General features: G+C 34.8%; 7 protein-coding genes and 1 pseudogene across 8 annotated transcripts in view; 3 read left to right on the top strand and 5 right to left on the bottom strand.

The window, feature by feature from the left end:
- The first annotated feature begins 9792 nt into the window (after positions 1-9792).
- Positions 9793-13295, top strand: LOC114761202 (xanthotoxin 5-hydroxylase CYP82C4-like; annotated as a pseudogene).
- A 10089-nt stretch (positions 13296-23384) lies between these two features.
- Positions 23385-23966, bottom strand: LOC114761201 (uncharacterized mitochondrial protein AtMg00810-like). The gene has a single exon (XM_028950529.1). It carries the CDS (start codon positions 23964-23966, stop codon positions 23385-23387), a length of 582 nt encoding a protein of 193 aa, XP_028806362.1.
- A 406-nt stretch (positions 23967-24372) lies between these two features.
- LOC114761200 (uncharacterized) lies at positions 24373-25515 on the bottom strand. The gene is made up of 3 exons (XM_028950528.1): positions 25479-25515; positions 25092-25270; positions 24373-24864 (listed from the first exon to the last, which is right to left on the bottom strand). The coding sequence occupies exons 1-3, from the start codon at positions 25513-25515 to the stop codon at positions 24373-24375; spliced, it is 708 nt and encodes a 235-aa protein (XP_028806361.1).
- A 335-nt stretch (positions 25516-25850) lies between these two features.
- On the bottom strand, positions 25851-26663 carry LOC114761199 (uncharacterized). The gene has a single exon (XM_028950527.1). The coding sequence runs from the start codon at positions 26661-26663 to the stop codon at positions 25851-25853; it is 813 nt and encodes a 270-aa protein (XP_028806360.1).
- A 3138-nt stretch (positions 26664-29801) lies between these two features.
- On the bottom strand, positions 29802-33376 carry LOC114761204 (E3 ubiquitin-protein ligase RNF4). The gene is made up of 6 exons (XM_028950533.1): positions 33144-33376; positions 31734-31987; positions 31582-31636; positions 31357-31472; positions 30716-30931; positions 29802-30186 (listed from the first exon to the last, which is right to left on the bottom strand). The coding sequence occupies exons 2-5, from the start codon at positions 31968-31970 to the stop codon at positions 30722-30724; spliced, it is 618 nt and encodes a 205-aa protein (XP_028806366.1). The 5' UTR covers positions 31971-31987; positions 33144-33376; the 3' UTR covers positions 29802-30186; positions 30716-30721.
- A 13762-nt stretch (positions 33377-47138) lies between these two features.
- LOC114761198 (zinc finger BED domain-containing protein RICESLEEPER 2-like) lies at positions 47139-49159 on the top strand. The gene is made up of 2 exons (XM_028950526.1): positions 47139-47397; positions 48414-49159. Exons 1-2 carry the CDS (start codon positions 47139-47141, stop codon positions 49157-49159), a joined length of 1005 nt encoding a protein of 334 aa, XP_028806359.1.
- Positions 49160-61682: 12523 nt separating this feature from the next.
- Positions 61683-65966, top strand: LOC114761205 (cell division control protein 45 homolog). Its single transcript, XM_028950534.1, has 2 exons — positions 61683-64165; positions 65519-65966. The coding sequence occupies exon 1, from the start codon at positions 61964-61966 to the stop codon at positions 63746-63748; it is 1785 nt and encodes a 594-aa protein (XP_028806367.1). The 5' UTR covers positions 61683-61963; the 3' UTR covers positions 63749-64165; positions 65519-65966.
- Positions 65967-67475: 1509 nt separating this feature from the next.
- Positions 67476-70691, bottom strand: part of LOC114761207 (RPM1-interacting protein 4) — an 8659-nt gene continuing 5443 nt past the window's right edge. Inside the window, exons 1-4 of one of the 2 annotated variants that reach the window (XM_028950537.1) lie at positions 70030-70048; positions 68913-69416; positions 68098-68286; positions 67476-67985 (exon numbers count right to left, since the gene is read on the bottom strand). In XM_028950537.1, coding sequence (XP_028806370.1) covers positions 67956-67985; positions 68098-68286; positions 68913-69317 — 624 coding nt within the window. In that variant the 5' untranslated portion in view covers positions 69318-69416; positions 70030-70048 and the 3' untranslated portion in view covers positions 67476-67955. Of the gene's footprint in view, positions 67986-68097; positions 68287-68912; positions 69417-70029; positions 70049-70691 lie in introns of those variants that run through there. The other variant, XM_028950536.1, reaches the window with a different exon arrangement.

Raw genomic sequence — 70691 nt, 5'->3', positions numbered from 1 at the left:
AACCTTCACTTCCTTATGGAGAAGCAGTTCATCGAAGAAAGTAGAGAGGTTGATGTCATCCCTGCCATTGTTTCCAAAGTCCTCTCTCCTCCTGCACCGACACCTGACAGCCTTCCAAAAGAAGTGACCCAACTCTTGGACGAGTTTAAAGATGTTGCACCTGAGGAGTTACCTCCTGACTTGCCACCCATGAGAAACATCCAGCATGCGATCGATTTGGTTCCAGGATCACAGCTCCCCAACCTTCTACACTACAGGATGAACCCTAAAGATCGGGAAGAGCTCAATCGTCAGGTTAACAGCTTGCTTGAGAAGGGCTATATCTAGCACAGCCTCAGTCCTTGTGCTGTCCCTGCCCTTCTGACTCCGAAGAAAGACGGCTCGTGAAGAATGTGTGCTGATAGTCGAGCCATCAACAAGATAACTGTCAAGTACAGGTTCCCGATCCCTAGGTTATAGGACATGCTTGATTTAGTGTTTGGATCTAAATGGTTCTCCAAGCTCAATCTTCGCAGTGGTTACCATTAGATTCGAATCAGACCAGGAGATAACTGCATTTAAAACACAAGATGGACTGTACGAGTGGCTCGTTATGCCATTTGGCTTAACAAACGCCCCGAGCACATTCATGCGAGTAATGACGCATATACTACAGTCCTATCTAGGAAAATTCGTGGTTGTCTACTTTGATGACATTCTGATTTTTAGTAAGTCCAGAGACGACCACTTGCACCACCTTAGACAGGTGCTTTTGACCCTTCAGAAGGAGAAGTTTTATCTCAACCTACCAAAGTGCTCCTTCCTACAGAATCAAGTTACGTTTCTCGGATTCATCGTCTCGAAACAAGGCTTATCTGCAAACCCTGCAAAAGTCCAAGCTATTCAAGATTGGCCAAAACCGCAGACACTGCAGGAAGCATGTAGCTTCCATGGGCTTGCATCCTTCTATCGGCGTTTCATCAGAGACTTCAGCACACTTATGTCTCCAATTACTGACTGCCTGAAGAAGGATAAGTTCAACTGGACTCCCACGGCCTCCACAGCTTTCAGCACTATTAAGAAGAAACTCTCGAGTGCTCTCATCCTGGCTTTACCTGATTTCAACAAGTGCTTTGAAGTTGCTTGCGACGCATCCGAGGTTGGGATTAGAGGCGTTCTCAGCCAAGAAGGCCACCCTGTCACCTACTTCAGTGAGAAGCTCAATAAGGCCAAGCAAAAGTACTCCATGTATGACAAAGAGTTCTACGCCATTGTTCGCTCTTTAGAGCATTGGAAGTACTACCTCCTTCCCCAACAGTTTGTCATCTACTCAGAACACTAGTCTCTCAAGTTCCTTAGCTCCCAACAACATTTGAATGCCAAACATGCCAACTGGAGCGAATTCATTCAGGAATTTACCTTCGTGGTCAAGCACCGCCCAGGGGTAGAGAACAAAGTAGCTGACGCTCTTAGTCGAAGAATCCACATTCTCAACACTCTGACGGTTAGTGTCATGGGCTTTGACAGGCTCAAGGATGAGTGCACCTCGTGTCTTGACTTTGGTATCATTTATAATGAGGTTAAAGATGGCAACTGCCACGATCATGTGGATTTCCTTATCTATGATAGCTACCTGTTCCGTGGGTTGAGATTGTGCATTCCCCACATGTCACTACGCGATTTTCTTGTTTGGGAATTGCATGCTGGAGGATTAGCAGGACACTTCAGTGTTCAGAAGACTACAGCCCTAGTTGAAGATAGGTTCTATTGGCCTTCCCTTAAGCGTGATGTTGGTCAAATCCTTTCCCAATGTCGTACATGCCATACAGCCAAGGCAAATAAGAGGAATACTGGATTATACACACCTCTTCCTATTCCTGAGGCACCTTGGAAGGACATTAGCATGGATTTCATGCTTGGGTTGCCTAAGACAGTGAGAGGGCACGACTCTGTCTTAGTTGTGGTTGATAGATTCTCAAAGATGGCACATTTCATTCCATGCAGTAGGACTACCGATGCCTCACATCTGGCAAAGCTTTTCTTTCGAGAGGTTGTGCGTCTTCACGGTTTGCCTACTACTATTGTCTCTGATAGGGATGTCAAGTTTGTCAGCTATTTCTGGAAGACCCTTTGGAAGCTCTTTGGGACACAACTGAAGTTCTCGTCTGCTTTCCACCCTCAGACTGATGGATAGACTGAAGTAACTAACCGTAGCTTAGGTGACCTGCTCCGTTGTTTAGTTGGCGATAAGCCGGGTAACTGGGATTTAGTCTTGCCTATAGCTGAATTTGCTTACAATAACTTGGTCAATAGATCCACTGGCAAAAGCCCATTCCAAATTGTTCAGGGTTACAACCCAAAGCAGCCTATTGACCTTGTTCCCCTTCCCCTGTATGCTCGCCCTTCTAAGTTCGCCGAGACCTTTGCACATCGCCTTCACGATATTCATACTGAGGTTAGGCATAAGCTAACTTTAAATAATGACAGGTATAAGATAGCTGCCGATGTCCATCGACGTCACCAGGAGTTCGATGTTGGCAACCTTGTCATGGCTCGCATACGGCCTGAGCGTTTCCCAAAGAGGCCTTACAAGAAGCTGCATGCCCGTGCCTCTGGCCCGTTTTGCATTTTCAAGAAGTTAGGACCTAATGCATATTTATTAGAGTTACCTCCAGATATGGCTATCAGTCCAGTATTTAATATTGAGGATCTTGTTCCTTATCGGGGCACTTTCGAGCCGCCCCCTTTGTTTTATGATGATGCTGCAGGTACCCCGACCTACCAAGCCCCAACTCCACCGTTGCCTAAGGTTGCGCCACCCGCCCAAGCCATTAACGCCGTGATGGATGAGCAGACGATATCCACTCCAGCAGGTCCCATCAGTCGTTACCTCGTTCGTTGGAAAGGCTACAATGATGCAGACGCCACGTGGCTCACCTAGGACGAATTTCGTCGTATAGACCCCGCCTTCCTTGATGACTTCCAGCTGTCCAACTCTCTAGTGGCGAGTTCTTCCAACCCGGGGAGAAATGATGCAGATTTAATTTAACTAATTAATTATTTTTTTATTATTGTTTATTTTGTTAATTATTTCTGTATTTTAGATCATGGGTAGTTACTCCACTCACCCCACTTTCCCACTCCCCTCATTTTATTTCTTTTATTTGTTTTATTTCTTTCTTTTATTTATAGTCTAGGGTTTCAGTTTGTAATTAGACTTGACATTTGGAATTTATCGATCAGTTTTTCTCCCGTCCTCCCTGCTTCTCTGCTCCTCCTCTCTTCTTCTTCCTCCTCTCTAACTTCTCATCCCTTCTAATCCTTTCTTGTTCTACATCACATTGTCTTTTCTAAAATATCCTTACTAATCAAGTGTATTGACTAGAATTATCATTGTTAGAAGGATTACTTTGGAAAAAAATGTATAAATATGAGAAACATAGTGGATTGGGGTTTTATATTTAGGACCAAAATAAAAGTCAAACAGGGTCTTATATTAAGGACCAGAGATAGTATATTGGAACTATCTTTTGATAAAAACATTTCAACAAATGCAATCATCATGAGAATTGTTTTAAAGAAAATTAATAAATATGAGAGATAAAATAAATTGAGGGTCTTATAACTAGAATCAAATTGACTTTCTAACTAATTATTATATTTAGCAATGGAGGTATTAATGAAATTGTTTTTGGTATCTATCACTTGAGTTGTGCTGATTGGCATCTTTAATATTTTAAATGTCAAGTATTCTAACATTTCCGTTGGCAGAAAAAAAAAGCCGGGGGGGGGGGGAAGAGTATTCTGACAATCTGACATTTCGTTACGGCCCACTTCTTGCGCATTTTGTTGATACTTTAAGAAAGACATACTTGAAATTTAATAGATTGAATTATAAAAGTTTGAAATAAGATAAAAATACCAACTTTTGGAAGCCGCCGATTGTTATTGTTGTATGCTAATAGAATCCCACGATGCATTAGAATAAAAATTCCAAGTTAAAATAATATAAGATTTCCAAATTGCAGTTTAAAAATCTTACTCGAATCTTCAAGTCTCAGCTTAAAGTTGACCGTACAACGTAATTAACCTTAATTAGTCCCTGACTAACTGTAAAAACATTATCAATATTCATAAACATCCAACGTTATTTTTTCTTATAAGTCTCGGAGCAATTATCTTCTTTTACTTCCTCTATTTCTTTTTTTATTTTTTTTTTGGGAAACTGAAAAAAAAACTTCATTAAACACTAAACAAGACGATACAAACAAGAGTCATAAAGTCCAACAGCAACGAAAAACACTAAAACAGAGAAATCAGCATTCTGGTACAACCCCTGAAATATTATTCTCCAAAATACTCCCAAGTAAAACAGGGGGTCTCCAAATCCGATCATTCTGGTACAACCCCTTCAATGAAGCTTTGGCAATTGAGTCCGCCGCCAAATTTGCTTCCGTGGGAATTCAGACACAAAAATGATTCCTAATAAGTTCTATTGAGAGCAAAGCATTCTCAAAGGGAGAGAAGCATCTCCAATCAGAAGGGAGGAACTTGGTTATTAAACATCCAATAAAGCAGCACATTCAGCTACCACCTATGGCTTGTTCTTATTCATAAGAGATATTCAAAGGAAGTCTCAAATTTTATTTGTTAATTTCTCTTTTTTTTTATTTAATTATCCATTTTAATATTAACACATTTATTATCGCACGACTCCCAAAGTACTATTCTTTTCCTTACATATTCTCTTTTCTCTGCAATTCTCTTTATTTTAATACTACCTCCGGTCCTAATTATAAAATATCGTTTATAGACAATTATAAGATCTCGTTTATAGTCTATAAACGAGATCTTATAATTGTCTATAAACAAGATTTTATAATTAGGACCGGACTATAAACGAGATCTTATAATTAGGACCAGAGGTAGTAATTTTTTTATTCTCTCATTTATACTCTCTTTTCCTCATAAATAAAAAATATTTTTGAGAGAAAAGTACAATTTTTGCATATTTATTTATTATCTTTAACCAAGTTTAACCAATTTTTTTGTCAAGACAATTCTATTAATTGTTTCTTATAAAAAAAATGAAGGCAGTGTAATTCTTAGTTCCAAGGACTAAGAAAGGCAATAATTACAGTTACTCAATAACGTTCGTTTTCCAAAAACATCAAATCTTACTTGAAAAATTCCGCAAGAAAGGCAATAATTCAAAAGAAAAAGCTCAAAAAAATACTTTTAAATTTTAAAATTTCAAATCAATCTTGTTTACTACACTTTAATAACAATTAACAACATTTAAAAAGTAAATTGCAACGTATTTTTGTAGTCGTTTCTCATTTATGATTTTGAAATTTTAGAGGTATTTTTTTTTTCATATTTTCCCTAATTTCAATTACTCAAAAAGATATTTTCTATCATAAAATTTAATAATCAGCTGACTAAAAAGTCAAAAGTCTGTCTTTTTTTTTTTTGGCCAGCGACGAAAGTCTGATGTTATAACAGGTTTAAATCCAATTTATTTAAAATTACAACAATTTTTACGAAAAACTAGAACAAATTGTGGGTTTAAATACAATCTTTTAAACACAGATTGGGGGTTTCTCTTCTTGAATTCATTACAAAAGTTTTTTTAACTTGTACTCTTCTCGCAATTTTTTTTTTTTTTTGGGAATCTTCCTAGCCCAAAATGCCTTGTTTGTTGAAGGCTGCACCATGTAATTTTGCCTTACAATTGAAACCACATCTCCTAGCTTCAAATTCTTGTTTAACTTCATATGATCTACCATCTTCTCTAAAACCCACTTTGATGTAGCTTACTTTGAATTAAATGTTACTCCTTCGGTCCTTAATATAGGACCCAATTCTAGAGTTGGTTTTGGTCCTAAATATAAGACCCATTTCTCATATTTATCAATTTTCTCTAAATTACCATTATGGATACCCCCTCAACCATAGTTAAATAGAAGAGGAAGATGAGGTATTAAGAAAGATGATTATAGTGTTTTAGGAAAAATATGTCATTTTTCTTATAATTAACTAACTTACCTAACTTTCTTAATTTAATCAAATTAGTTAAATGGGTCTTATATTAAGGACCGGAGGAGTACTTCACAAGTATGCTTGGGTCTAAATGTTTTCACCCCAAAGGTCACTAGGTCACCGACTTTGCTTACAAGCATTAACCAACCACATTACTTTTTGTACCTAACCCAACATCTCTCCTTATCATTTTTCATGAACTTAACATCAAACCCATGTAGCAAACAATACTCTCTAAGGGCCCCCCGAAACTGCTTGATTGAGGTAAAATCCATTCCTAACTTAAGTTCAAACTCCTTGTACATATAAGCAGGATTATATTTCTCATCTATTGTTACTGTCTTATCCTCATCATCTTCACCACATGCATACTCCTCATACAACGCATCATCTTCGAGATCAGAAAGCATAGCCAACGTGTTCTTATCAGATAACTCAGAAGCAACAACAATCTCAGAATGCACAAACTCAAATTCGGCCAAATTAGAGGCACCCCCACTACCTTGACCCATATCCTCAATGAAGTTAACCTCAATAAGTTCATGAAAAAAATCATCGTTTAAGTCGGCTTCATCACTATCCTCAGCTTCTATGTCAGTAAAACTATCATTCTCAACTTCTATTTCATTGGTACTTCCTAAACTTACATTCCTACTGCATGCGTTTGTCTCATCCCCACTCCTTGATTCTATTTCATTATGGGATTCCATTTATAATCAAATTGACAAGGAACAAGAAAAAAAGACACAAAATTGGGGAGGGAGGAAAACAAAGAATGTAAAAAACGCAATCGACTATGAAAGCGCCGAAAATAATGAAAACACTGAAAGTAACAAAAGAAATGAACGAAATCAATAGTAAAGACAAAGTGAAGACATGAAGTGATAATATTCTTATACGTAAGATTCAGAGAGCATCGGTAGGAAACAAAACAGAACTGAGAGCACCAGAACGCAACAAATAATTAATCTTACATGATGATTTTATCCTCTCATCCTCTCCTCGTTGTTGTGTTTCTCCATGCTGAATGAAACTGCACAGTCGAATGCTCTGCAATTGGCCCTAGCGACTACCGCAAGCGAGTGCACGAAGACGGGCGAAACAAATTTTGACAATGGTGTTTATGCATTTTTAAGTAAATAATTATCTACCTGGCATTTTTTAAAAATAAAATAAGTTGAATCATGTAATTGGGATGATGGTAATTATGCATTTTTAGGTAAATAATTCTAATAATAATCCACCTGGAAACAAAATAATCTTAATAATATAATTTTATCAGGTCAGCGAGCCACACAGGAGCCATGCAAGAGCCACGTCATCAGAAAAAATGAGGGGTTATTAATTAAGGACCGATTTTCTTAAGTTGTATTTTTTACACATTTGCTGTCTTTAACAATTTTAACCAACTTTTTGAGTTGCATAATTTAACTATTTAAATTTATATTTTGAACCTAAGGAGCGTCCATTTGCCGTTATTGAATCAAAATAAAGATAAATTATTAAGTGGCAAAGAGTGAGTTGAACGCATTGAAGCATTGAGGCAGCGGCAGCCTCCCTACTTATGGTTAAATTAACTATCAATCAATGTCAATTGTCCATTATAAAATATTGGGATAATGAATCTTTTGGTATTGATGTGGTTGCTGAAATTTAAACTTCATCAATGAGTAAAGTCTTGCACAATTTAGGGATCAACTTGTGATATTTATATGACAATATGCACAATGTACGGGTCAACTTGTGATGCTTAATGATAAGAAATCCTGTATTTTTTTTTCTTGCAGGTTCATTATATTTTACAGTTTTAATCAAAAAAATTTCTCGTTTTCCATTTTTTGACCAAAAAATATACACCGGACAGTAGATTTACAAGTCTTATTCTAATAGTTATGTGTTAAATTGAGAAATTTACTAGTATTCCTTACAATTTTTATTAGAGGAAATAGTTTTAGAGAAAAATCTTATAAAACTCACGACTTTCCACTTAGAAGAAAATTTTCATATATACCAAGCAATCACAAGGCCAATGGCTTTCCTTTCACCAATTTAGGTTTTGACTAAATAAGCTAAGCTTGAGTTTGCATGATAACCTAGAAGCCTGAGCTTGATCTGAAGCTTCTATAAGGCATCTTTCACGGTTCAAGTTTAAGCCTGAGGAAGACCTGACCTAGCCTGAAAATTTATTTAGAATATCTAATTAAATAGACTTGCATAAAATTAAGGTTTTAAATGTCTTAAATAGGCTTTAGGCCCATCAAAACCTACGCCTATACAACCTAATTCTGTGTCTGGCCAACCAGCCGAACTCAACATATTTGCACCAGGAAAATGTCAAACATAATAAAAAGCCAAACTTGAAACTAAAGTCAGCCGAAATAAGGGATAAAGACACAATAGAACCATGTCCAAAGAAACAAAGCAATGCTGAAGTAACAGTATAAATTAACCGAAGCACACACTCTATTTTCTTCCCACCAAGAGGACTATCTTTTTCTTTTTTATTAAAAGATCAAGATGTCATTAAAGATAACTAAAGTCACTACAAAGTAGATTCTAAAGAAGGACAAGAACTTAAAAAGAATTAAGTGAAGGAGGTAAAGACTTAATAAACCCTGTACTAAAGCTAACAAAGCAGCTTAACAGTTGCACAAGATCTTATTTGATAATATTGCTTGTTCCTTCCAATGATTGCTTGCAAGAAGAAATCTACTTTTTTTATGCCCATAAATCAAAGGTTGCTGATTCATTATTAAACAAATGAGACTGAGTAATCTATCAGAGACTACCTCTCTTGCATTTGTAGCTATGAATTACAGTACAATAACAACACAACAAAGCATAAGCAAGATCTACAGGACTTACCAACACAATACATGCAACTTTGAAAACAATAAGGAAATCGAATCTCATTAAAAACATTACCGGGCAACTACAAGTACAACCAAGCCAGATCAATCCCACAATTCAATAAATAAAAGCTGAGCATAGTCGAAAACAAGCATACAACAATCCAACAATCTACTAGTTTAGGGTGCAACAACATCAATCATTTTTCAAATCATGACCAACATTATTATTTCTTTTGGGTCTCAAAGCAATTTGAATCTTCTTTTTATTCTTACTCCCAACAACTAATTTTCTCTTTGATCATCATCAATTATTCTCTTTTTTAAAAAAAAAAAAAAAAACCAGAAGGGCTCCTTTAAGTGTATCTTATAAATAAGCATATATCTACTTCAAAAACTATATCTTATATACAGGACCACCGAAGGGAATAATAGATGAAAAATAGAAAAGAAATCGACTCCTTATATTTAAAAACAAAATAAACCACTTAATTAACTTTTACATAGACACTATCAGATAACCTGGAAAAGACAAAGTGAAAAAAAAAACATAACAACTATTTTGAAAAAATCAAACATCCAAAAAGGTAACCTTAGGGACCTGATTCAAAATGAGAGCAAATTACAAGGACTTCCAAATTAGTTTTCCCGTGTCTATTACTAATATGACGGCAGTATTTATTATATTATAGTCATGTGCATGACAACTTTTCTCATTATTATTATTATCGTCGCAGCCCTATATTTATTATAACTGTGCCTGCTCGTTGTCTTATCAAGCCAGCAATAACTACCTCCAATCTTTAATATGAGATCAATTTTATAGTGCAAATTGCACTACAAGGGCTGGTATATATAACAAGTTCTCTTGTCAAAACATTGCATAAATAATCTCAAGCCCGGACGATCGAGATAAGCCATTATGCACCTCTTATCTTTCCCAACATTAATAACAGCAACTTTAACCCTATTTTTACCCTTACTTGTATGGATCAGAGCTCAGAAAATATCACAAAATCATCAAAAAGCCAAAGGCGAGCTAGCTCCACCAGAACCTTCAGGAGCCTTACCCCTAATAGGCCATCTTCATCTTCTTGGAGCTCAAATCCCCCTCGCCCACACCTTAGCTTCTTTTGCAGACAAGTATGGGCCCATCTTCACCATCCGCCTCGGAGCCTTCCCTGCCCTCGTTGTTAGCAGCCAAGACGCCATTAAAGAATGCTTCACAACCAATGACAAAACCCTAGCCGCTCGCCCAAAATCCAGCCATGGTATCTACCTCAATTACAACTATGCCTCGTTCGGGTCGGCGCCGGACGGCCCGTATTGGCGCAAATTGAAGAAGCTCATCATGGTCGAGCTCCTGTCAGCTCGGAGACTTGCATCGTTGAGGCATGCATATGAATCTGAGATCGATTTTTTCATCGGCGATCTGTACTCCTACGTCGGAGACAATAATAAACGTAGGGTTGTGATTATTAGCGAGTGGTTGGAGAGATTGACGTTGAACATAATCACGAGGATGATTGCAGGGAAGAGGTATTGTGGGAATTTGCAGGATGTGGAAGATGAAGAGTCACGTAGGGTTTTGAAGCTGATAAAGGATTTCATGCATATTTCTGGGGAGTTTGTTCCTTCAGATTTGATTCCGTTTCTGGGATGGTTTCCAGGTGAAGGGAAAGTTTTAAGATCGATGAAGAAGATTGCGAGGGATTTGGATTATGTTGCATCAAGTTGGGTTGAAGAGCATTGGGTGAAGAAGAAATAGTCGCGTAGTGAGGAACAGGATTTCGTTGACTTCATGCTTTCTGTAATTGAAGACGACGACGATACTTTGGGCCACGCTCGTGACACCATCATCAAAGCAAATGTCTTGGTATGTTTTTTACCCCTTATGTTTGACCCTTTTTTCCCAGTACCAAACGAAATGACTTTTCTTGTTTGAGTTTTGGGTATATAAATTATAAGAAAAATAACAGAAAAATACCTATGAAATTTTAAAATGATAAATAGGTGATTTTAACATATTTTGACATGTGAAAACCATTACAAGAATAGTCAAAACTATTATAAGAGTAGTCAGCATGACTTTTTTGTCTTTTTTAAATTTAAGATGTATTTTCCCTTCATTTTTCTAAATTATAATATGTTGAATACATATTGGCAAAGAAGAGGAAAAAGGGAAAAAGAAGACAGAAAATATATTAGGGCCGTTCCTGGAGGTAGTTATTTTTATTTTTTAATTTTTAAATTTATTCAAATGACTTTCATATAATTTGTTTAAGGATTTATCAGAAAACTTGAAAACAACCACTTTTATTCGAGCATATACATAAGGATTATCTTCTAAAAAATTCCATAAAATAATTAACTGCCAGGCGTTTGTGAAAGGAGAGGGTGATTTCTTCTAGTACCTCTAATCTTTATGAAAGTCACCTTCTTAAAAATGTATAAATGATTCATAACGGGGAGTCAGAATTTTTGTGGAATATTAATTATTTTATTCTAAATTATGCTATTCTTGTGTTTATTAAGGATCTTATACAATACTACAATGTTTTTAACTTTATGATATTTATCAGAGGTAATAGTTAAAGCCAAAGCATTTTTTGAACAGCTTTATTGATATAACTAAATTTTTTTTGTACAAGCAAGATATAAGATAAAAATGAATCCTGTTAACATCGAAATGTATCATTAATAACTAAAAGAATCAGGATCAGGTAAATAAATATGATAGAAACACTAATTGACGAAAGAGATGAAATATTAACAATTTGAGTCAAAGATGAAGGAGAAGTTTGCCGTGAGCTAATCTTGATTTGAATAGCAATATATTCTTTTTACTCTCTCAAATATGAAGTAATCCTCTGATTCTTAATATAATATCTATTTAGCTAATTTGATTAAATTAAAGAAGTTAGATAAGTTAGTTAATTATAACAAATATGACATGTTTTTCTCAAAACATTATAATCATCTTCCTTAATATTCTCCCTCTTTTTTCGACTTGGTTATGGTTAAAAGAGTATCAATAAGAATAATTTAGAAAAAATTGATAAATATGATAAATAAGTTTTACATTTAGACCCAATATCAACTCAATTATTATGTCTTACATTAAGGACCAGAAGAGTACTAATCATACTTACTTCATATAAACCAATAAAATTAGTTAAGTCAATTAAATTTCTAGAAAAAAATAATTTTTTCATATATTAATAATGGAGAGGTTTTGGAAAACAAAGTCAATGGGAATTAAAAGCCCAAGCTTGATTTTTGCTTTAACAACCCTAATTAATAAGGGAATATAATGAGTTGAAGTCCAATCAACAAATTTTTTTTGATTTGACTAACCAATAGATTTTTTAAAGGGGAGACTACCAGAACACTTAAGCAACATGCTGTATTTGAGACTAAAGGGAGCATAATGCGTTGGCGCGGCCATAGACATATTTTATTTGATCATTTGCACAAATTGTTTTTTTCTTTTTTACACTTATTTGATATGTGATCCTACTAAGTCAAATATGATCATTGTTAGCAAACTTTAGGGTAAATTTATAATACAATTTTTTTCATATACAAGCTTTGAAGATTCAAACCTTCAATTTCATTTAAAAGATATTTATTTGACCCATGTACTGTGTTAGTCATAATAAATTTAGTCTAAAACAATGAAAAACAATTTTATTCCAGCCAATGAATATTAATTCACGTGCCTTATTATTTCAACGAAGGAGAGACTTTTAACATGATGAAATTAACTAACACCTTGTTTATACATAGAGTCTGATCTTAGCTGGAGCAGACACAACCTCCATCAGTTTGACATGGACCATAGCCTTATTGCTGAACAACAAGCATGTTCTAAAGCGTGCCCAAGAGGAGATTGATCGTCACGTAGGCAAGCAAAGATGGGTCCAAATCTCAGATGTCAAAAACTTAACTTACCTTGAAGCCATCTTCAAAGAAACCCTAAGATTATACCCACCAGGTCCTCTCTTGGTTCCCCATGAAGCAACACAAGACTGTTATATCTCTGGCTATTACGTCCCAAAAGGCACTAGAGTGTTTGCCAACATTTGGAAACTCCATAGAGACCCAACCATTTGGTCGCAGCCTGAGAGGTTCGTCACGGAGGAGAATAATAATAATAATAATGGAGAAATTGATTATGAAGAAGGTCAAAGCCATTTTCAGTACCTTCCTTTTGGGTTTGGAAGAAGGGCTTGTCCTGGTTCGACTTTTGCTATGCAAGTGAGTATGTTGAGTCTTGCTCGTTTGCTTCAAGGGTTTGAGTTGAAGTCCGTGGGGGATGAGCCAGTGGACATGAAAGAAGGCGCAAGCTTTACTTTGCCTAAGGCTACTCCGTTGGAAATTATTCCAACTCCACGACTTTCGTCTCATCTGTATCGCTTATAATTATTGCAGAAAAATTCGTAACTACCGCACCATCTTCATTAATTCAACGATCCGAAAATATATATATATATATATATATATATGTAAAGAGTGTTATAATAAAAATGCTCTAGGGAATGAAAATGAGAGATAAGGAGATAAATAAACTTCATTGATGTATATGTGAATGTGAATCCTATTCTCCAGGCCAATAAACCTTTGAATCTTATTAGCTTCTACTCTCTGTCTTTTCTCTCTTTGTAATACCCATTCATAAGTGATGCAAACAAATATATACATATATATACACACACACACACACACGACCTCTAGTTTTTAATATATAAGAGCTAGTTGACAAATTAGAGTAAATTAAGAAAGTTTGTTAAATTAGTTATTTATAATAATTAAATGTTATCTTTTATAAAATATCCTTGCTAATCATATTATATATCTAGAATTACCATTTGATGAATTTTTAATACGTGTAACGACTACAAGAACTACTTTGAAAAAAATAGACAAATATGAGAGAAAAAGTAGATTGAAGTCTTATATTTAGGATATAATTAAATGCCAAACTAGGTAGCTTTTATATTAAGGATCGGAAGCAATATATTTGTTCTTAATTCAACGATAGGCAACATAACAAACTATATATATGTATCCGGAATGAAAGGTGTGATGTGAACCCATAAGACGTTGTTGAGATCAAGATAATTAAGAACTTGTATAATGCAAAAGCATATATCCATTAAGGGTCATCACAATTACAGCAAATACACCAAAATTGAAAAGCAACATGACTACTTAAAATCCAAATATGCATTAATACTTGTTTGGTAGGCCCTAATAATCACTTAAATAAAGGGCTGATCTTTTGACTTATACAAGACAACTCTTCTCACATAGTATTTGTCCGGTCTTTTGATTGTTGTGGTGTTTAAATATTTGACGCAGTAATGGATTAATCCTACATATTATCATATTTAAATTCACATTTTAACTGATAAATACAGCTTATTTTTAAAAAAAAATGCTATAATAAACAATAAAAAAGGAAAGAGAAAACAAAGACAGTCACACAATCTGTGTTTACAAATTTCCCTAGAATCTATTATCATTCATGATATGATATATAACCAGTAACATGCTGGATTTTACAACTTCTCTTGTTTAACAAGAAATGGCCTCAAACCAGTTGTTAAGGCTGATGATGTTATCATTGATGCTTTCAGCACTTCCAATACCTGAAACTTCAAGGGAAAACACGGTGAAACTCACATATTAGACGCTCTTTTTCACTTGCAGAAAAAACTAAACAATCAGAAGCTGAAATGAGAAGAACCGTATATACCTCATTCACTCCAATGCTTAAGTCTCTTACTTCTGAGTCATGTTCAACAACTTGCGACCCACGAAGAACTGACAAAGCAGCAGCCTGAGGTGAAAATGTCTCTACGCACAAATCATTTCCCACCATGAACATTCTCCCCCTAACATAACCATTATTAAACAGATTTATAAGCTTATCTGTTTTATAAACTGGTAACATCTGGTGTCGAGTTTCCTTTGCTAGATCAGGATTGAGCAGTTTGTTCTTCAGATCATTACAAAAGGAATTGGAAATAAAACTAGTTGCATCCAAATCAGCCAGACTCTTGTACAAGTTATCAATGCAGCACAAACCAAAGTTGCCTTGTACAAGATGTTCAATTGCCCTAGTGGAATGGTCAAGAAACTTAAAATTTGATCTGTGAAATCCTCTTATTCTTGAGCTACCAATATCTTGCTTTCTGATTTTGATATCACTACCTTCAACTTCATCAACTTCCCACCCTCCTTTCCCAGTAGTTCGCTTATCTTTAAATGGGATTTTGCTGGTATTTTACAGTTCTGAATGTTCAGCTCTTTGTGCAAGAATAAATCTGTCAATGGTGTGTCTCACCATAACGATAACTTCAGCAGACCCAATACCTTCACAGATAAAACATAATGATTTCAAAATTAAAGAGGAAAAACTTAAACATACGTACTATTACTATACACAATATTCACCTGATTCTGGGTGACAGTCACTGTCAATCTCTTGGGAACGCAGTCAATTCTGGAGTTACGAAGTATCCACAAGGTTGTATTCAGATCCCAGGGCATCAGTTTGAGATCATCAGACACAATGAAATGTGCTGGTTTCTGAAGAAAGCCATGGAAGGATTTTGAGGTCATTGTGTCCTTGAAGTTATACACCAGATTCCCATAAAAAGCTTCCACTGGGTTGGTTGGAAACAAAAAACTTGGGGTCCAGTAGTTCCACACTTCGATGCAGTGAGCTAATGCAGTTGAATGTGCTAGCTTGAACAGTGGAAGAGTGTTTACTGACAACTTTGGATCTAGTTCCCAAGGGCAATGTTAAGACGCTTAGTAAAATATCTACGAAGTCATTTTCTGCCTCTGCAAAGAGAACCTTATTTTTCTCTTTGTCCACAAGCAGAGTCAATGAAATCTTCGATTTTTTTGGAGAAGCCATGACCATAAGAGCAAGAGGCCGAGAAAGATGTTCAATATTTTATGTGAAGGACTGGTTTCTTGGCTCCAATGAGAGAGAGGAAAAGTGGTGGGGATGATGTAGCTATCAAACTCGTAATCAATAAGGACCTTTTGATCTTTGAAAACTTGTATCATTACCCAGGCGTTGCACTCCTCGTTTGCTATTTAAAATTTTGATTACTATTACTATTAATTAATTAAATACCAAACTCAGCACATAGGGAAGTGAGAAGTGATACATTAAGAATCAAGTTTAGATGGATAGTCCAAGGGGGATGAACACGAAACTTACCCTTGAAGCATCAAATTCGGATCAAATAAAAAGGAGGGGAGAAGGAACTCTCCACTTCCCCCCACTTCTTTATTCTCACCATTACATTAGCTTCTACAAAAATGTTTTATAATTTCTATATTTATTAACTTTTTATAAGATATTAAATCTCTACCGTTGAGGATAAGGAATTAGTAGGGGGAAGTGGAAGGTAAGAGAAATGAAGATATTCTCTTTGCCAGATAAAATAAAGTTAGATGATATACAATTAATTACATTAGAAATCAACATCCTAGCTTCTCAAACACCATGAAAATGACATTTTAGTTGTTTATACCTGCCAAAGTTAATTGACTATATTTTTTTGGCCAATGAATAATTGAGTATCTTATTGAAGATACAATCTGATGTTTTTAATTATATGCAACTACTTCTCTTACCCACAATGTATGTCTGTGGCAAGTATACGCAAATAGTAATAAAAAGTAAGTTATGTCATTAATCATTAAATATGTTAAAAAAAACAATGAGAGTTTGGTCTCACGAAATTAGTCAGTCCCTTGCTATGAGGTAACATGAGTTTTAGCTTTAAAAATTGCTACGAAAAATTCATTCTGACCGCTTGTAAATATTTTAACTTTTAGAAGTCTTTATGCAAGTTTAACCCACAACTTGTATAAAGAATAAAAGAATCTCTCGGTAAAACTTAAACACAGCTCCCTCTTAGCTAGACAGCGTTTTTAAGGTGAGTTTGGATACAACCTCCACTTTAGCTTGTGCTATTTTTAAAGTTCTATGAAGGAGAAAATGCTTATTGTATAATTTCTTTAAGGTCAAGCTTTTTGGAGCAATTACATATCATGGTCACAACCAAAACAACGAAAATGGAAATAATAATAATAACAACAACAACAACAATAACAATAAGAGGATACTCAATATATCAACATGAATATAAAAACCCTAATAAAGGGTATTATTGGCCAATCACGAATATTGCGATTCAAGTGTTCAATTTTTGTTCATTCTTGGATGAAGATTGGAGCTAGATGATCTAAGAGTGTACTCTGCAACAAGCTGAGCAAAAGATGAGGACTTGTCCTGTAGCAGACCTGCTGGAGAGCCATAGTCTTCAATCATTCCTGTATGTTTGCCAAATGAATGTACTATAATAAAATCATATTATCAATAATAATACAGCAATTTAGGACAAGGTGTATGCTAGACCACTACTATGTGGGAGAAGAAAAAAATCTTGAACTAAATTGCTGTCAATATATATCTATATATGACTTTTACTTATACTTAATGTCAATATATATAAAAGGAATGAAGGGAAAGTATACAAATAGCATATGACATTGTTGAGATCAAGATAATTAAGAACTTGTATAATTTAAAAGCATATATCCATTAGGGGTTATCACAATAAAAGCAAAATGCACCAAAATTGAAAAACAACATTACTACTTAAAATCCAAATATGCATTAATACTTGTTTGGTAAGCCCTCGTAATCACTTAAAAAAAAAAACACTAATCTTTTGACTTTACAAGACAAAACTCTTCTCACGTAGTATTTGTTCTGTCTTTTGATTGTTGTGGTTGTTAAATGTTTGATACATCAATGGATTAATCCTCCATATCATCAAATTTAAGTTCACATTTTAACTGATCAATACAGCTTAGTTTTTTGTTTGAAAAAAGGCTATAATAAACAATATGAAAGGAAAGAGACAACAAACGCAACAAATTAAAAAATGACTTTCAGTGGCAACATTAAGAGTTATCGCTGAAAATCTTACTTTCAGTGATGACCATAAATGTTGCTGCTAAAAATGTGCTTTAAAAACAGTCACACAATCTGTGTTTATCGATTTCCCTAGAATCTATTATCATTCATGATATGACATATGACCAGTAATATGCTACTGGCTTTTACAACTTCTCTTATGATTAACAAGTAGTGGCCTCAAACCAATTGTTAAGGCTGGTGATGTTATCATTGATGCTTTCAGAACTTCCAATACCTAAAATTTCATAGAAAAAACATAGTAAAACTCATATATTAGATGCTCTATGTAACATCCAAAGTTTTAGGCCTAGAAGTACCAGTAATAGCCTGAATTAGATAGGCTATCAGACCCTTTTTTTTAGCAGAAGTCCCAAAGATGAGAAAGGAAGTCAAAGTAATTTCATGGACTAAACTGCAAAGTAAAAGTTTTAAGGGGCTAAAGTGTAATAAAGTTAGAGGCTCCAGTAAAGTCTCGAAGGCCCAGAGAGAGAGAGAGAAGAGACTAGACACAGGCCAAAGGTTAAGTTAGAAACCTCAAAGAGAGGATTAATGAAGTTAAGTCCAAGCAAGAACTAAACTGTAAATTCTGAAAGTTATGACCAACAGGGATAAAAATGGAAGAGGGTACAGAAAATTCTAAGAAAAATCCTAGAAAATGGGAAATAATATTCTAAGACTCTTCTATGAAGAGAAAAGATGAAAATACCCTTTAGGCAGCTTAAATGGAATTTATGAGGTTGTGACCGGTAAAAAGTATACCGTTTGAGGTAATCATTTGAAATAGCAAGAAACCTAAAAAATGTATACAAAAATGAGGTTAAATGGTTGAAAGGTTGTACTAATTTATAAAATTAGTCTCGCAACCAAAAGGCCAGTAGAATGGCTTTAAGAAACTAAAGAGCCGGTTTTGCCGATAAAAGGGTATTTTAGTAAACAACTTTTATACAAGGCTTAAAGGAAGTGTTATGGCCTGAGAAAATTCATAGATATTCTCTAGAATTAAAGGAAATTTATAAAGCAGATAGAACAATTTTCTGAGCTCCGAAAGGCCATAAAGAAAGCCGGAGAAATGTGGGCCAAGTAAATTCGGAGGAAGCTTATGAAACAAGTTTGATCCAACGGCTAGGATCTAATCTCCCATCTCCTCCACCACTTTCATGACACTTGGCATCTTCTAGAAGAATTAGGTAAGCATGATGTAATAAGGTGATGCAATGATGATGCAAAAGTCCACTTGAACTTCCAAAATTGCCCTTCTCCTTCTTCTAGCTACCCAAGGGCATTTTGGTCCATTCAAGCCAACTTTTTTGGCTATAAATAGAGCCTCTTCCCCTTCATATTTTCAGCCAACATGAGTTTAACAGGGGAAACTCTGCCAAAATTTAGAGAGAAAAACGTAGGAGTGAAGGCCAAGAAGAAGGAACAAAGTTCAAGCTTCAAGATCAAGGTATGTGGTGGCTGTAGCATCTGATTTGATACCTATTTCGAATTAGTTACTGTACGTATCTGATTCTGAAATTTTGTATGCTTAAAGTACACTCTATGAGATTTAAATCCATTAGTAGAACACTTCATTTGGATATGTGTACGATTTATGGTGATTTTTCAAAGTTAGAGATTGAAATCTGGAAACAGTGTTGAACTTTTGGGAGATTGTCGAGTTCCGTACAATTATGGTACTGTTCGGCGTAGAATTAGTTCCTGAAACTATTTTTTATTTAAAGGTAACTTAATTATATTTCAGTGAGACTTGGAAGCACTCAATTTGGATTTTTTTAGATTTAATTATGAATTTTCAAAGTTGAGCAAAAATTCTGGAGATTCTGCGTGAACAGTACCCGCGAACCAAAATTTCCAGATTTGGTATTCTTGAATCTAAAGCCATCTAAAGTGGTCCTAATTGATAGGAAATAGATCATAAGAATGTAAAATGATAATATTTATGTTAGAAAAGCTAGAAAGAAAACCCTAAGACTAAGAGAAAGGGTTGAGGTTCAAGAGAGCTAGCTTTGAACTTTATGTAATCTAGTGGTCCTAATAGATTGTATGATCATTATGACTATGTTTAGGACCTTTGGAACATCCAAGAGGATGTTTGATGATGTTGACCGAAAGCTAACATGGTTGGAAAGTCAAGGGAGTCAAAGGAAAAGTAAGAGGAAGGCTTGAGGTGCAAGGTAGTGAACTTACCTATTGTCATTGCTTGATATGGTGTGCTTGTGTGTTGCCGTGTACATGTTATTTGCATGTTGTTGTGACATTTTTTAGCTACTGTAATTGCTATTCATGATGAGTAGATTATATCTCCATGGCCATGCATCAAGAAGTTAGCTTTGAGCATGCTAGTATGTCACTAATTAACAAGAGAATAAACAAGTTGCGTGTAGTGCATGAGCATCCATCTAGCATGATTAATATGGTATTGTTTGCTACTGAGATTCCCCCGAATCTCACCCCCTCCCTAACAAACCATTTAGGTCAATCAATGGTGGGCACTAATGGCATGAGAAGCAAGGAGAAGAAGTGGAGAGTTATTGATGCTAATGATTGATATTATTATTCAATGTATAATTCTCCTATGTTGTAAGTTATGTTATGAATGCCATCAATTCAATGTATGTGCTTAGGATGTTTATGGCATGAATGAAAGTATATGAGCATGAATGGGAAAAAGTAAGCCCATGTTAGGTATGCCAAAGAAATAAAAGGAATTAAAGTAAAGAGATGTTAAGGGATAAAACGTAGGTCCTGAAGCAGTTAGTTTTGAGCTTCAGTTTGACCTATCAAATGAATGAGTTAAATCACAAGATTTGGTAGACTTATAGTGCACATCCCAAGCTTCAAAATGAGTGGTAAATTACCTCATTTGGATGTGTATACGAAGAGATATGAATTTTCAAAGCTAAGGCACAGAATCTGGAAAGTCCAGATTTTACCAAACAGATAGTAATCTTAATCCAATAAACTGTACGTTTTCCATGAGGATGAGTTCATTTGAATATTTTTCCCTTAAAGAGAATTGAAATAGCTTTCCGTAGAATTTTGGAACACCTCCATATGATTTTTTTAGAATTAGTTATGGTTTTTCAAAGTTGGACCTGTAATCTGAAAACTGGACAGTGAACAGTAATATTCCGAAAATTAACATCCAAATTGAAATTTTTAAGTTTAAGACCGTCCAAAGTGGTCTTGAATGGGTTTAAATGAATGCTAAGGTACTATATAAGTAAGATGTGACACTCTATATCACTTACAGAGAAAACTAAACAATCAAAGAAGCTGAACTGAGAACCGTATATACGTATATACCGCATTCACTTCAATACTTAAGTCTCTTACTTCTAAGTCATGCTCAACAACTTGTGATTCACGAAGAATAGACAAAGTAGTAGCCTGAGGAAAAAATGGCTCTACGCACAAATCATCTCCCACCATGAACATTCTCCCACTAACATAATCATTCTTAGACCAAATTATAGGCTTATCTGTTTTATAAACTAGTAACACCTGGTGTGGGGTTTGGCTTGCAAGATCAGGATTGAGCAGCTTGTTCTTCAAGTCATTACAAAAGAAATAGGAATTAAAACCAGTTGCTTCCAAATCAGCCAGACTCTTGTACAAGTTATCAATGCAGCACAGACCAAAGTTACCTTGTACAAGATGATGACTTCCCTATCGATTAGTCAAGAAACTTAAGATCCATATGTGAAATTTTCTTCTACTTCGGCTACCAATATCTTCCTTTCTGATTTTGATATCATTACTTTCAACTTCATCGACTTCCCACCCTCCTTTCCGAATAGCTTGCTCATCTTTAAATGGGATTTTGCTAGTATTCTCCAATTCCGAATGTTCAGCTTTTCTTGTAAGAATAAATCTATTAATGGTCAGTTTGACCATAGCAAGAGCTTCAGTAGATCCAGTACCTTCACAAACAAACCATGGTGACTTCAAAATTTGAGTACTTATTTTAACATGGGGAGTTATTATGCTTTGAACAAAATTGAAAGAGGGAATATTCACCTAATTCTGGGTGACATCATGATCAATCTCTGGGGAACGCAGTCAATTCTGAAGTTATGAAGTATCCACAAGGTTGTAATTAGATTCCAAGACATCAATGTGAGATCATCAAACACAATGAATCGTGCGGGTTTCTGAAGAAAGCCATTGAAGGATTTTGAGATCATTGTACTCTCGAAGTTATATACTTCTCCATTTCCTAATGTAAGACCTAATTAACTAACTTGAGTGAATTAAACATATTAGTTAAATTAGTTGATATGATATTTTTTTTTCCTAAAACACCATAAGCAACTTCTTTAATTCTCTCCCTCCCTCTTCTTCTTGATTATTGTTGGGAATATCAATAGTGTTGATTTAGGAAAAAATTGATAAACTTGTAAAATTTACGTATAGGACTAACATAAACTCCCAATCTAGGTCCTACATTAAGGGGCAAAGAGAATACCAGATTTCCATGGTAGGCTTCCATTAGGTTAGTTGGATTCAGCAACTTTGTGTTGCTGGCATCAGAAGTAAAAATACTTGGGGTTCAAATTTTCCACCCTTCGATGTAGTGAACTTATGCAGTTGAATGTGCAAGCTTAAACAATAGCAGAGTGCTTACTAACAAGTTTGGATATACCAGTTCCCAAGGGCGATGTTAAATAAGAAGCTTAGTAAAATATCTACGAAATCTTTTTCTGCTTCTGCAAAGAGAACATTATTTTTGTCTTTGTCCACAAGCAAAGTCAATGAATGAAATCTTTAGTTTTTTAGGAGAAGCCACGACCATAAGAGAAAAAGCAAGAAAGATGTTTAATATTCTATGTGAAGTATTGGTTTCTCGACTCAAGCGAGAGGGAGGAAAATTGGTAGGGAAGATGTATGAGAAAACTGAAAACAAAAATGAGAAGAAAGAGCTCTGGAAAATATTTTTGAGGATGTATTTTATTCAATCTGCAAAATGGGTATTTAAAGACATTAAATCATGACAATAAAAAAACAAAAATATGCTAAAATCCCTATGAATCAGCAACTATGTGACTAATTGATAACAACCCACTAAATCAACAAATACATGGCTAAAAAATAGGAACAAACTTTGACAGAATCAAACTCTAATAATTTATTTTCAAACTGCAATTAATTCCTAAAAATCAACAACAAACTAACGTCAGCTAGTGAGACATATCTCAACACTCCTCCTTGCATCAATAGCTGTACATGCCTAGCTTCATCCTTAGCTCTTCAAACTTGTCTCTTAGTAGAGCTTTGGTAAAAATATCAGCAACTTGATCAAAGGTTTTGCAATAAGTCAGTATGACTTCACCACTCTGTCGTACATCTTTGATAAAGTATAACTTGATGTTAAAATGCTTAGTTTTGCCATGAAAAATTGGATTCTTGGATATTGTAATGGCTGCTTGATTGTCCACTTAAATTGATGTGCTTTCCTGCTGCATAAACTATAAATCAATTAGCATCTTCATTAACTAAAGAGCTTGCTTAACAGCTGTATTTGCTGCTATGGATTCAGTTTCTGCAGTTGATTGGGCCACCACTTCCTGCTTCTTCGAACTCCAAGAAAATACCCCAAAACTCAAAATAAAACAATACCCAAAGGTGCTCTTCATATCATCCAAGGACCCTCCCCATTCTAAGTCAGAACAGCCTTCCAATTTGAACACTTGATTACGTTTATACCGAATACCATAATCAAGAGTTCCTTTGATATACCTTATGACTCTCTTTACAGCCTTGTAATGATTCAATGTAGCACAATGCAAAAATCTTGAAAGAACACTTACAGCATAGAGAATGTCAGGTCTTGTTGTAGTCAAATGCATGAGATAGCCAATAAGACTTCTATAAATGCCCTCGTCATCCTTCTCTACAGCATCATTCTTACTCAGCTTTTCCTTTTGATTCATTGGAGTAGCAATAGCTTTACTTCCTTCCATGCCAAATCTATTCAGTATTTCTTTGGCATACTTTTTCTGATTAATAAATATCCCCTGCTGATCTTGTTTTATCTCCATGCCCAAAAAATAGGACATAGTTCCCAAATCTGTCATCTCAATAAATCAGCATGTGAGTGCTTAATGTACAAAGTTGATTCATTTAAGCTTCTTGTGAATCCAAGGCTCTGCAAGTGCTCATCTATTGTGCTATACCAAGCTCTAGGAGCCTGCTTCAACCCATGCATGGCTTTCTTTAGCAAGTAGACCTGATCCTCTTGCCCTTGAACAACAAAACCTTCTAGTTGCTCTACAAAAATCTCCTCCTCCAAGTAACCATTGAGAAAGGCTGACTTAACATCAAGCTACCATGCTGCCTATACTTTTTGAGCTGCTATTGCAAGTATTAATCTGATTGTATCCAGGTGCGCAATAGGTGCAAAAGTATATGTGAAATCCTCTCCATACACTTGTGCATAGCCTTTGACCACCAACCTTGCTGTACTTGTTGATGGAGCCATCATCATTCAACTTTGTTTTGAACACCCATTATGACTTTCTTATGTTCTGGTCTATCAACTAAAACCCAAGTTTGATTCTTCTCAATCATATTCAACTCACCCTTCATAGGTTCAATCCACTTTGGATCCTTCACTACATCTACAAAATATTTAGGTTCCACCAAAGACACATTACATCTCTGGTAAACATCAGATAATGATCCTGTACCTCTAACTGGAATGTTATCAATGGTATCATCTAATGGAGAGGTTGTAGATGTAACTGGAATGTTATCAATGGTATCATCTAATGGAGAGGTTGTAGATGATAATCCATCATCTGGTATCCTCCTTTTCTCTTCCCAGTGCCACTTTTCTAGTTCTGCAAATTGAATATCTTTGCTCATCACTATTTTTTCAAATTGATGTTGAAATACTTTATAGGCTTTAGAGACACTGCTATAACCTATAAAGATCCCTGGATTAGCTCTCTTATTAAGTTTATCTCTCTTCACCTATAGAGTATAACAGATACAACCAAACACTTTCAAGTTTGTTAAAAGTGGCTTATAACCATATCATGCTTCAAATGGTGTTTTCCCTTGCAATGCTTTTGTAGGTAGCCTGTTTTGCAAAAATATAGCTATGTTAGCTATTCAGCTCAAAACTTCTTGGGTAGATCCTTCTCATGAAGCGTGCAGGGAGACATCTCCATAATAGTTCTGTTCTTCTTCTCACTCACCCCATTTTGTTGCGGAGCATAAGGAGCTGTCAACTTATACTCAATTCCTGCTTCTTCACAAAATTTAGTGAATTGATCTGATGTATATTCAATCCCATTATCTGATCTAATAGCCTGAATCTTGTAGCCACTTTGATTCTCAATCCACACCTTGAAATTCCAAAGCACTTCTGCAACTTCTGTTTTGAATTTCAAGAAATAAATCCAACACATTCTAGTTAGATCATCAACAAAAGCTATATAAAAAGACTTCCATTCAAGGATGGTTCAAACATAGGCCCACAAAAGTCAGTATGGATCAACTATGGTTTTTGAGTTGCTCTCCAAACTGATTGAGCAAATGGCAGCCTAGTTTGCTTCCCATATTGACAAGCTTTACAAACTAACTTGAGAGGTTCCAATAAAGGTACTCCTTGCACCGCATCTTTCTTGCTTAGATCCTGCAATGCAAACTCATTGCAATGGCCTAGCCTTTTATGCCAAAGTTCAGTTTCATCACTGATTACAACATGAGCTCTTTGATCAACATCAGTCAAATCCAAAGAAAAACATCTATTTTCATTCTGACCTTAAACAATAATTGACCATGAGCATCATTGATCAAACACATTTTATCTTTAAATAACATCTCAAAACTTTTATCTACCAATTGGCCAACACTAAGCAAGTTTTGATCTGCTTCAGGGATAAAAAATACGCCTGAAATCTTTTTTATACGTGAATGAGTTTGCAATGCAATAGTGCCTCTACCTTTAACCTTCATTTATCTCCATTTCCTATCTTTATTGTAATTCCTGCTACCTTTTCAAGATCAATAAATAACTCCTGATTGCTGGTCATGTGGCTAGTGCAACCATTGTCTATTAACCATATTTCACTTGAGGTTGTGACTGAAAAACACTTTGCAGTTACTAAATGCTCCTCCTGTTGATCTGCAACATGAGCTTCTGTCACTTGTTGAGTTTTGTTTTTGCATATTTTAGCAATATGCCCTAATTGCTTGCACTTATTGCACTTAACATCTGGTCTCCTCCAATATTTGAATGGTGGATGACCCTTCTTCCCACAATAATGTTCGCAAGGAGGAAAATCGCACTTATTTTTGTCTCCCTCCTTCTTATCAAACCCATCCTCCTTTTTCGCTTTCTTCTTTCCTTTTTGACTTTGACTAACCTGCAACTTGGCTTGCAATGCACCCTTAACGGACCCTTCCTGCCTCTTGTGCCTTTTTTGTTCTTGTGCTTGCAAGACACTCAAAAGTTCTGCCAAAGTGATGATTGACAAATCTTTTGAGTTCTCCAAGGCTAAGATGGTTGTTTCAAACCTTTTAGGAACTATCACTAGCAGCTTCTGCACTATTCTGGAGTCAGTAAATTCACCCCCCAACAACCTCACTTTATTTGCAATTCGTAGAAGTTTATCTGAATACTCTTGAATAGTTTCAGATTCCTTCGTCTTTTGCAATTCGAATTCCCTTACAAGATTCAGCATCTGCATTCCTTTGATCTTCTTATCTCCTTCATACTCTTGCTTGAGATAATCCCAGATCTCCTTAGATGTCTTCAAGGTCATAACTCTTGTGAAGATTGCTGGAGAAACAGCAGAGAACAAACAAGACTTGGCTTTTGACTTTCTCTAGTTACTCTCTTTGTGACTTCGTAGTTGAGCTACTGTAGGATTTTCTGACAAAGGAGGACCCTCATAATCCTCCTTAACAGCTTCCCATAGATCATTGGCTTCCAAATAAGCCTCCATTCTCACTGACCACGTATGGTAACTTAGGCCATCAAAAACTAGAGGGGCTATGGCAGTAAAAGAAGGTTCAGCCTTCATAGTGGTTTGCATTTTGGCTAACACTCAATGTTTATCTCACAGGTCCCACAAGATAAAAGTGCTCTAATACCACTTTGAAGGTTTTAGAAAGAAAACTAAAAACAAAAATGAGAAGAAAGAGCTTTGAAAAATATTTCTAAGGATGTATTTTATTCAATCTGCAAAATGGGTATTTAAAGACATTAAATCATGGCAATAAAACGATAAAAATCTGCTAAAATCCCAATGAATCAGCAACTACGTGACTAACTGATAACAACCCACTAAATCAGCAAATACATGGCTAAAAAATAGGAACAAACGTTGACAGAATCAAACTCCTATAATTAATTTTTGAACTGAAATTAATTCCTTAAAATTAGCAACAAACTAACGTCAGCAAGTGAGGCATATCTCAACAATGTAGCTGTCAAACTCATAATCAATAAGGATCTCCTTTTCACCCTTACTTTTGGAATAAATCCCCATGAAACAGAAAAATAAACCCGGAATAACCGAGGTGGAATCAGAAATCAGGTACTGAATTGCTGAAGAAACTTGTTCATAAAGAATGATACTTACAATGAAGCAATAACAGGATAAAGACCAAGTACAAGCTACCCCAGTTTCTGAAGAACAAGGGGAAGTCCTTTCACCTGAATTGATGAATACAATATGCAAGTATAGCCAAATCCAAAATGGTTACGAGCTTTTCATCAGTCCAATAATTCCTATTCCGGTCCAAGTAATTAAACAGGCATAGGGCAAGATAGAACACCGAAACATCCAAAGAACAAAATATAAGTTTTCCTGTATAGACTTATATTGAACTTCTCTTCTGAACTATGTCTGTTTCTTACAGTGGTTTTCTTGCTCGCCCACTAGACCAAAAAACGTCAAAAACAACACCAGGAGGAGAAAACCCATGTGAAGCCATGCAAGAAAATGGGTTTCAGGAAGAACTCAGAGGCAGAATACATGTTTGCGGAATACGAAAAGAGTAACAGCATACCTTAGATTAAAGAATCAAGAAGTTCATTTTGCCTGAAGGATCTGAATGATAAGAGAGCAAGGCAAAACTTTGCTGGGCAGAAATGGCACCTGAGTGTATTAATGAGCTACCGCTCAGTAATACCATCCTCTCCATCGGAATTGAAGTTTCTTTCGGAGCTGAATTAGCAGAAATCAGAAAAGCTTGAAGATGTGAAGTGCATGAATGGTCACGAACGAGAGATGAAGACTTTACTTCCATCAACTTGTTCATGCACCTCTGGAAAGTTTAGTAGAGAGAGACGTGATTGTCTTCTAGTACGAGTCTAACTCAAATTTGGACTACAAAAATCTAACGGCTTTTTGGAGTCGCGATGATGTAATATAACTGTGATAAAATGGAAATGACACTTATGTCCAACATTCATAAGTGAAAAATGAGTTTTGGTACAACGTGCAAAGTTGTTAAAATATATTATTTAAAATATAAAATACCAAAATACACTTATTTAGAACTAAGAGCTTACCGATCAAAGATCAAAAGTAACAAGCATGCCTCTTTTACTTTTTCATATATTGTGAGCATCAAAATGACAACAGTCCTATTTGTCATCATGTTTAAAATTACTTATAAATACATTTTATGTAATTCGAGACAAAACTCATCTAATATATTTATCTCATATTTCGTAAATCACAATTAAAAAGTTATTTATAAGTTATTATAAGTGAGCCCTACGTCATCTACAGAAATTACGATAATATGGGATGCCCAGGTTGGCTTACCCAATCTGAGGTTTACTTGCTACAAATTAAAGTCTTCTTAGTTCCCAATTGCTAAAGAAATAAAAAGGGACGCCTTCCTTGGTCATTGGAAAATTAAAAAAAAAAAAAAAACATTTGTTTCACTGATTCAAGGATTTTGTAAATCCTCGGGCAGCATCTTAAAACTTGCTCGCATAATTTGCATCAACTTTTTTCCGTAGTTTTCCTCACTGCTTTTACCAGAATCTTGCAACTCAACCTTCACTTGTTTATCACCTTCAAGCAATGGAGAAATGGAAAACAACCAGGCATTGCCTATAGAATCCAAGAGAATGATATTTAATAATCTGATTATTGTTAACAATTTAGATATATTTGTTATTGCCTAGTTAGTGAAGTGAGGGAGAAAAGATGAATCAACTACTTGAATGCTTATAGGTTAATGATCTGAAGAGCAAAATGCCATTTGGGTCTTGAAAGATACTTGTTCTATGATTTAGTCTTCATTTTTTGCCAATGTTTATGGGTTGAGTCCCAGTTTGGGGTGAACTGAATTAATAGGAAAGGAAAATCAGAATGCATGACATGGTAAAGGAAAATCCACAGCCAAACTCACAAACCCGGATTCAGGGCTATTGGGATCCAATGGAAGATCATTACGATTTATTTTTCCTTTGACCCTTCCACAGGATGGATAGTACAGAGTCAGAACTTCTGACGATGAAATCTTTAGCCTCTGAGATATTTTGGAAAAATCATATGGTACTCAGAAGTTTGGGCGAGATCGGAAGCATAGTTAAAGAGAACATACTGTGAATGAGGCGGCCGGTGAAACAGAGCTTTAGCCTCAGCCCATTTTGAGACCGTGAAAGAGAAATCTCTGTATCTTTAGCTGCTGAAATATAATGGCTGGACGATGCTGACGTTCGTATAATTGCTTTCAGGTAATTGTTGCATCATTCTAATAATTTCAAAGGTTATTTCTTTCGGCCCATCTTAACGGCTTAATTTAAGAAATGGTTTTTTTGTTTTCTTTCAAGTACTCCCCTTTTCCCTCAAAATGGATCAGATAGTTCCCTTTTGGCATTTATTTTAGCTTTTATTTAAAAAAAAAAAAAAAACAGGAGTTTACAAAAATCAAAAACCAAAAAAGCTTAATCTTCTCGAGACTTCATATCAAGAATGAGCAGAGTGTACTAAATCTGCAGCATACATATTGGCAAACAGTGCCACTTATCAAGTAGATGATATAAATCATGAGGTCTTTTAACATCATATACATAAATCCTCTGGGGGCACGACTACATGAGACAGAACTAATGCTCAAGAAAAACTGAGCCAAAATTAAATATCAACCTACAAGATTCCCGTGAGTTAATTATACTACTCAAAAGGCAGAACAGAAAATAAAATAGATCCCAACGCAACTGCCACTAAGAGTCTAATATCATAAAAAAGACTGCACAGCAACTTCCTCCAAAGTTTCGTTTGGTTTCCTCCACTCCTGATTCTCCTCCTAAAATCCAGTCTGTAAGAAGAACCATAATGCAAAAGAAAATGCCATTTAGTCAACAGAAAAAACACTGACCAAGTAAAGTACTTTCAGAAATGTCATCAAGGACAAGTGAAAATTGTCCGAGCCAAATATAAGAACTAACATTTCTTTTCTTTTTTCAGGTCTGAAAAAACTAATATTTTTCTTCTTGTTTGGAGGACATTTGATATACGAAATGAACCACTATTTTATTTTAGCTCATCCAAAGAAAGCATGACTCAAATTATTCATCTTATTGATCCTTTTAGATCCGCGCCACTAATAAGCCCCATGTCTATTTGACGACCCACATATAGGAAGTCAATTAAGTTTTTCCTGAGCCTCCTTCCATAAAACAGTCTTTGATGGAAGCAGAAAGAAGCAATTTCCAGTCAAAATCATGAGGCAGAAAGCCAGAAACTACTAGCTGCATCTTTTGAATTTAGTACTTGTTAGTTTCCTCTATAAATCAGGTAAAGAAACTAATTCGACTAACTTATATAAACAATGCGTATGGTCATACCTTGCTTCAACTAGTTGATGGTAGAAACACCCTGATGAGCTCTTTTGCAGTAACCTTTTTCCTACACGTAGGGCATTTACCCTGAGCATTTATAGCAGCCTTGATGCAACTCTTACAGAATATATGACCACACCTTGTTGACACTTCCTCTACAAATGGGCCCATACATATTGGACAGCTAAAGACAGGCTCCATTGGAGGTTTAGGTTTCTCCCACTGCCAAAACGGATATTCAAGTCAGCAAATTCAATAATATAAATATCTCTACACATATTGGGACATAGGGGATGGCAAAATGGAAGAAAATGAGGACTATTAGTCCAAAAGAGAACACAGAAGTTAAGATACAAAAAGATAGAAAGGTGAAGGAGTAAATTAAGACGTTTATGATGAAGGGCAGGAGAGAGCAGTGTATAAAAAGCCTAGCTGAGAGCATGGAATGCAGAGAACTTTGAGTGTGGTTTTGGGTTGAGAGGGCCAACCTCTCAAAAGTTAGCAAATATCTTGTGTTCTGTTCTTGAAGTGTATGATGTAGTATTGTGTGTGTGTCTGTTTGGTGGTAAAGGACTTAGAGTCCTCTTGTTATCCATGATCTTTGCGTTAGTGTATGAAACATGACATGTTCTAAAACATTTTGTTACCTCAGAGCTGCCACTGCCTTCCAAGTTTATACATACATCAGAATTAGGAATTGTTTGGTTTGAAGAATCTCTTCTGCAATTGTTGGTAGCATTTTCATTTATCCAACTCCGGTAATCTGCAAAAATCATGAATGAAAGGGAACGAGTTAACCAGCACAAGTCACAGGGAAGAAGATAACAAAAATTTTACCAGGAAAAAGACAGAGGAATGGAACAATATGTTACCTAAATCCACATCAACTACAGTCCTCCCACGGTTCCTTCTTGAATTGTTTTTAGCCTAAATTGAATGAGAATTGCATAAATAAGGCTAGCCCTCAAAATCAAATAACAAATGACATCATCAAATCAACAGTGAATCTAAGGGAGAGGTATACTTCAGCAAAAGCACTTGCTGTACATTCAATTACATCATCATCGATGGCCTCCACATCAATAGGCTGTACAACTTGTGGCTGCTGGACGGCTTGAACTAACTGAGGTTCTGGTGGAATCGAAGGTCCCTCTTGCTCCCGGTTCTCACCAGGCGGAGCTCTATTAAGATCCAAATCCAAACCAGCCTTCCTTCGTCGGTAACTTCTGAGAGAACGCTCCCTAACAGAACGAGTACTCATCTTGAGTACTGATATTACTGCACCCAAAGCGAACAACCCATATCACATAAAATTATATTATGCACAACAACCAATAAAAGGAGTCGTGTCTGGGCTCCTAAAAGAGCTAAAATTTACTTGGCAGACGATAATGGAGGGAAAAATTAAACAAAATTACAAAGTGATGATTCGGATAATTGAAGAAGACATAATAGCCATAACAGACTTGAGTTCCAGCAGAATTAGCATGCTGAAACATTTTCTTGATTAAGATATAGAACTAACTAAATTGCTAGGGTAAAAGCTTGAGATTGACATAAGCCATGAATAAAGAAGGAAAACAGTTACTAACTATCCTGGCCCTCAAAAAGTAGGTAAAAGGGGTAAATCGTTGCCCAGTTATCCAAGGGGGGAAAAAAAGTTAAACGAACAGATTCGCAACCTAGTAAAAATAAATAATTTTATCATAAAAGAAAAAGAGAAGTTCTGGTGTCTGACGTCTGATATCTAGAATTTTTGGTTTACAATTTTCAGCAGCTAGGGTAAGAAAAACCGCAGCTTTGTAGCAAATTCATCTGTACATTTTTCTTGTGAATACTCTGAAATCAGCATCGAATCATCGCAATGAATAGATCAATTACTCATCCAGAAAGCTAGAAACACAGTACATTTATCAGGTACCCATGTTCAACAACCAGAAACTTTAGTTGAGGGAAGAACATTAATAAGTTAACCACGGAATGCGAAAGCCACTGGTCACAAAAGAACCATAACCAAGCCTTCAGAAATAGTACCCAATGAACCCAACCAACCCACTTCAACAATCCAAGCATACATTTTCTATGACGTGAAGCATTCAAACAAAATAGAAAATCGCTTTGGCCAAAAAAAAAACACAAAAAAAAAAAAAACACACACACACACACACACACAAAATACAGGGAAAAGACACTACTTGCTGAGCATCATGTGCGAAAATCGGATCACCACGAATCAAAGTCAACAACAATAAAAAAAAAAAAAAAGATAATAAAGTTGGACAAGAAAAGCATTATTTTCAGCGCCGATGTCCAGAAATGAGAAAGAAAACTACAAACAAAGCCGAAAATCAAAACCCACAAAGCGAAACAGGGTCTAGGCAACTCAAACAAAACCAAAGACCAGAAAAAGGTCAGAAGTGAGAAAAAAACGTACCTTCAATCGGAGCTCCGAATCACGAAATGGGACGAACAAGAAGGAGAATCTGAACTAATCTCAGTTTTAGGGTTCACAGCATCAAGAACAGCTGAGCAAGCCTTCTAAATAGTACGAAGGAGAATGAATGGGATGAAAGGAAGAGATGTGATGTTGTGTCGCGCAGTGTTGGGAGCAGAACGGAGTTAGGGACAATGCGCAAGGAAGTCGGTGAATGTTGTCCACGTGGCGCATCCTCTGTGGTTCCATGCACGCGTGAAGATGAAAGCATCGCTATGATTCGGTACTTCTCGCACGAACGAACGAATCATTTGAATTTTTGGAAGCTATTCATCTTCTTGGAGGCCTTCACCCATCGGGATCGTGGGTCCAAGAGGGAGGTAACGGAACGGAATTTTTTTTCAAGAGAAATTACACCCATGACCCAAATCTTCAAATATTTTACCTTCTGACATCTTCAAAACTTCTGAATTAAGATTATAACAGGTGGCCTGATGATTGGCAATAATTTTTTCAAAAAACACTAATTAATAATTTGTAATAACTTGAGCGTAATATTTTTAAGATTTGGGTCACAAATGTAATTATTTTAATATTAATAAATCAAATTATTTTATTAGAATTTCTATCTTTTTCTTTTTTCTTTTTCTTTTGCTTTTTACAGGCAATTTCAAGATTTCATCCTTCTTATAATTTGGTTTTTCTTAGAAAGAATCTAGATTAATAAAATACTTGGATAGAATCCAAACTATGATTTTAAAAGTGCTTTTACGGTATACAAGTAAATATATAGATGAGTTTATCTCGATTTATGAAAAAGTGTTTTTCAAAAGTATTTCTAATATTACCCAAACACACCTAATATAGGTATTTATTTTTGGAGATTGAAAAAATATAACAGAAAGGGATGAATTCGTTGGCGAAAAGAAAAATGGAAGGGATGAATTAATTCGGATATCTAATTTTGAGATACTATTGAAAATATAATAATTAATTTTTAAAAATAAATATAATAATTATTAAAAAGAAATATGATAAATAATGGATATATTAATTCTAAAATTAAATTATATAATTATCATGATTTGATAAAAATATAACTTCATTATTTCTCACCTTGCATGTTTCTATATAACTGTTTTTAAATTAAATAAAATCACGATATATGTTCTTTTTTTTTTTTTTGCCAAAGTTTTTCTAATTTGATCATTGATAAATGATTAGATTGATCTTTTCGATATTCTCGTCCTCATCCCATCGTCATCTAATATGATATCCTCACCGTTTAGGGAACAAATTTTAATATTACAAATCCCGATGGCTCATTTTGATGACTAGAGAATTTTATTAATGGGGAAGAAAATTGTAGAGATTTATTTCCCATTGATTGATGGAAATTTGAGAAGTTATAGTGATATCACCATGATTTATGATCATGTGAACGGAAAGTTTTGATGATATAATTATAATATGAACAAGAATAAGAATTAATTCTTTTATTTGCCAGAAGTAGTATTTTTTTGGTACACTAATAGTAGTATTTTATTAAAATAAACTAAAAATTAATATCATAAAGGTTTAGGGGGAAAAAAAAAGACCAAATGAACCAAAAAGGGGCCAAAAGCCCAAAACCCAAACAATACAAAAAAGCTGGTTTAAATGACTTATAAATAATTTTTTGGGAAAATGACTAAAAAATAACTGTTAAAATTTGAAATAACAAAATGGGCATGCAAATAACTGAAATCACCAAATGGCTATGAGGTATGAATCTAGAATTTTGACAATTCAATAGAAAGACTAAAATGCCCCTGACACGTATTTGGAGCCAATTTCACTACTCTGGTAATGATAATGACAACATTTATAATGTGAATTACAATTTTCGTAATGAGAGTTACCATCTCGATATTATCATCTGCAACTTGTTTCTTTCAAACCTAAATAACATGCATTTGGAACCAATTTCACTAAGTTGGTAACGATAATAACAACATTTGTAATGTGAATTACAACTTTTTTAATGAGAGTTACCATCTCGCTATTGCCGTTTGTAACTCGTTTCTTTTAAACCCAAGTAACATGTATTTGGAACCAATTTCACTACCAGATAATGATAATGATAATATTTATAATATGAATTACAACTTTCGTAATCAGAGTTACTATGTCGCTATTGCCATTTACAACTCATTTCTTTCAAACCCAAGTAACATGTATTTGGAGCCAATTGCACTACCCTGATAATGATAATGACAATATTTGTAATGTGAATTACAACTTTTGTATTGAAAGTTACTACCTGCTCATGTGTTCAGAGAGGTTCAAGGATATTTTAGTCTTTATACCGAATTATCAAAATTCCAAATTGATACCTCAGGCCCATTTGGTGATTTCAGTTATTTGCATGATCATTTTGTCATTTCAAATTTCAACAATTATTTTTTAATATTTTTTTTCTAATTTTTTAAAAATAATTTATGAAATATAAAATGAATATGTTAGAGAAGTTTTATAACGATTTATATAAAATGTGCTTATAAATAATTTTAAAATGGGGCCAAAGGTGAATGCAACCATATCACCATCATAGACTCTTACCCACATAAATGGCTATTGTTGCTGGTTAGAAAGGCAAAGAAAGTCCGATAAAGCCGCCTGGAAAGTGCAATCATCTTTATTAAAGCCGGAAAAACGGGCCGAGCCCATCAGGTCGGCCCGTTTAGACAATGAAATTATGAGGGTCGGGCTTGATATTTTTCCCTTCAAATGGGAAATAAGCCCTGGAGGGCTGGCTCTGGAGGGCCGAGGGCTTAAAAGGGCCGGCCCTAGAGGGTCGCGGACCGGCCCATTCAAGCCCTTTTATAATTTTTTTGTTTTTTAAATTTTTTTATATAATTCTAATGTTATTAATTTTTTATATTGTTAATAATATTTCAAATATTGAGTTATTATTATCATTTTAAAATTAAATTTAGATTTTGACAATAATTTATCCAATTAAATTTTTTAAAAATGGGTTAATTTGAACTTTAATAATGATTTGATTTATATTATATACGTTGATATTTTTAAACTATATATATATTTGATAATAGAGTGTTTTTATACTTATATAACTTGTGATTCTATAATTTGAATTAGAAATTCATGAGTTTCAACAATAATGTTTCTCACATTAAAGTAAAATAATAACTAGATTGCAAAATTTAAAAGTAAAATTCCTATAAAGAAGAAAAACTTGATATTTTTGTTATGAAATAAAAGCATACTTATGAAGAAGAGTAATTAATTATAGTAATGATGAACTTTCAAAAGATTAATAATAGTGTTTATTTATTACACAATTGCACTATAGATAAAACTTTTCGATGTTGTTATCTTGTTAATGAATGTTTTAGATGTTCTTGGATATTGATGGATATTTATATATGATGATATTTTATATTTGTGACTTAATTTTATTCATATTTATGTCTTTTATTAATAATTTCATTGGTTTATTTTTATTTTTTATAAAAAATATGATAAATATAAAAAATAGTATTTTTTTCTTAAACGGGTCAAAAGCCCGCAGGCCGGCCCTGAGCCTTGTAGCTTAAGGGCCGGGCCTAGCAAATTGGAGTATTTTTGAAATTTTAGCCCTGGAGGACCGGCCCTTTTAAGCCCGCCAACCCTGAAGGGCCGGCCCTAATTTCCACCTCTAATCTTTATGTAACTTCTTTTTAATTATAATTAATTATTTTTATTTAAAAAATATATGCCACTTGCCTTAGAATGATAATACTAGAAAACTACACTTACAAAGAATCATAATTTAGAACATTTGACAGAGAATGAAAGATTTTAATAGGATTGGCCAAATCTCAATAAACAAAAAACGATTGCCATCTACAATTTCAAGTTGCCCTGTCTCTATGTGTTTTTTTTTGTTTTTATGTAACTATGGTTCTAAATCATGTGTGTGTTGTAGAGTGGCACAAATGCCACCCCAAGCACACTCTACGTCTTCCAACATTTCAAGATAGTAAATTTGATTTTTTTTTAATATATTAAAGAAAAGGCATGCGAGACTTGGAACAATTTAGTGAGCTTATGATCATGATCCCGATGAATTTAGTCTTCTTTGAAAAAATTAAGCAGGATGGTATGGGTCTCATGAAAACTCGAAGAATGAATATGCATGGGAAATTTTCATTAAAGGATAGCAACATAATTTTCATTCACCCCAAGCAATTCTAAAACTTTACTGCAAACTCTTAGGGTCAAAATGAAATTAAATCAAGAAGCAAAACGATTAGGTTACTCTTAATATTTGAGAAAGAAGAGAAAAAGGTCTGCTAGGACTTTACTTTTATAGTCTCACGATAGAATACAAATTTCCTCTACCGCATAGAAATTGGTTCGCGTTCTCCATGTTCTATTCTCTTAGCATACTCAATTCGCATTCTCTATTCTCTAATAATCGCTGTAGTTATATTTGTTGGCATTATCTCGTGTTCTCCATGCTCATTTGTGTTCTCTCACTAGAAATCTTGTCTCTCCACAATGTTCTTGCTACTCTATACTCATGAGCACTTTTCTTCTCTGTATTCTTTTCACACTTGGTCAATTAAAATCTCGATCGTCTCCCATTTTTGTCAATAATGTGCCATTAGCCCATTGTATGTATATTGTATGCTCCCTTTCATGTAGAGTATATAGTTCCATTGTAGCCTTCTCAAATTGATGTTGACATTGCAATTATTTTCATGAAGATGCATGAACTATGATGTAGTTATTGTCTATATATGAAGTCCATCTTTACTAATTTTTTTCACAAGCATTGTTTCATTCCCTAGAAGTGCATTTTCCACAAGGAAAAGTGATTCTTTAACAAAACTCAATTTATGAAGGAAACCTGTAGCACATGGATAACCAATACCATAGCTTCTCTTACCTCCATATATTTCTATTGGACCGATTTTAAAGAATCAAAGGGTACTTTCAATTTATTGGATTATGTGAATGTTGAGAGAGTTGAGGTTTAAGGTTGGAACTTTAACTTTTCAATTCGATTTTGTTCACTCTTTTCAATTGGTCATTAATACTTGTTAGTAATTACAGTCACTGCTATGTTATTATCAGTGCCTTTTTGTGCTTTATGTAATATACTCTGTTTTATAATTTTTGGTTTTTATGAGTATTGTTGAGGCATGTCCTTGGTATTAATAATTAAAGTAAAAGAAATTAATTGCTCGTGTAACGAGTGAAGTTAGGAAATTTACACTACGAATTAGTTGTATTTACAAGTTGATTGTAGTAAGTTCATATTTATTAGTGTAACACGTAAAGTTAGGCAATTTACAACACCAATTAGTATATTTACAAGGTAATGGTAGCATAATCATGTTTACAGGTATAACAATCGAAATTAGGCAATTTACAAAAATCTTAATGTATTTACAAGTTGATTGTAGCAATTTCATGTTTATTGGTGTAATAACTGAAGTTATGCATTATTTTGAGTTTTAAATGTTCTACATATGTGAAGCTAACCATGGCACTTATTGTTGTGCCATTGGTACAACTGACTTCATTAAGGTCAGAGCTGTTGTGATGGCTTATTACTCACAAATGTGAGTCAAATTAAATACTATTGCAAAACTACTTGAACAAATGAAGACATAGTGAAAAAGGAAGCGATGACTTATAGATTTATATGTTTCAATTGAAAATCTAGCTTAAGCTACTTCACAATGTGTAAAAATTTGTATTAAGACATTATGATTTGGAGTACTTTGTTATTTATTTGAGTGATATGAAGTAGTTTGTGCACATGGAATTTTTGACATCTCAATTTTATAGAATCATTTGTTGTGATTGTGAAAATTAGAAACTTGTGAAGCGACTATTCAAACTTGTTCATCCCAATAATTGGACTAAGTAAAATTACAACAAAAATACGATGATTCACAACAACGATAAGGGATTTTACAACTAAGCTAATATATCAAAACTAAACTAAGCACATTCACAATTAGAGGATAGAAATTTACAATAAACATTGGGTCATAACAAAGATAAGTTAGTTTACAATTAAACATAGGTATTAGCAATTAAACTAATTGAATTCACAACTAGTACTAGACAAAAGTGATGAATTTACAACCATTGGTAATAAATGAGGGAGTTAGCATTCATAAGTAAAATAGAAGAATTTACAACCAAGGCAAGGGTATTTACAAGAGGGATACTGAAATTTACAGCCGAAATAAGGCTATTTATAAGTGAAGCTACAATTGGCAATAAGTGAGGTATTCAAATATTCCCTTCCGACATAAAAGATGCAAAATAATTGCTTTTGCTATCACTGGTCATATATCATTTATTACTACAAATTACTAATATGTCAATTTCAATTACCTACCAAAAATTAAATAGAGTATAAATTTACAAGTGAAATTTGTGAATTTACAACACAAATACAAATTTTTAGAGCACAAAATTACTATTTTTCTAAACAACTAGAAAGAACAATAGTGTGTTGAAGAAAGGGAAGAAGAAGTTGGGAACCATTTTAGAGTTATCTCAATATGCAGTGAACAGAGACTATTCCACCACTAAAAACTAACAAAAAATGCAATGGCACCTTTGTAAATGTATGAGCAATTATCTCACCTTATGCATCTATGTTGATATAAATAGCTTATTTGACTTGCAAATGGGTGTACTCCTCTTATGAACTAATATATTTTGATTGCTAATTAGCATATTCCAATTGTGAATAATAGCTATTAAACTTATAAATTATATTCCACCTGTGAATTTAGTCAGTCCGATAAACTTACAAATGATTGTATTTGTCTTGTTAGTTGACATATTGTGATTGCAAATTGGTATATTCCAATTATGAATGATAGCTTCCAAACTTGTAAATTATATTTCATTTGTGAATTTAATTAATGCACTTGTAAATGGTCATATTTATCTTGTTAATCAATGTATTTTAATTGCCAATCGGCATATTCCAATTGTCAATAATAGCTCCCATGCTTTTAGTTATGAACGTATTAGTTTAGTTGTAGAGACACTTATCTTTATTATCAGTCATCATGTTTCTGTTGTAAATTCTTGTATTGCTATTGTTAATGATTGCTTCACAAACTTCTAATTTATACAATTTCATCCAGTGATTATATAAAATTGAGATGTCAAAAATTCTCTATACATAAATTAGTCCATGTCACCAAAATAAATAACAAAGTTTTCCAACTCAAAATGCCTTAATAAAAATTTATACACATTGTGAAGTGACTTAAATCTCATTTTCAATTGAAATATATGAATTTATAGATCTTGTTCTCTCCTCCCCACTGTGCCTCCTTTATTTTGTATGCCTCCTTGTCAGTGTCATCCATTTTTTTCCCATTCTTTTGCAGTAGCTCTTGTAATTGCTCCCATCCTATACATCTCCCCTTTTGTTCCCAAAAATGAATTATTTCTATCTAGTAACTTCTATATTACTGTTGATAATCTTCATAAGGCTTTGCACAATATGATTATGTCCTTAATTAGTACACTAAACAATACATCAAAATCTATAGCATGCAACTCTCACCTAAAAAAAAAAAAAAAATCTATAGCATGCAACTTCACTTGTTACATGATCTCCAAACTTGTAAATGCACTAATTGTTATTGTAAATTTCTTAACTTCACTTGTTACATGAACATACATGAAATTGCTATAATAAACCTGTAAATGCATTAATTCTTGTTATAAATTCCTTAACTTTAATTGTTACACCAATAAACATCAAGTTGCTACAATCAACTTGAAATGCACTCATATTTGTTGTAAATTGCCTAACTTTAGCTGTCATGCCAGTAAACATCAACTTTTTACAATCAACATGTAAATGTACTAGTTTTATGGTGTGAATTAACTAATCTCAGTTATCACACCAATAAACATAAAATTACTTCTATTACCTTGTGAATACACTAATTCTTGTAACTTTTCTAACTCCAATTGTCACACTAGTAACCATTACAATAAACATGTAAATGTACTAATTCTTGTTGTGAATTAACTAACTTCAGTTATCTTATAACTATGCTAATTATTGTTGTAAATTACCTAATCTCAGTTGTTATTCCAACAACCATGAAATTCCTACCATTTACTTGTTAGTGCACTAAGTTTTGGTGTAAATTTCTTAACTTCATTTGTTAAATTTCTTAATTTCAACTATTCAAACCAAAGACATACACCAACAAACTCATAAAAACCATACATCACAATGAATAGTATCAACAACACTCATAAATTCCATAAGTTTGCCTTCTACAATCAAATCAGAGACACACACCAACAATACTCAATAACCAAACAGAAAGAGGGAACAAAACAACATTAAAAAAAAAATAAAGCTCTAAACTTTGACCCAATTTCAAGAAGATGACGACCAACGAGAACAATGATTGAAGCATTTCCATCCTAAATCTAAAACACAATTAATAACAATTGACTTTCCGTATTGAGATTGAAGACTCACCTTTTAGTTTCTCAAATTTATCGACTTCCTTGTGTACACTAGCAACCATTGACTCACAACCAATGAGAAGAACAATTGAGCATCCAAGGGTGTGTTTGGATTAGCGGTGGTAGAAGTAACTTTTTTCTAATCTGACTTTTACAGAAGTTAGATTGGTTAAAAGTCAGATAGTGTAATGTGATTTATGCTTGGATTGATTTTGGTAAAAAAAGTCAGTTTGAGAAACTAGAGATTAATTGAAAAGTAAGTTAGGATATAAACGACTGAAAATGGCATTAATTTTATTAAATAACAAAATTACAAAAAAAAAATTTAACTAAATCATAAAACTAATTAAAATAAAATACAGTAAGCATTTTTTTTAGGTTCATTAATTATGTTATTTTATTTTTTTGCCTAAATGTCCAGATTTATTTTTGGAAAAATCCCAAAAAAATTATTGTTGAATTTTAAAATTCTAAAGCAGTATTGGTTACCACACTCGTAAAGGAAATGACTATACTCAAAAAGTAAATGACAACACATATTTGTAGTAATTCCTTATTTGGAATTTTTGAAATTCACCAATTTGTTTTTAGGATTCTCCCTTTATTTTTTTATTGAATAAAATGACAGCTTTTAATTCTCTCTCTCCAGGCTATCTTTTTCCAAATATTTCCCAAAACAATATGTATAAATCAGGAAAAAAAAGAAAGAAAGACAGTAATGACAGTAGGTGAAAATGTCAAATGATGCTCTATCGTGACGCTCTATACAAAACACAACAAAAAGTAACTTCTACTCTATCTTGCGATGGGGAATAAAGTAACTTGTAAACTATCGCTGTGCCAAATAGAACAAAAGTGTCTAAAGTGGCTTTTAGAATGAAATAAGTCAGTTTGGAGCCTTCTAACGCGATCCCAAACACACTCTAAGTCTATGGAGAATCTTAAGAGAATGTTGATGACAGCCGTAGGGGAACGCTAGTTACCAGCTTGTGAGAGCAGCGTCGATGATAGAGCTAAAGTTTGGATTCTGTCATCAGATTGTGAAAGTAAAGCCCTAGCAAACTGTTTTCTTTTCTTTTTCTAACATTAAGGTCCTATTTGGTAGGAAGCATTGAAAATTAGAGATAAGGATTGGGATTGGGATTAAAAAAATATTAAAAGAGTGATTATCATAAGAGATTGCTTGTTATATGGGATTAGCCAAACAAATATATATAGGATTAGGGAATACCATGGGGGAAAGTGGTATTCGCCAATCCTACCTTTATGGGTTTGGCTAATCCTATGTAATAAGCAATTACTCATGCTAAATACTATTTTAATGACCTTTCTCAATTACAATCTCAATCCCTATCTTTCATTTTCAATGCTTTGTACTAAACAGAATCTAAGGGTAACCTAGTCTTTTTGCTTCTCAATTTAGTTTCATTTTGACTCCAAGAGTTTATAGTGAAGTTTCAGAATTGTTTGAGGGGTAAATGAAAATTATGTTGCTATAGCAGTCCTTTAATAAAACTTTCCCTATTATTTATGACTTATTACCTCCTATTGTTAATAAAAGAGTTAGGTAATTAATTTGTCAATATTAAAGAAACTACTTACACTATTTATAATAAATAAGTTATTTCTTTTCTAAAATGTTTTTGTTAATTATGTGACAAATAGTTGTTATCTTCCCCAAAATATCTTTGCTAATTATATGTATTAACTAAAACTACTATTTGATGGAACATTTAACATGTGTAACTACTACAAGGACTACTTTGAAAAAAAAAGATTTATACGAGAGACAAAATAAATTAGGGTATTATATTTAGGACCATATTAAATGTCCAACTAGCTCTTATATTAAGTATTGGAGGTAGAAACAAGGACAAGATAATTAAACTAAAAAATAACTTCATTTAGGTGGTTCTGTTGTGTATATATAAAGGCACCAAACATTGCAAAATGCACTTAGCTATAAAAAGTTGAACTGACTAATTTTGTTTGTCCTTCCAAAAGCCATATGTTAACATACCCCACACAAAGAAAGTAGCTCTCAACCCATCACCTTGAGAAAACGCACAATCAATATTAATTTTAACAGGCAATACCTAATGGAGGAATCCATTTGGCATTTCACTTTTGAACAAAGGTTTATACTAAGAAGATAAACCAGCATCAAGTAAGTTCCAAGACAGCCAAGATTTAAGATTAGAAACATGTGATTCATCAAGAGCGCAAGAGAAAAAACCACCTAAAGTAATTGATGAACAATTTCAGCATTCCTTTAGCAGAATTAACATAATTCTGCCACGTTGCAAAAAAATTTTTGGCAAGTTCACCAATTTTGGCAAAGCCTTTGATAAAACTCTCCATACAAGGATTTTAACTTTGCAGGGACTCTTTAGTTTTCAGACTTGCTTCCACAGTTCACATGAATAAGAACTAGAAGATTCATGTCTATTTTGCCATTCTAGTCAACTTGGACTTTGTCACTCTATATATAACCTTCTTTAATAATATGGCAACACCTATATAAATTAAGAACTGGTAATATAGGTTGAACTTGTCACAACCTCCAAAAGGTGGGTGCTTGGATTGAAAAAAATAAGGACCGTTTTGGATGCGATCATTCTCAACCCACACCTGCCAACTCACATCTTACTATGGGCTAGAGCACTTTTTTAAAATTATTTTTTAATTTTTATTTTCATTTTAATGGGAAAATTTTTTATTATTTTCACTCAATTTATATATAAATTTGTATTTTGTTGATTCTAAATTTGATTTCTTATTTTTCTTATTGATTTAACATTTTTATACGAATGAAATAACTATTAAAAATGAATTATATGTTTATATTTCAAGCTTTAAAATTAATTTAATTATATAATTATATGAAAACATAAAAAAAAAAGTTAGTCCATAAAAGTTTGTAATTTAATTTAAAAATTAAAAATATACATGTAAAAATGCAAAAAAAATAAAAATAAAAAAACATGGAGATTAGATGGCCAATCGGCCAACCCATCACTTAGTGGGGTGGCTGGCTAAATTTAAGCCCACCAAAAGATGATCTTTTTATGATCGGTCCTAGGAGTAAAAATATGCCAGGCCCCTATTAGGGGGCCTACAGCCTGGCCTAGTTAAGGCCTAGCCTGTTTATTAAAAAGGCTAGGCCAAGGCCTATTTAAAGGACTCATTGTGTGAATAGGTCAGGCTTATTTTGTTAAAGCCTGGCTTTGTAAGCCTTCAGGCCTGGCCTATTTAGGCATAAAAAAATATAATTATATTTGTATGAGATATACATCAAGGAGGAAAAAACGGACCGGACCGACTGGTTCAACTGGAAAACCGATGAACTGGTTGCCAATCTGGTCTGGTTTGCAGAAAAAATCAGACCTACTGTGAACTGGTGGGGAACCAGTCCAACCGATAAAAACCGGTTGGGCGGTTCACCTGGTTTAATTTTTTTGGTTACCTAGCCACACAAAACGACGTCGTTGAGCATTAAAAAACAAAACTCTTTCTTCCTCCCTCATTCAAGCCCCCATCTCAAGCTTTTGGTCCTCCTCCCCTATTTCTGAACATCGAGGTCCTCCCCCCCCAATCACTAAGATCTCTTCCACTTTCTCCCAGTCAAAGACTCTTGCTGTGAACCCCAGCAAAATCCATAACATCACCTCATCACTGACAATGGCACTCCCTTCTCCGTGGCTCTGTTCGTTGCTCACATTGCTTCGCCTTCACCGATCTTCTTCGCCTTCACTATTCACCTTCGTAGCTCTGCTTCGCCTTCACCGTTCACCTTCGTAGCTCTGTTTTGCCTTTGCCGTTCACCTTTGCAACTTTGCTTCGCCTTCGTCGTTCACCTTCCAGCTCTACTTCGCCTTCACTGTTCACCTTCGGTTCAGGGTATTGAGTTGTAGCCTTGTGGGTAAGCTCAACACCTTTCCTTTTTAGCTGGGTTGTTTTTTTTTAAGATCAAAGAGCTGCTTCTCTATGTGCTGTCGTGAGATTTCAGATTTGAGAAGAGAGGATAGTGTTGTTGTTGAAATAATCAAATAAATTAAGATTGTTGTTGTTGAAATAAATCAAGAGTGTTGTTGCTGAAGTAAATCAAATAATATAGTTGTTGATTGACTTGATCCTTTAGATTAATTTTGTACAGAGGAGAAGCTATTGTTCTGCATTATAATTTTAATTATACTGTGAGCTTACATTATGCAGATTTTACTACTTTTGATTCCTTTAGGTTATGCTGCCAATGATCTTAATGATGATTTTGATTTTCCATATTGATGAAGATATGTATTTTGTTAATGTTCATTTTGTATAATTAAACATTTAAAATACTTTTGTAGGTTCTTATATTTCCTTCAGTGATTATTACTTATGAATGTTGTTCCATTTTAATGTTGTGAATTAAATTTTATTATTTTATTGTGACCAGTCTGACCTTGGTTTGACTAGGGTCCGACCAGTGACTCTTAACCCACTGCCTTGACTACTTTAGTTCCTGGTCCAGTTTTTTGGTCCTTGATATATATACAATATTTATTTTTTTATTCTTATTTTCTAATGTATAGATATAACTATAATTAGTGAATTACAATAATAACGTTGTCCATTGGAATTTTGATGACTCCTTTCTATGAAAATTCAACCTAATTTGGAAACCTAGTCGTCGATCTATTGCTTCGTGCTCCGTTGCTTTGTTCAATCTATCTTGCAAATACTTTCTGCCATTTTCTCAACTAGTCATCATCAGTCTATCACTAACTATTATTTGCTCTCTCCACTGTGATAGGTAACACTTGTACTTTAAGTAACTTTTATATTTTTTTAGTAAGCATTCCAAGTCTCTTTATCAAAGCTTCATTCTGCATGTTTTGAATATATAATATATGGTGATGAATAGAGACAAACCTATTAGAGAAAGCAAAAAGTAGAAAGTGGTCCCCTACGATTTGGTTTGCTTTATTTGAAACTTGTTTATTTTGTTGATTATTTTATTTGAATGATGACAAACCAAACAATTGAAAGTGGTCCCCTACTCCTCTTAGAGTTGCTTTTTCAAAGTTCTCTTATATTAGCACACGTTAGTTTGTTCTTCTATTTTTACTTATATTATTTAGAAGTTATTTATGTTTTGATTATTTTATTTGATTGAAGAGTAGTAGAGTACCCGTTGGAACTTTTTTCCCCAAAAATAGAACACTTTTTCTTGATATAGAGAGTGGCAACAATAAAGCTTCTTATTTCTTAGCAGAACACTTGAAATGGTACTAGTTTACAAACAGATTATTTTTCATGCTTTTATAACTATTATACCAAGCTTGGTAATAATAAGCCTCTTTAGATGAGAAATAAAGCATGAATATGATTTTTTATTTTTTTTGTTTTGATTATTTCTTTTATTTATTTGTTTATTTTGTTGGAATATGGTATTTTTATTATTTTTATATAGGATAAGTTCTTGAAATGGATAGCGGCAACAATACAATTGAATCCACTCCTCTTCAACCTCAAAGTGCCCAATCTGAACCACAAATTAGCAGACATGTTACATCTCCTTCAAGTAATGCAATAGAAAATAACAATATTACCTCTCAACAAGTAGCAACTGCGGGTAAAGAAACATCTATCATCGCTAAGAAGTGGAGAAAAACTTCAGAAGTATGGAAAGATTTTGAAGAAGTTCAACTTGCAGATGGAGTCAAGAAAGCAATGTGCTTGTACTGTAAAGAAAAAGCTAGCTACTAGTAGAAGGGGAGCTAATACTAGTAATCTCAAGAGGCATTTAGAAATATGCTTGCAACGAAAGCTGTTTGTCTCTCGACAAAATAAGCAAATCACCATATCATTTCGCCAATCAAGTGAATCAGGAATTAATCCTTTTATTATTCCTGGTAGTAAATACTCTAATGAAAAGATGAGAGAAATTTTTGTTACAGCTGTCATGGCTTTTGAATATACAAATCCAAAGTTTAGAAAAGTCAGTCGTAAGACAACATGAAGTGATTGTCTCAAATTGTATGAGGCTGAAAAGAATATTTTGAAAAATAGAAGAATGTGAGCAAGGTTAGTATTACAACAGACATGTGGAAGTCAAGTCACCAAGTAGCTGAATACATAGTTGTTACTGGTCACTTTGTTGATGCTTTGCATAATCTTCAAAAGAGAGTTTTGAGTTTTATCAAAGTGCCTACTCCGAGATGAAGAGTAGATATAGCAAATGCAATTTTTAAATGTTTGAGATCATGGGGTATTGAGAATAAAATATTCTCAGTTTCTGTTGATAATGCCAGTTATAATGATTCTTGCTTGAGAAATTTGAAGGAAAATTTGTCATTAAGCAATAAGTTAGTTTTGGATGGATAACTATTTCATGTTAGATGTTGTGCATATATTTTAAATTTGTTGGTGCAAGATGGCCTAAATACCATTAAAGATATTATTTATAAAGTTCTTGAAAGTGTCAAATTCATAAATGCTTCATATGCAAAGCTAAAATCTTTTTGTGAAGTTGTAGAGTTAAAGGGTTTGAAAGAAAGAAAACTCATTCTTGATTATCCTATAAGGTGGAACTCTACATTCTTGATGTTGACAACAACAATGAAATTCAAGCATGCCTTTTCAGCCTACAATGAAAAAGAGCATATTATACTTATGCACCAGATCCTGAGTATTGGGAAAAGATTGAGAAGGTTTTTCACCTGTTAAAAGTTTTCAATGATACCACTCATGTCATTTCAGGTAGTGAATACCCTACTGCTAATTTTTATCTTGCTGAGGTTCATAGGGTGAAACGAGTGATTGATGAGGCAACAGATTCTCCTGACTTGTTCATGAATGAGATGGCAATACCTATGAAAGAAAAATTTGACAAGTATTGGGATGAATGCAATTTGTTGATGGTTATTGCAAGTATTTTGGACCCAAGAATCAAATTTGATGCTATTGAGATAAGTTTCCCCCTAATATATAAACTAGAAAGTGAGGCTACACAGAATGTGGAAAAAGTAAAAAAGGCATTAGAGGAGTTATATCTTGAGTATATGGAATTGTGTAAGAAAGAGTCATCTTCTACATCTGGTGAAGTGAATATTGATGGCATTGCCTTGACAGATACTACTGTACAACAAAAAGATAAAGGAATGCAACAAATGTTGAACATGATTCATCAAAGGCATTCGGTTCCTCCTATAAAATCAAAATTGGAAACTTATCTTGCTGATGATCCTTACATTCCTTCTTCTGATTCTTCATCATTTTGTGCCTTAGAGTGGTGGAAGAACAATAGAACAAAATTTAAAGTTTTATCCAGGATGGCAACTGATATATTAGCTGTCCCTATCTCAACTGTAGCATTGAAGTCCACATTTAGTGCTGGGGGAAAAGTGATTGATGAATATCATGCTAGACTGAATGAAGAATCCATTAAAATTCTTTTATGTGGAGGGGACTGGCTTCGTCACAAATATGGGTTGAAAAGGAAATGAAAGACATGAATATAATGTTACATAATTTATTTTTATTTTATATCATGTTAGTTGGATTTTGTGTTGTACTAATTATTTAATTTAAATTAATTTGCTTATTATGCAGGAGCCATCTAAACAAGAGGATATTATATTGAGACCTTGATGTTGATGTTATTTGTTTAATTTTCATTTCATGGTCATACTGTTATCTCATAATATTTTGATACATTGCGTTATTAGTATTGAATTCCAGCGAGATGATTTTTTGTATTAAAAATTAGGTTTTATTTTAATTATGTGTAGGTTTTAAGCACAAGATGAGATCCTAATATTGATATTATTGTGTTATTCAATTTCTGTTTCATGCTCATGCTACTATTTTGTAATGTTTTAATATATTGTATTATCCATGTTAAATTCTAATAGTATTATTTGTTTGTAACAAAAATCATATTTTATTTTAATTATACATAGATTTTAAGTAGGCTTTAAGCCTATTTAAAACATACAATTTGTAAATATATAGACTTTGAAGCCTCCCAAAAGCCTACGGACATTTGGCTTTGGTAGGCTCAAAGCCTATTTATGGACTTTAAGGCCCACAACATGAGATTTTTCTAGAGGCCTACATTATAAGTAGGCATTTAAAAAGGTTTCAGGCTTAATCAGACCTTTGAAAGACTTAGGCTTGAGCCTTAAAAAAAGCCCACATTCAGGCTTAGGTTTTAGGTTATCATTATAGGCTCAGGCCTATTTCACCAAAGCCTGGCTTGGCTCGGCCTATTTCCATGCCTAATCGGTCCATCTAGGCTTTAGCCCACAGTGAGTTGCTCATAACCAACGGGCAATCGCTTTACCACTGTAAGAAAATGGGTCAGTCCACCCTTAGTGGATTAGACCCAAACCCATTAACTTTGGGGTTCTGATATAATTAAGAAAACATTCGGGTCGAGTACTGTAATTTGCCCCTTTTGTTTTAGAACGGTTAAATAACTGTGGGAATCAATTCAAAAGGGAGGCAATTTTTCAGTTTCAACGTAAACTTAAGAAACAAACTGAAGGGATCAGTTGGCCATACTTCTTTTCGGTCCTTGCGTCTCCTTCCTCTAGTTCTCTCTTTTTCTTCCTCCAGAGTGTATCTCCTGTTCTCCAGATCCGAGTTCAATACCATAATGGCTATCTGAAGGCGTGAAACACTCCAGGTATGCCCAAAACCCATTATTGTGTGATCCATGTATGTTTTTCTACTGCTTCATATGCTTATCTCCATGAGTAAAGGTTCGGTTATGAGATTTGCTTCACAATATTATGCAAATCTTTCATTTTACTTTCAGTATCATAGTTCTGTATCTTATATTTATGATTAGAGATGCTAGATTCTTCTCTGCCTCCATGACACTTTCTTTTTGGATAGTTTTTTTGACCGTTCTATATTTTTGCTTTGGGTTTGCTTAAAATTAAGTTTTTGGACCTCAAAACCTATCCCATTGTATAGAGGACAAAAAAACAAAGAAAACGATATAAAATACTTGAAATGTGGACGTCGGACAGAGGATATATAGAGAAGAGAAGTTTTTTGGGTCCGATGGGTCCGTCGGACTTGACTTGCTTACAAAAAGGGTCAAGACGACTTGGCTAGAGGTTGAAAACAACCTCCAGGGCCCAACCTAGTCCAGTCCAAAATAAAAGAGGGAGACTGAACTGGGCCTGATCGTAGGATCTAGCCCAAAATTTTTTTAAAAAGAAAAGGGTGGAGGGAACTGGTTGGGCCAAACTGGACTAAGCCCAACCGGTCCAAATCCTTTTAAACAAAAAAAAGGGTTTTCTATCAAAAAAACAAGTCCAGTCCCCAAAAAAAAGGGATCCATAGGTCTGGCCACTGGATCGGGTTGGTCTGAGCCCAATCTAGTCTAGTGTTGAAAACAACCTCCAGGGCCCAACCTAGTCCAGTCCAAAATAAAAGAGGGAGACTGAACTGGGCCTGATCGTAGGATCTAGCCCAAAATTTTTTTAAAAAAGAAAGGGTGGAGGGAACTGGTTGGGCCAAACTGGACTAAGCCCAACCGGTCCAAATCCTTTTAAACAAAAAAAAGGGTTTTCTATCAAAAAAAAACAAGTCCAGTCCCCAAAAAAAGGGATCCATAGGTCTGGCCACTGGATCGGGTTGGTCTGAGCCCAATCTAGTCTAGTGCAAAAAAATGTTTAATTACTAAAAAAAAAAAATTTTTGGCCTAGAGTAGCCACGTGGCACGCCTGTTGGACACGTGGGCACTACCACCTGAGAGGTAGTGGCGCATAAAGGCCACCAGCACAACGCATGTTGTCGGCGACGGGCTGCATGGCGGCTCGTGTATTTCATGCGCCGACCACGTGAGTGGGACTTAAAAAATTTTTTTATTTTCACATAATTTATTCTCCTAGGGACGTGTGTAGATGTGTGGGACCTCCGTTTGAGGTGCGGTTTGTATCTAAAAATCCCTAAAATCAAGATCTTCATTTTAATATATAATTTGCTAATTTTTGCGACAATTAAGGATTCGTTTGTGAGTATTTTTAGTGCATTTTCTGGTATTTTTATGCAGATAAAAATTTCAGAATATTCAAAATAATTTATATTATTTTGTTTTAGGTGAAAATGAAGCAAGAGGCTTCTGGTAGCACTGAAAATATCAAACATAGTTCATTGGAATACTCATACATGGATGATGGAGTTTCAAAATATGAACCTGAGGATGAGGATCTTGAGGAGGACGCTGAAGAGGTTCCTCAAGAAGACTCGAAGGAGTTAATAGATTCTGGACCTGAGTCAAAAACTTTATTCCCCATTAAACCCCTCCGTGCCAAACCTCACTTGGTCTTTAATGATTCACTTGGTCTTCCCGATCAAACCGAAGTTGAGGAAGGAGAAGAGGTAAATCAACCCTGTACCCCTACTTTAGCTATGAGTATAGCTAAAAGAGATGCGGCCAAACTGACAAACATAAAAGGCATCAATGGCGTGCTCGCTAGTTATGTCCAATACATAACCGATGAGAAGAATACCGAATTCTACCTTAAAGTCATAACAGAATACATAAGAGCAATAAGGGTTATAGGCGAACCTAAAGGAAAACCCATAAGGAAGTTTTACTGGATTTGGGCTATAGATTTAGTATCCTCATTTATGACCAAAACACGCAAACTTAGGAAACTGAGGAAAGCAATGCTTGATTATCTTTATATTCATATCAAATGATATAATATTTGTATTCACTTTATTAATGTTTTATTATTATTTAAGTTTTCAGTTTTCATGCATTGTAAACAAACTAAGTGTGTTACTTCATTTAATGAAATTACTTAAATTATTGTTATATGATTATTTGTGAATAATGTTTGTATACTTTTTATAAGTGGGAGCTTTTAGGAGACGAGACTTCTAAGAGTCACAGAAGTACTTGTATAAAATTCTTGATAGAGCATAATGATTATTGCTTGTATCTGTGTGATGGGAGATATGGGTGGAAAAAGGCCAAACTAGGCCAGGCCTCACCCTTAACAGGCTCGGCTTGTAGTGAGGCCTGTTGGCCTAAGCCTGGCCTGTAATCTGGCCTGGCTTGGCCTGTGGCTTGTTGAGGGGCCTGTTTTTTTAACAAATTTCAAACACACATAAATCTATTCAAAATTACAATAATTCAACCCAATTTGTTTGAAATTCAAATAGAAAATATGAAATTATCAAATTAACACAATTTATTTTTGCTAATAACTAATAAATACAAATATGTATTAATTAGATCATAACAAAATTTAATAACTAATAAATATAAGAAATGGTATTATTTTTAGAATTCAAAATTTGTACATTTGGTTTCCTCTTCAAACCATACTTATTGCTTGAGAAAGGGCAAGGTGGCTTGACAAATGAAAAACAAATTAAAAAGTTGATATGAAAAACAAATTAAAAAACTAGTGCAGAAGGCAGAAGCTTGGGTAGTTAGAGACTCTTTTGGTCCTCAGGTAATTAATAAGTAGAATTACTATATATTAGTATATATGCATAATTAATAGCACTTTGATCACTCATATATATCCCCCTATGTATTCATGCTCCCTGAACGCTGATAGTTTTTAATTTTGATTAAAATAACAACTATAGGTAGATAAGAAGAAGCCACCTTCCTGACCAGGAGTAAGGTAGTGGGCAATTAGTTAAATTTCAATACTTGTCTATTTAGAATTTAATCTCAAAAAGGAAAAAAAAAAGATAACAGGCCCAGGCTACCTGACAGGCCTAACAGGCTTATTATCAAGCTTGAGCTCGGCCTGATAAAGTAAACAGGCCTTTTTTCAGGCTTGAGCATGTTCTGATATCTAAATAGGCTAGGCCACAAACCCCTGACATGCCGCCTGGCCTATTTCCACCCCTAATGGAAGATACAAACATATGCCCTTGATCATGGATCTTGCAGTGTATTATTTTCTGATCAAGACCAATATAAGTACATGACATTGTATACTTTGCTGTGTTATATAACTGAAATATTCTATGGTACGTCTCTCTCTTAGAGAGAATGTAGAATAATGTGGGATAAATTTGTCACAGAATTGAAAATGGCAACCAAGAATGTAATTATTGAGCTTAATAAAGGGGAAAAGCTTAACGGGGATAACTAGGATATATGGCACCAAAAAGTCCAATATATCTTGGAGGAACAAGATGCTGTTGAACCTTTAACCACTGTAATAGTTGAACCTAAGGTTAGGAATATGACCCAACATAAGAGAGACCAAGAGGCTTACCAAGTTTGGAAGAAGAAAAATAGCATAGCAAGAATCACGCTTATGAGTACAATGGCTGATAACATAATATGTGAATTTGAGAGGCATAAAACTGCACAAGCTATGTGGATAGCATTGAAGGATAAGTTTGGTGGTACTTTTACTACTAAACTTAAGAGGTTAACGATTAAGTTCAATACCTGCAAACTTAAGTCAAACAATCCTATAAAGTAACATCTGAGAGAGATGGACAACATGATCAGAGAATTTGAGGAAGCTAGACATGTTCTGTCTGATGAACAGCAGGTGCAGGCTGTTATCAGATCGCTCCCTACTAGCTGGGAGCATATGAAGGTTAATCTGACCCATAATGAAAATATCATTACTTTCAACGATGTAGCTAAGCACTTGGAGCTGGAGGATGAATGTTTAGAGGCTTACAAGACCTCTGGACAAGCTTATTACATTGAGGATGCTGGTACTTCCCAGTCAAGGCTTGATTCCAAGAAGGGCAAGAAGTTCCAAAAGAAAGGGAAGAAGGGTGGTCCTCAACCCAAAAAGAGAAAGAAACAATTCAAGAAGAAGGGAAAGAAAGGCGGGAAAAAGAAGCTAGACCTGAAGAAGGTCAAGTGCTTCGCCTACCAGAGAATGGGCCATTTCGCATGTGACTGTTCAAAATAGACTGAGAGCGAAAAGGTATTAGTGAATTATGTGAATTCATACGTTTCATATGTTTCTAGTACTGTTTTTCTAATAACACCTATTTCTTCTCTTGGATTATAGACTTAGGCTCCATAGACCATATAAGCAGGGATCAAGGATCCTTTATCGAGTACCGTCGGTTGTCGTATCAAATGAAGTGGCTTTAAGCTGGGAACAATGCGAGGATCGAGGTTAAAGGCAAATTTACTTTGCGAGGTGTGAAGACCTTCATACTCCATGATGTACTTTATGCTCTCGACATTCGGCAAAACTTGGTTTCTATTTTATGTCTTTTAGAGTTTGGGTTTGATGTAAACTTTCATGGTAAAGTTGCATACATTTTAAGCAACTCAGTCCTTTATGGTTTAGCTTTCTTGTTTAAAAAATTCTTTGTTTTGGATATTGTTGGTGATTTTAATCATAATGAATGCTTTGCTGTTTCTTCGAGTAATGCTGACATAAACACCTGGCATGTTAGACTAGGACATATTGATCAAAATAGAATGATTAAATTAGCCAAAGAAGGGTTGTTAGGTACTATTCTGAATATGGAAATGTCACTATGTGAGACTTGTCTAGTTGGTAAGGCAATAAGAAAGCCTTTCGGTAAGGGAACAAGAGCTGAAAATCCATTACAATTAATCCATTCTGACATATGCGGTCTAATGAGTGTGAGGGTGGGACACGGAGCTTGGTATTTTATTACCTTTATTAATGATTTTTCACAATATGGTCATGTCTATTTGATCTCACATAAGTCTGAGGCTCTTGAGTGCTTCAAACGATACATAAACAAGGTAGAGAATCAAATTGACAATAAAATTAAAGTATTACACACTGATTGAGGTCATGAATATTTATCTGAATAATTCAAACAACTCTGTGAAGAGAAAGGGATAATTAGACAACTGACTATCCCTGGTACTCCACAACAAAATGGAGTTGCTGAAAGAAGAAATAGAACTCTTCTAGACATGGTTAGGTCTATGATGGCCCAGGCAAACTTGCCAATTTCATATTGGGGTGATGCTTAATTAATGGCAACCTTCATACTTAATCGTGTGCCCTCAAAATCAGTCACTTCCACACCCTACGAGTTATGGACGTAACGTAAACCAGATCTAAGCATCCTAAGACCCTGGGGGTCAGCAGTGTATGTCCATGACAGTTCCCACAAGTATGGGAAATTGTGTCCTAGAGGAAAGAAATGTATCTTCATAAGGTACTCTGAACAATCAAAGGGATATGTTTTCATAAGTGAAAACGAAGATGGAATGGTGACTGAAATAGAATCAAGGGATGCAACATTCATTGAGGCTGAATTTCCTAATAGAGGAGATGTTGACTACATTATTTCTCTTTATGAGACACAGGAATAAGACAGTGTAGAACAAATTGACAAATTAGAATCGTCTAGGTGTATCAATCTGAGTAGGAGCCAAGAAAGATCAACACCGAGACCTCAACAAAGAAAGAAAGATAAATAAATAGCTCCCGTCAGAAGGAGTAATAGGGAAAGTATTCCCAAAAGACGCTTTCAAATAGAAGGAAAATCTTTCTTAGTTACTCCATAAGGGGATAATAAGCCCCATTCTGTACTAGAAGCCTTGTCAAGTCCTGCTAAGGAGGAATGGAAGAAAGCGATAGAAGAAGAAATGGACTCAATGAAAAAAAAAAAAAACCAAATTTGGGTGTTAGTTGATCTTCCAAAAGGGCGTAAAGCCATTGGGAACAAGTGGGTTCTCAAGATTAAAAGAAAAGTAGATGGATCAATTAACAAATATAAGGCTCGATTAGTGACAAAGGGATACACACAACAGAAAGGCATAGATTATGAAGATACATTCTCACCTGTTGTGCGTTTCAACTCTATTAGACTTATTCTGGCAATAGTAAACAGTTTAGACCTGGAATTACATCAGATAGATGTAAAAACCGCATTCCTGAATAGTGATTTAGATGAAGAAATCTATATGGAACAACCATTAGTATTCATTGAAAAAGGAAAGGAGAACAAAGTTTGTAAACTTAAAAGGTCTATTTATGGATTGAAACAATAATCCAGATAGTGGTATTTGAGGTTTCACAAAGCAATAACCTCATATGACTTCCAAATGATAGAGGAAGACCACTACGTCTACATTAAGCGGTTTGAGGGTAATTTTGTCATATTATCCTTATATCTAGATGATATACTATTAGCCAGAAATAGTCTAGATTTGGTGATGGCTATTAAAGAATGACTTTCATCGAATTTTGAGATGAAAGATATGGGCGAAGCAAGTATATACTTGGAGTTAAGATCCAAAGAAATCATTCAAAATGAATCCTCTCTCTTTCACAAGAGAATTAGATCAACAAGATTCTTGAACGATTTAACATGAAAGATTGCAATCCCATGAGTATCCCGGTTGCTACTGGAGTGGCCTTGAGTCCTGACATGTATCCCAAAACCGAGTCTGACAAAAAGAAGAGGGAAAGAGTTCCATATGCCAGTGCTGTTGGTAGTTTGATGTACGCAATGGTGTGTACAAAACCAGATATCTGTTATGCAGTGGGATTGGTAAGCAAATTCCAGTCTAACCCCTGTGAAAAGCATTGGAAAGCACTGAAGAGGATCTTGAGATAATTAAAGGGCACTTCTAATTATGCACTGTGCTACGAAGGAAGCGACTTGCACCTTGTTGGGTACTCCGATGCTGATGTAGGAGGAGATGAAGAACAAATGTCAACTTTAGGATATACCTTCTTGCTAAACAATGGTGCTATATGTTGGAGCAACAAGAAGCAAACGTGTATTGCCTTACATTCAATGGAAGCTGAGTCTGTGGTATGCACCGCAGCAATGCAAGAGGCTTTATGGCTGAAAAGGTTTATAGAACACCTTGGATTTGGAAACAAGAGTACCAATTTGGTGTTAGTACACTGTGACACTACTGCAGCCATGGCCTATACTAAAGATCCTAAGTATCACAGCAAAATGAAGCATATTGACATCAAGTATAATTTTGTTAGAGATTATATAACACAAAAGATTGTTACTGTACAATACATTTCAACCAAATGTATGATAGCAGATCCTCTGACAAAGCCAATAGGCAAAAAAGTTTTTAAAGAACATGTGCAAGCCCTTGGCATGCTTAAAGTGTAATATTTAAACCTCATTAATGAAATTATATTTTTTGTCATCACTTTATGTGTCTGTTCGAAAGTATACAATATCTAGTATGTCGTACAGGTTAAAAAGGTTGGCTCTCTCACACGGGCAACCACCTTTGACACTCGGGTGGAGTAAGCAAAGATGAGACATTTGTGTTCACTAATAAAGCAGCAAAGAATGCTGATATGGTAGGGAAGAAACACAAACTTTATGTCGCCTTGACTAAAATGTAGCAAGTCAAGATGAGATCCACGTTGATAAAGTTGGATCAAAGTTTGGAATCCCACTTCCTTAATACCTGTAGCCAGATAACAAACTCTTCAACATTGACGTCGTAGATATGAGCAGAGTTGAAGAATTTGGGTTTAGATATTGAGTGTATCTAGACTTAAGTCTGTACAGTGTTAATGATAAACGACATGTGCTCTTATAGTGAAGAGTAACACTGTAGCATGTGTTTCATACCATGTGTGCTGAGAGAACCGCAAAAGGAAAGCAAGTGAAAGATCCCTGCTTCGTTGCTGTGTGAGTCCCAGGGAAGGAGCAATCCTCCTATTGATGTCCTTTGACTTTGACAATATCACAGAGATATGTTTCAGTGACTGCTACTTTAGCATGTTTCCTACGGTCATGATAGATACGATCTAAGGTATTATGCTAGGAAAGCGACTGATTCATATCAAAGTAATATTTGGGTGAAAGGAAGATTAACTGCAATATACACATTTGTGCTAGTGTCTGTGACATGTCCTTTATGACATTTTTGTTGTCATAAGTATGGACACTAGACATACGAGGAAGGTAATCTGAGTCAAATATTGACTCAAGAGGGATCAGATTTACCATGAAAAAGTGTATATAGATAAATCTAGGACATCTGAGGCATAATTTTAAAATTCAAGCTACACGAAGGAGTGGTTGACTTGTGCTGGTCCTATAAAGAGGATTTCTAGTATAGGCACCCTACTGAAGATGTCATGCCCACACAGTCATGGTAAAGCACTACATATGAAACTGAGGTGAGAAAAATAGACTAGAGCCATGACATCTAATCCACCAAGTGTGAGTAGGAGATGTAAGAAAATGGGCTAGTCCACCTTGGTGGATTGGACCTAAACCCATTGGGGTTTTGATATAAATAACAAAACATCCGGGTTGAGTACTGCAATTTGCCCTTTTTGTTTTAGACTGGTTAAATAACCGTGGGAATCAATTCAAAAGGGAGGCAGTTTTTTGGTTTCAACATGAACTTAAGAAACCAACCGAAGGGATCAGTTGGCCATACTTCTTTTCAGTCCTTGCATCTTGTTCCTCTAGTTCTCTCTTTTTCTTCCTCCAGAGTGCATCTACTGTGTCTCCAGATCTGAGTTCAATACCGTAATCAGACCTCTGCGTGGTTATCTGATGACGTGGAACACTCCAGGTACGCCCGAAACCCATTAACCACATATAGATAAATCCTATTTTAAATCCACTTGTCCTCTCTATTTCTTGCAAACAATCATTGACAACACACATATATATACGTCCCCCAACTGCTATTTGTCCTTAGATCTACAACTTTCAAATTTCTAAAAGACTCAAAGGGACAAGAAGAAGCTTGTTACCTGAAATATGGGACAACCATGAGTCTGTCTGAACTGTGATATTTCTCCCATTTTTGATACTAGCATTATTGTTTCTTTCAAGCACTTTCCTACCCTCAAGCATGCTATTCCAAATCCAGGAAGCAAAACTGCCTCTCTTTGCATGAAGGAAACCACATCTTTGAAAAAGTCTTGACCCACAGTTGGTTTGATTTTTGAAAAGTTCTCCAACCCAATTTAGCAAAATAGTAATAAATAGGGATGAACATTCAGTTTTTTTAGTTTAGTTTTCAGTGATAATTGAATTAACCGAACAAAGTCAGACACCAAACCAGAATCGGTTAATCAAACTAACTGAAACTGAATTAATCAAAATATTTTGATTTGATTAACGGATTAACCAAAATATATAAATGTGAAAAGTGATTTTAAATTAAAAAAATAAAAAAATACAATCATTAATTAATAAATATTTCATTATTCAATATGATTTATTCTAATAATATTTATTATAACCATATTTATTGAATATAAAAATATATTTAAAGAGCTCACATATACTCACATATATATTTATTATAATAATAATATATATTTTGGTTTTTTAGTTTTAACCAAATTTATTTTTCTAATAACTGAACTAAACACCGAATGGTTAAAAAATAAAAACCAAATATGTAATTGAAAACTGAAATAGTCAAACCGAAATTGAATTCGATTCAGTTCGATTTTCAGTTATGGTTCAGTTTTGCTTAACCCTAGTAACAGATATAAAAGATTAAAAAGTTTCAAAATCTTTATAACCTAGACCTCTACCTAGGTTATCACATACTACCTTTGATTCTTAATATAAAACTAGATAATTAAATTATAAATGATAAAAAAATTAATTAATCATACACATTTGCGTTACTTTGATGAAATCTTTAACATATATGTGCAATCAATATAGAGACTATTTTGAGAAAAAATAGATAAATATATAAAACAAAGTAAGTTAAAGTCTTATATTTAGAACTAAATTGAATCTCCAACTAATTATTGTATTAATGATTAGAGGTAATATTAATTTTTTTGGAGACCCAATGAATTTTTCTCTTATCATTCTAGTTTTTCCACCAGAAAATTAGTGATATTTCTTTCTTTTTTTCATCCAAAGAAATTGGTGATATTTCTATCAAGAGTAGCTTGGGAAATAAATCCCTTTCGTATTGAATGTAATTATACTACCTTCAGACCTTAATATAAGAAGAAGTTTAATATTTAATTTAATTCTAAATATAAGATTTTAATTCACTTTGTTTCTTATATTTATCTATTTTTTTAATATAGTCTTTATAATAATTGTATATGTTAAAACTTCTATCAAATGATAGTTTTAGTTAAGACAAATAATTAGCAAAATTTATTTCAAAAAAAATAACATCTATTTATTATAAATAACTAATTGAATAAAGAGCTAGTATTTATTTTTCTTATTGAAACTCTTTTCTTAGCCTCTTGGCAATACAAAAATACCATCACAAGTTTCATTCTATTTTGCACCTTTTTCTTCATGTAAGACCAAAGACGAACAACAGCTATTTATTATTTTATTAAAAATAAAAATAAAGGGCCAATCATTCATTTTTTCCCCCTAGAAATATATAATTTTTTAAACAAAAGTAAAAGGAAAAATAGGGCTTGTTTGTTTCTGTTTTTTGTTTTTTAATTCTGAGAACAATTTTATGAATTATCTTTTAAAACAAGTTTTGAGATTTCTCCAATTTTTCAAAAAAAAAAAATAGAAAAAAATTTAAAAGTTATTTTAATTTTTTTTAAAAATATATTACTGTTTTTTGTTTTTAAAACAATGAACTGAAAACAAGTTGCTAAACAAGTTTTTTTTTATTTTGAAAAATAAAAATTACTTTCAAAATAAGAAACCAAACATTATTTTCTCTGTTTTTTTTTTTTGGTCCATGAATCAATTTCTCCGATATATTGTTGAGAGTTTTTAACCAAAGAAGTACGAGTACTTTTTTTGTTTTTTTAAATGTTAGATCGTGACCCGTGTTAGTCGCGGAGAGTCCATCGAACGACTAATATCGATGTCTCCACTGTCTTAGGGTGTAACTGTTCCCATCTTACCATTCTGCTGCTTTACCGTCACTTGCCGTTCGCAAAAACATCAAGCGCCAAAATTTCGCGGCGCCTTTGAAAATTTTCAAATTTTCGCAGAAAGGCTAAAGCTTCAAAACGCAATGTTCGAATTCTTTCGTCTTTCCCTCTATCTCTTAGATCTGACTGAAGGTTCCCGAAACACACACGGAAAATTCAAATTTTCAAAGACTTTCTGGAAATTTGAGATTGATACGCTTTAGCCTCAAGCTTCCTTTCTGTTTCACCTCCAACCTTTCATTCCTCTCACTCTCTCCATGACGGAAAGCGACGAATGTTCGAGCTGATTTCTGACTTCGTTTTTGGTTGCTCTGGGAATCATAGTTATACTAATTTGGATGTCTTAGATTCCTCCGGTTGTTTATGCAATTAAGCTCATTTTGGCTTGGGTTGAAACATTTTGCACTAAAGCTTCGGGTGAACTTGTTAATTCTTGTGTTCAGTTGAGCTATTATGGTGCGAGAGCAGAGGGTAGAGTCCTTCTACACCAGGCTACGCGAGTCGGCAATTGCTTCGTCTTCTTCGCCCTTACTCATATTCCCATCGACGTCTGATGTGGACTCGCTCTGCGCATTGAAAATCATCTTCCACGTTCTCGAATCTGATTCGGTCCGATATGCATGTTATCCTGTGTCCTCGTTTCAGGAGATTCACAGATATGCAGGACCCAGTTTAAATTCATCTGACGAGCCCGTTTCCATCCTGTTGATAAATTGGGGGTGCCACAGGGACTTGAGGAAAATTTTGAATCTGGGTCCTTCTGCACGTATTTTCGTGGTTGATAGCCACCGTCCAATTCATCTTCACAATTTAAGCGATGACAATGATCGGGTGGTCGTGCTATATACACGAGATGATGAGCAGCAGGCTGATTTGGCCTATGATTTTGATGTCTCGGCTTTGGCTAATGCTACTGACTTAAATAGTGACAATGAGGAGGCTGAAGAGGAATCTGATAGTGATGACGACAATGACAGTGAAAGTGAAGACGAGGGACATGGGGGTGGATCCAGGAAGCGAAGGCGAGTTTCTCAGGATAATGAACAAGACCCAATTCAGCTTTTCCGAAAGCTGAAAAAGGAATATTATCATATGGGTACATTTCATGGGAAGCCATCTGGGTGCTTGATGTATGAGTTATGCCATTTTCTGCGGAAGAACACAAATGAACTGCTGTGGCTCGCTTGTGTATCTTTGACGGATCAGTTTATTCATGAGAGGCTAAGTGACGAACGATACAAAGATGGGGTTATGGAGCTTGAGCAGCACATCAACAGTTCGGGCAATTTGGATGCGGTAACTTGTGTGACACTGAAAGATGGGACAAAGATCCGGGCCCCTAATTCAACGAGAATCACATACGAAGAGGAACCAAGGCTTATGTTGCTAAAAGAGTGGAATCTGTTTGATTCAATGTTGTGTTCTTCGTACATTGCGACTAAGTTGAAGACTTGGAGCGACAATGGGTTGAAAAAGCTGAATCTTCTGCTAGCCCGGATGGGGTTCGCTCTTGCTGATTGCCGACAGAAGTTTCAATATATGAATATAGAAGTCAAACGCAAAATGAAAGATGAATTTGAGCGATTTCTACCCGAGTATGGGCTGACTGATTTCTATTATCGAAGTTTCTTAAGAATACATGGCTATAATTCAAGGGTGTCTGCAGCAGATGTGGTATATGGTGTGACTGCTCTGCTTGAATCATTTGTGAAATCAGATGGCTCGTGTGCTTCCAAGCAATTTGGTGTAGCTTATGATGCACTGTCCTTGAGCAATCTTGATAAGCTAAAATCTGGAATGCAGCATGCAATCAAGATTCAAAGGGCCATTCTAAGACAAGGAAGCACAGCGATAACCAAGAGTGGCTGTATAAGAAGTGGAAGGAAATTCAGATGGGTAAAAATTGAAGATTCTGCCGACACAAAGTTACTTGGTTACCCCCAAGCTTTGACTAAATTCTGTTATTTTCTTATGGATGCTTTGCGAGAGAAAGGAGCAAGAATGAAGCCTCTGCTATGTGCTTGCTTATCTCAAGAACCTAATAAAATGTTGATTGTAGGTGTTTGTGGGAAGCCTCGTCTCGGTGCAGGTAAAGGAAATGCATTTGGGATTGCATTTAGAAACGCTGCCGAAGAGATTGGAGCAGACTTCTTTCATGAATTGTTTGAATCTTCATGGATTGTTTTAAATGCATCAGCAGTCAATTCCTTCATGGTTAGGTTGACTGAGAGGCTATGATATAGCAGTTCAGCCTAAGATCCTTCAAAGAAGTATGTTCTCTTAGTGCATTTCCAAGCCTGAGATTATTAATAAAATACAGCAGGTGACAACTGATATTGCAAGAAAATATGACTTTGTTGTATTATGATTTATAGACTGTTGAATTATGATTTATGACATCCTTTTTAATCTTTCCAAATGTGTATTCCATAATCCCCGCGTTTCTTCATTTGGCACTCTTGTGAAGCTACTGCTTTAGTTTCAATGATGAAGCTCACAGATCAAGTGCCAAATATTCAATTGAAATTTAAATCAGTAAAATATTTGCTGGTATACAAGTTAATATAGATACAGATGCGCTCAGAGATGCTATTGCTTCAAAGACAGACGGTATTTCTCCAAGCTGCTCTGGGATGGATTACAGCATATGCAAAGGTATGAGTCAATACCTTTTCTGAATATATGAAATCACATGATAATCTATCCAGAAGGGAGCGGATACATGTTTTTATTGAAGTTTAAGATTTTTCCTTTATGAAGGTTAAGACATCTGACCCTGCAAGAACTGTTTGAGCTATACGAGAGAATGTTCAGTTTGCAGTCTTCCCTTTCACTTTAAATATTAAGTTCTTTTGAGTTGTTCCTCGACATCATAACTGTATTAAAAATCATGGTATTTATTTTAGTGCTGTAGACAGATGGCGTACTCACTATCCTTTCTATCATCTGAGTTTGCATGCACATCAATATGCATGTTGTTGTGCATGCTTATAGATAGCAAATTTGCGCACTGCAAAAGGGTTGTATTATTCGTTTCATTCTTGAGATGGTTTTTGTGTAAAATTGTAAGAGTTCTACAAATTTTAAACTAATTAATTTTAAGCATAAGCTATGTAATACTGTAGTTATCTGTAGATTATAGTACGTCGTCCATGGAGTGATGCTTCTATTACTTTATCTATGGATAATTATATAAACATTGTCAAATTGGTACTGGACGAAACTTAGATATTGGTCGTTAATGCTGCTAACTGTCATATTCGAATGCCTCAAATGTGTTGCACTTCTCAAGTGTGCACCGGCATGTGCCCCGTGCACCCTTTTCCGCAGCTAAAAGCTAAACCAGGTAGGCCTTTGTTGTCACCGGTTTTGAAATCAAATATAAGCAAGTTTTTATGTAAGCCGAGACAATTTGTCTCATATATTTATTTCGTATTTTTCAAATTATGATTGAAAAATTACTTATAAGTTACTTCAATTGGGCCCATAATGTTTAAAGCCAGACTTTAGTTCAGCTTATCCGTTTTCTGCCTTGATTTCCGTCTCTTACCATTATTTTTTTTGGGTCTTAGTGTACTTTTGCTGGAAAATGGACATATTTAACCACTCCAGTTCTTGTTTGCCATAACCGTGTTGATTTTCTTCCCAACTAATGCTTCCCCCTCTTCTGTTTGACATTGTACGTATCGGACCCTTGGTTTCACAATGCAGATGCTTATAATAATAAATATTAACAAGCTTCCTAAATTTCCTCATTTCCCATATAGCATCTAAATTTATTTTTACGCAATGGAATTTATTACCGCGTTTCATACCATATCTAATGAGCTATTTGATATCTTTAAGGACCATCACTGAATTGTGGAATGAATTTTGATGAAATTCATATTCTGGTTCCTGGTTTGTCTGTTACTGTCACCTCCAATGAGTTCCCTGATCATTGAATTGAGTTATTTCAACTTTATGTGTTTTGATATCTATCATTAAATAATTCACGATTTTATTTAGGTATTTTGAATTTCACAATCACGTGTGCCACGCTTCGATGTTGCAAGCCATGGCTCTGGAGCTTCTTTACCATTGACATCAATCATAGCTACAACAGTCACCAACACTATTTGAGCTATCCATTATCATAAAATTTGTTCTTACGTAATATTCTGTCAATTTTATGCATTATTGATGTCATGTTAGGTATAAGTGTTATCTTTGTCTAAGGTACTCCTTGATATATTCCCATTCCTCACTCGGGTCAAAAGTTGCCAACTTCAGGATTTACTTGTACATCTCTTAGATGTCTTATATTTAAACAAATATTTTACTTCCAATGGAATGAATTATTCATTGGCTCTTGCAATGGGATAGTGCTGATATCTATTTGTGTCTACTATCTATTTGCCCAAGTAATTAGTTTTGGCAGAAAGCAAGATTAGCTTTCTATCCCATTAGAATGTCATCAGTTTGAGATTTCCTTCGTAGAGAACCGTAAGGAAAGGATGAATTTGTTTGTATGCAGATAGGGACCAAGAGCATAAACAGCAGAAAATACACAATAAAACAGCAAAAAGAAGACAGAAAGTGGAATATAATGCTCTGAATCTGATTAAACAATAATGATCTTCCTACTCGGTGGAAGATGGGAAGTTACAGGATAGTTCACACACTCAGCTCTTACAATGAGCCTGACATTCGAGGGGTCAGCTCTTTCCTCACAATGCTCTTCAAAATATGGCTTAGTTCCCCTGCTCAGAACACAACGGCAAATATCATCAAAAGCAAACAGCAGTCACCCAAAATACATTAACTTAGTACACAGACCTTAAAAAAAAAAAAACACTAGTGTGCGCTATTTTCTGCAAAAGGGTAGGAAATAGAAGTCAACTCCCTGGCTGGTCAGAAAGGATTATTGCCTTTTGCTTGCTTCTTCCTATGTTTCCTCTTATGGGCATTTTTAAAGAGGTCGACTGTATCACATGCACATTCTGTTGCTATGGTATTGATATCGCTTCAAAAAAAATTTTGGAGGGTACTTGCCAGGTGAATGATGGGTCCAGATTGCTGCTAATGCTTAAAAGTGAAAGTCTTGTCTCGTTCCTAAATTGAAGGAGTTTTGAAATACACAAAAGAGAGAAATTTTAGAAAATTCCTCGAAATCATTTGCTGTGACGAATGATGGAGATAAATGGAAGGCAGACTGCTTGATGATTAATATGTTGACAGGAAGATGACGTCCTAGGGGCATGGTGAGTCATCAGAATTCACAGCAATCTTGTGGGGAGACTCGCCTTTTATGAGAATTATTCTCTCATTATATCCTTCACTGCTGTAATCAGAAGGTTTGTTTCTCTCAGGCGAATTAAAAAGAGGTTATTTTTCTGTAGCTGCTATGTTAAGTAAAACGACTCCTTGCTGGAGTAAGCCTTGAGTTTCAGCAGATTCATTCGGGACACATAATGCTAAGTCTAACCTTGTACTTTTATCTTTTATTGTTAATACAATCTTGTTTGTTATCCAAAAAAGAAAAATGCTAACTTCAGTTGTCCAACTCTTCTTGTTATGATTATGATTATGATTATTTTGATTATTTCTAGACCTCCTACTCAGGTTCTCAAACGTCACTTTTTTTGTCGATGCCGTATAAATGCTTCATCAATCCGATAAATGAGGTATTCTTCCGAGCATGATTAGATATAATCCTATAATGTTTATGGGAAAAAAAAAAAAAAGATATAATCCTCTAATAAGATTTTGATATATAAGGTTACAAGTACCACGTCTCACATAAAATTAAATGAAAACCTGTCATGGCACTAATTCAAATACCAAGCATCATTTACCAATTTATCAGTAAAGAATTACACAACCCGTATTTCTTTTTAAATATCTTAACTAGATACAGATAAAACAAATGTCAAAACATGACAGTTACACAAGAAAGGGTGAAAAGTTAAAAAACATGACAGTCACACAAGAAAGGGTGAAAAGTTAAAAACTTGAAAGAAAGAACATTCACAATCTTAGGCTCAAAGTAACTTCGCTGACCAAATGGAAAAGAAAAAGTATGTAAAAAAGCATATAATAGTAAAGAAATATGATCAAATACACTATGTTTAGCTTCTCTCCAGGTGCTTCAGTCCTATCTTGACCAGGTGCACTCAGAAGTACTAGAATTTAACGTAGAACTTGTGAAAACAGCCCTTAAAGTTTGAGCCTCTATGGTTTGTTAAGGGCCACACACAAAGGTCCGCAAAGTGCTAGTACTTTGCATGCACCCGGAGATTATAGTACAGAACGCCCCTGAAGAGAAACTGAACTCTCTTTAATAATGTTTTCCGCGGTGATAGCCTTGGATATTTACAAGTGCTACACACACCTCATGATCATTCACAACAACATTGTTAAATTGTTTATCTGTTTAGAATCTCATCCACGCTTTGCCAAGAAATCATTTTTTGCACCATCCAAAGCAGCAACTCTGTAGAAGCCAAAGAGGGGTACAAAAAGAAGCTTCAGTTGACTAAGAAATAAGAACTAGTTACCAATATTCAAGTCCTAACAGAATTCAGGAATTGTCGTTAAGCTCATACCTGGACTCTGTCGTCATCAACTTTATTCCGGACAACATATGGTCTGTTTGGTGGGGTGCCTGGCGCATTTCCAGCCCCACCTTGTCTCTCCTCTCGCACCTTGTTGAAAATGTGTGTATATCCATCAGCTGATGCTGGATTACTCTCATCCCAATCACCAAACTTAGGAACGGCAGCACCTTTATCCGGCTGTCACATCAAGAATGAGAATATCATAATTAATTTCAACGACAGAATTCAAAGTGAAGAAAAGTACCCTAAAGACAGAGAAGTCAAATTTTTTAGAAATTTCCCACTGATCGATCATACTGATGTAACACAAATTAAGATAGTGTATGCTGCCATTTTGATGTCAGAGACTTCAAGGGATGTTTGATTCAATAGCTTGGTTCTTGAAAGATAATAACCTGTGAGTCCAACCGTTTCATATAATACATCAATGCAATTCCGCAATAACATCTAATAAGCTCATGTTCTAACTGTGTTGTTCATGTACCATACCAAAATTCTGCAATGTGCATTGTTAGTAACTTATTTCGTGGTCACCAACAAAGAGAACTTTCGGCAAATATCTGTATGTTCTGCCAGCATAATTATAAATCTAAACCCAATTGTCCAATGTTTTTTGTTGGTATGCATCCAGACGTACTGCTAACCATCAGATGGGCAACTTTGCTGACACAAGATTAACAGATCTCACAGCATGAATGCATCTTCAAGGACCAAAGTGGTAGTTTATTCTAAGATTTTTTTCTTCAAAAAATTATTTTCATGCAAGGCATAGTAATAAGCAGTAGAACATATAGAAAACTAACATTTTCATCGCGGTTAACCGGTCTTAGTCGGGATCTTCCTGGGGTACCATGGCTATTCTCGTAGGAGTTCCTTCCTTCCCAAGAGGGACTATCTCTGCCTGGGGTCCTTGCATGTCGATGAAGGGGTGAGCGTTCAAAGCTGTATTCAGACCCAGCACTTTGTCTTGTTGGTTTTCTACGGGTATCAGCAGATCCTCCTCCATGGCCTCCAGAACGAGCTGGAGAGCCAAAGGAATTATTTGGATTACTATCCATGCTCCTCTGTATATCAAGTGATGATTTTGCTGATCTCTTTCCAGCTGATTCCTTCAAATCAGCTCTGGGTTTTGAAGGATGTTGGTCAGCAGAAGATGAATTATGACGGACTAAATCAGGATTTTCCTCAGGATCATTTGGATTTGTCATCCTTGGGCCAGTTCGATCTTGCCGGGCCTTGTCAAAGAAGGCTGTATAAGGAACATCTTCATTTTCCCAATTGCCAAATTTTGGCACACGAGATCGTTGCTGTCAATTAACAAATTGAAAAGAGCCTGTTAAATATTGATCAATATAAGTTTCAAGTGCTAAAGAATGTCCTTTTACATATCTAGCTCATTGTCACTAGTAATGAAAACTTAGGAGACAAATAAAAAGAAAGGGAAAAAGACAATATTCCTCTTTATGCTTTCTTTTCAATGAGGATCATATTGAGGTGCACTTCAAGAATAGTAAATCAGCCTTCAAAATATAAAATGCTACTACTTTACTCCCAAAAAGAACTGGTGTTGCTGGAGACATCCAGATTTTACAAGAAAAAGTACAAGTAACTTCAACCATAGCCATATCAGTCAAAATATGATTTCATATTAGGTTTTACTAAAGAAACAGTGAAAAAACATAAATCAAAACCATTCATGGGCCTTCTAAGATTTTGTGATGACATGATGCTATCAAAGCCTTCGCAGCTCTTCAAGGAAGTATTTGGCTGCTCTTGGGAAGTCTCTAGCCTCTCTAATGTTATGGGAGTCTATTTTTATCATAATTTATCTTGGTCATTTCCGCATTTTCTTTTCCCTTGTAAACACTGTAAATATGTTTATTCCTATTCTTTTATCTGACTTGGGAGGTAGCTCAGTACCTTTATTGGTAAAGAAGGGCTTTCTGAAGTTTCATCACTTTCCTTCCTTCAATTAGACTAAATTTCAACACAGGGTATGACAGACTTGTGCTTTTGTCCAAGCTTCTAGTCCAAGATCTCTCGTTTGAGACGATGCGTTGTTTGCACTCATTCTCTGCTTTTATTTTTTATATGAATAATAGATAAGAAATCAGTTAGGAAGTTGCTTGGGTAGCTGGAGGTGTTTGGCTACCGTTATCTCAATATATACCAATATATCAAGGGGTGAGGAGGACATACGACTGTTACTGAAGCCAAGCAAACTAATTTCCATAAAGATATCAAAATTTTAGCATCCATCTGGGCAAACAAACAACAGACATATCACAACAACAAAATTTTCCCTCTCTACTATCTCAGCCATTGAACTGAATCCCCAACGAGTTATGTGTTAACATTGCTGAAAAAACTTAAAATAATCTATTCCCGATTGTGCATGAATCCAAACAAAGCAAGATTATATCAGTATATATATACAAAAATGCTTGTATAGATCACACCTGAAGAGATAATGCCTCGCTTGGCCCCCACTCTCATAGGTTGCAACTTGTTAAACTAACTAAATGCAATAACCAAATTGAAAGTTTCTCTCTCTATTGCTAAGCATTTAATATATTCAATCT

Source organism: Neltuma alba, unplaced genomic scaffold, assembly GCF_004799145.2.
Source record: "Neltuma alba isolate B1F8T4 unplaced genomic scaffold, ASM479914v2 tig00011088_pilon, whole genome shotgun sequence".
Classification (NCBI taxonomy): Eukaryota; Viridiplantae; Streptophyta; class Magnoliopsida; order Fabales; family Fabaceae; genus Neltuma; species Neltuma alba.
The sequence above is the reverse complement of the archived record's forward strand: the minus strand, read 5'-3'. Positions and strand labels throughout refer to the sequence as shown.

Bases quoted from the DNA above. Each gene is read 5' to 3' on its own strand.
- LOC114761205 (XM_028950534.1), top strand. From the start codon at position 61,964: ATGGTGCGAGAGCAGAGGGTAGAGTCCTTCTACACCAGGCTACGCGAG.
- LOC114761204 (XM_028950533.1), bottom strand. From the start codon at position 31,970: ATGAGTACTCGTTCTGTTAGGGAGCGTTCTCTCAGAAGTTACCGACGA. The intron at 31,473-31,581 runs GTAACATATTGT...TGATTTTTGCAG, and splicing joins TGTAGTTGATGTGGATTTAG to ATTACCGGAGTTGGATAAAT. The intron at 30,932-31,356 runs GTAACAAAATGT...CCGTTTTGGCAG, and splicing joins AAGGCAGTGGCAGCTCTGAG to TGGGAGAAACCTAAACCTCC.
- LOC114761201 (XM_028950529.1), bottom strand. From the start codon at position 23,966: ATGACAGATTTGGGAACTATGTCCTATTTTTTGGGCATGGAGATAAAA.
- LOC114761198 (XM_028950526.1), top strand. From the start codon at position 47,139: ATGGATAGCGGCAACAATACAATTGAATCCACTCCTCTTCAACCTCAA. The intron at 47,398-48,413 runs GTAAAGAAAAAG...ATGTCATTTCAG, and splicing joins GAAAGCAATGTGCTTGTACT to GTAGTGAATACCCTACTGCT.
- LOC114761199 (XM_028950527.1), bottom strand. From the start codon at position 26,663: ATGACCTTGAAGACATCTAAGGAGATCTGGGATTATCTCAAGCAAGAG.
- LOC114761200 (XM_028950528.1), bottom strand. From the start codon at position 25,515: ATGCGGTGCAAGGAGTACCTTTATTGGAACCTCTCAA. The intron at 25,271-25,478 runs GTTAGTTTGTAA...AATTCAAAACAG, and splicing joins CCTTTATTGGAACCTCTCAA to AAGTTGCAGAAGTGCTTTGG. The intron at 24,865-25,091 runs GTGAGTGAGAAG...TATACTCTATAG, and splicing joins ATGCTCCGCAACAAAATGGG to GTGAAGAGAGATAAACTTAA.